The 59,185-nt window shown below is 36.5% G+C and overlaps 1 protein-coding gene across 1 annotated transcript; it reads left to right on the top strand.

Moving 5' to 3' along the window:
- Positions 1 to 6,634: 6,634 nt before the first annotated feature.
- Positions 6,635 to 38,205, top strand: gabra2a (gamma-aminobutyric acid type A receptor subunit alpha2a). The gene is made up of 10 exons (XM_056470453.1): positions 6,635 to 6,871; positions 7,254 to 7,337; positions 11,151 to 11,266; positions 14,747 to 14,814; positions 28,107 to 28,327; positions 31,795 to 31,877; positions 31,947 to 32,090; positions 32,172 to 32,324; positions 35,194 to 35,396; positions 37,674 to 38,205. The coding sequence occupies exons 2-10, from the start codon at positions 7,267 to 7,269 to the stop codon at positions 37,968 to 37,970; spliced, it is 1,356 nt and encodes a 451-aa protein (XP_056326428.1). The 5' UTR covers positions 6,635 to 6,871; positions 7,254 to 7,266; the 3' UTR covers positions 37,971 to 38,205.
- The last annotated feature ends 20,980 nt before the right edge of the window (positions 38,206 to 59,185 follow it).

The raw sequence follows: 59,185 nt of genomic DNA on the forward strand, positions 1-59,185 counted from the left end.
ACGTACTGTGTGCTCCAGAAATAATCTATTAAGAATTAAACCAGAAAAACCACTAAAAAGTGAAAATACAAATTTCTTGGTCTCCTAAACATCAGGTCACTAGCACCTAAAGCACTTACCATAAATGAAATAATAACAGATAACAATCTTAATGCACTCTGTCTCACTGAAACCTGGCTGAAACAAAATGACTATATTAGTTTAAATGAAGCAACTCCTCCAGGATTCCTATATAAACATGAGGCTCGTCAAACTGGCAGTGGTGGTGGAGTTGCATCAATCTTTAGTGATATTCTTAATGTTAATCAGAGAAACGGACTTATGTTTGGCTCCTTTGAAGTATTAGCGCTTAATGTTATGCTTTCAAACACTATGCAAAAACCTATGTTATCTCTCGCTTTAATCACCATATATAGACCTCTAGGACCCTATGTCAATTTTCTAAAAGAGTTTTCTGATTTTTTCTCTGACTTACTAGTTAAAACTGATAAAATACTAATTGTTGGAGACTTTAACATCCACATTGATGACGCTAACGACACATTAGGGCTCGCGTTTATGGTCTTACTACATTCAATAGGGATAAAGCAAAATGTTATTGGTCCAACCCATCGCTTAAAGCATGCACTAGATCTAATTCTGTCTTATGGAATTGATGTTATTGATGTAGACATTATACCACAAAGTGATGATATTACAGACCACTACTTCTTACTATATAAGCTGTGTTTACCTGAAATTAGCAGATCCGCTCCGATATATCGCCCTAGTAGAACTATTGTTCCATCCACCAAAGATGAATTTATAAATACCTTACCTGATCTTTCTCTATTTCGAAATGCACCCGCAAACGCAAATGACCTTGATGTAGTAACCAGCAGTTTGGATGCCATCTTTACTAGCACTCTAAATACTGTGGTACCCATCAAACTAAAAAAGGCTAGAGAGAATAAAACTACACCATGGTATAATAGTCATACCCGCGCTCTCAAAACAGCAACCCGTGCCCTGGAACGTAAATGGAAAAAACTAATTAAGAAGTTTTTAGAATTGCGTACAAAGACAGTATGTCCAGCTATAGGAGGGCTTTAAAATCTGCCAGGGCTGAGCACCTCCGCAAACTGATAGAAAATAATCATAACAATGCTAGATTCTTATTTAACACCATCGCTAAATTAACAAATAATCGGTCATCTCTGGAACAAAATGTTCCACCGCAAATTAGTAATGATGACTTCATGAATTTTTTCAGTGATAAAATAGAAGGCTTTAGACAGAAAATGGGAGATATTAAACTTTCTGCATTGCCTTATACTACAGATCCAGTAAACATTCCACTGAATCTAAATAACCTACAGTGCTTTAAAATCATAGAACAGGAAGAGCTAGATAAAATTATAAATAGCTCTAAACCAGCTACGTGTATATTGGACCCAATTCCAACAAAGTTACTGAAAGAATTGCTACCTGTTATAGGAGAACCTCTTCTTTACGTTATCAACTCTTCTTTATCTTTAGGCCATGTTCCAAATCCTTACAAGTTAGCTGTTATTAAACCTATTATTAAGAAACCACAACTGGACCCCAGCAACTTAGCTAATTATAGGCCTATTTCAAATCTTCCATTTATATCTAAAATACTAGAAAAAGTTGTTTCTGCTCAATTATGCTCCTCTCTGCGGACGAACAATGTTTTTAAAGTGTTTCAGTCAGGTTTCAGAACTCATCACAGTACAGAAACTGCATTAGTGAAAATAACCAACGATTTACTCTTAGCTGCTGACCAAGGGTGCATCTCGCTATTAGTTCTACTCGATCTTAGTGCGGCATTTGACACCATTGACCACGGTATCCTCATTAATCGCTTAAAGTCTACAGGTGTCCAGGGACAGGCCCTACAATGGTTTAAGTCAGACTTAGCTGACTGTTACCAGTTTGTGAATATTAATGGACAGCCTTCACAAATCAGCCCAGTAAAATACGGGGTGCCTCAAGGATCAGTTTTAGGCCCTTTGCTGTTTGCAATATACATGCTACCCCTGGGAGACATTATTAGAAGACATGGGATCAGCTTTCACTGCTATGCAGATGATTCTCAATTATATATTTCAACTAAACCTGACGAGATGTCTAAACTGTCCAAGCTAACTGAGTGTATTAAAGATGTTAAAGACTGGATGACCAACAATTAACAATCGCTACCATCCAACTCGCTCTTTAAGATCTCAAAACTTAGGGCTTCTGGTAGTAAAGAGAATAGCAAAGTCGAGTACAGGAGGTCGAGCCTTCTCATTTATAGCTCCTAAACTCTGGAATAGCCTTCCTGATAATGTCCCAGGCTCCGACACACTCTCCCAATTCAAAACTAGAGTAAAGACCTTTCTGTTTAGTAAAGCATACACTCAGTGCACCACTTAGCGGGCTTCCACACAGGTTCTGCATCTTGTTTATATACACTATGAACAGCAGCTACGCTAATTATTCTCTTTATTCTCCATTTCCACCTGGGGATACTCTACCCGAGGTCCTCAGACTATGCAGAGTCACTGATTCGATCCAAGACCAACGACGAGATGATCTCAAGGTTTCCATATCCTGGACCAGGCCGTATCCTGAGCAGCTACTGTGGTGGTCATGGAGGAGTGGAGAACATGAGACTGATTCCTGTGACGCTCCAGAGACAGACTAGTCTTTGCTGAGGCCAGCTTCCAGCCTCCGCCGCTGAGACTGCAGCTCTGCACAAGACGTTTGGCCAGCGGAGAAATTAAAATGGTCGTGCCCAACTGGGTCTGGTTTCTCTCAAGGTTTTTTTTCTTCACTTTCGCCAATTAGTGAAGTTTTTTTTCCCTCTCCGCTGTCGCCACTAGCTTGCATGGTTCGGGATCTATAGAGCTGCGCATCGTTAGATTTGCTGTTCAGTGTTTGGACTCTCAGTAGTGATTATTAAACCACACTGAACTGAGCTAAACTGAACTGAACTTAAACACTACAAACTGAACTACACTGTTCCAATTTACTATGACCTTTTATGTGAAGCTGCTTTGACACAATCTACATTGTATAAGCGCTATACAAATAAAGATTAATTGAATTGAATAGAAGCATGATTGGTTGCTGCTCCAGACTGAGAAGCATGATTTTTTTGCTGCTCTAGACAGAAAAGCAAGATTTGTTGCTGCTCCAGACAGAAAAGTGTGATTGGTCACTGCTCCAGACTGAGAAGCGTGATTGGTTGCTGCTCCAGACTGAGAAGCATGATTGGTTGCTGCTCCAGACTGAGAAGCGTGATTGGTTGCTGCTCCAGACTGAGAAGCATGATTGGTTGCTGCTCCAGACTGAGAAGCGTGATTGGTTGCTGCTCCAGACTGAGAAGTGTAATTGGTCACTGCTCCAGACTGAGAAACATGATCTGTTGCTGCTCCAGACTGAGAAGCGTTATTGGTTGCTGCTCCTGACTGAGGAGCGTGATTGGTCACTGCTCCAGATTGAGAAATGGGATTGGTTGCTGCTCCAGGATGAGAAGCATGATTGGTCGCAGCTCCAGACTGAGAATCATGAAAAAAAAAATTCCACTAACTTTAAATAAATAAACAGTGTATTAACATCATGCCTTTCTATTTATACAATACAACTTATAACACATTTTTAATAAGATACATTTTATCTTAAACAAGAGGACGTTCAAATTTCCTCCTTGGCGCAAGGATACGTCTCAAACACAATGACCGCAGTGGCGCAGCAGCACTTTGGCATTGGTTGAATGGTTTCAGTACAGTGGGAAAAAAAATAATCCACATACAGGTAAAATAAATGTTTTTCTATAGGCATGTGTGTTGTTTTAATTTGACCGAACAAATGAAAGAGTCATTAAGGAAATATTTTTGAATTTGCCATGGAAAACTCATGATTTGTGTGCCGGCTAATCTCTTTATTAAATATGAGTTAAAAATAAGTTAAAATAAAATTTGACTCTAAAGTGAAGTATTGTGCTTTGTTTGACACTATTCAAGTATTATTTAGTTCTGTGACAACTCCTCATGCAGTTGATTTAGGTAATTGTGCGACTAATTAAAGATTAAATTGATCTTTTATCTAATACTTCAATGCAACGTTACTGAAAATATATTTTCAACAACTGCATTAGACTGCTATGTCAGTATAAGATAACGTAACTGGCAAAGTCTTAGTGATTATTTTTACTTTTAATTTTTACTTAAGTTGTGTCTATTTGTGCCATTTTTTTACTTTATAAGCATTATTTTCAATGTAATTTAATAAACATTCCACAATTCAGCATGTTCTGTCCTGTCTGAGTGCTTGAATTTCATTCAAACAGTGTTGAATGCTCCTTTTTTTCAAGTCAAATGGCGGGTTTCTTCAACAATTGCTCAAGTATTTGTTGAGTAAGAAAACCAGAATCCAGAAAGGGGACCAGACAATCTTGTCCTTTGCAGTGGACTGAACTGAGCCTTCAAGTACACCTGGTATAATTGTCTGAGGTATGTTCAAATATTTATTTAATGTAAATTTATATTTTTTTATTTAATGGTTTAAATATCATGTTCTTCTACAGCACAAGAAAACTTTGTTGTTGATTAATATATCATCATCTTTAGTGATGCACACATCTCTTAACCAGACTGTCAAGGAGTAACACTGGAATTTAAGCAGTTTTAGCAGGTCGTTATCCAACATTTCACACACTACTGCTCACACTCACACACACACACACACACACACACCATCTTCTGACTTTAACACAATCACTTTCTCTCACACACTTACACACTCTTTAACCTGCACTATTCACATGAACAGTATCACTCCGACTCACAGTAAATGCACTGTACACATCACCATATTTCCGTTGCTCTGCATTACTGAAGTTGTTCTTCGTTTGACATATGTTTTCTCAAAATCGCCCCGGTCAGCTGGCGGCCAGTTCTGCACTATTAGTAGATGGTGTAGTAGAGCATCCAGAAAGTTTGCCTACTTGTTGTATTATATTTGACCAAACTTGGAGATTTAGTTCACTCAGAAATGAAAATTTTCCATTAACTTACCCTATTTCATCTACATTTTTTCTTTCCTAAAAAGAGTATTCTTAGTTAAGACTGTGTCTTCGATGATGCATATAATGCAAGTCAATGATTACGATCTCTTTGGAAGTCTTCTTCTTTGGAAACAAGCAAATAAAAATAAAACTAAAGGAGTACATATGGCACCTGACTATTGACCTTATTTTTCACGTAAGCATAGATGCTGTCATTATAACTTTAATGACTTCCGGCCACATTCGTTTTTATTAATTTTTAAACATACACAAAAGTGTTTTAATACAGCTTGTTGTTACAAACTGGTATTTCCTTATATTATTTCATTTTTAATGTAATGTCATACAAGTAGTTATTAATTATTTTCAGACATTTGTTAATACTGTTTATTAACAAAGTCCTGTCACAGGGATGGTTCAAAAGGTGCACTTTTGTACCATAGAGGTGGACATTAGTACCTTTAGGATACCCTTTTGTACATTTGAAGGTTCACTTTTGTACTTTAATTACTATGAAGTACACATTTGTGCTTTTAAGGTATTATTATGTACCTTTAAGAACCTATTAGGAACTAAAGGTACATTTCAGAGAGATTTTATATATACTGTATATATATATACTATATATATATATATATATATATATATATATATATATATATATATATATATATATATACATATATATGTTCATTCAATCATTCGTATTTTTTTTTTTTTTTTTTTTTGCTTTGTCCCTTTATTCATCCTATACACCCAATTCACCTATAACGCATGTCTTTGCACTTAGTGAACACAGGGAGAACATGCAAACTCCACGCAAAAATGGTCCAGTCGGGACTTGAACCAGTGACCTTCTTGCTGTGAAGCAACAGTGTTAACCACTGAGCCACCGCACCGCCCTATTCCAATGTGAAGACACCATATTTCATACAAACCATGCAAACCATATACTGTCCTCAATTTCTGATTCAATTCATTGTTTCTTAAGCATGTATATTCCTCTTGATAAATGTTAAGTTCTTTAGCTGAAAAATAGATTTATTTTGCAAATTATTTTAGTATTTTGTTACTTTGCTTCTCTGAATTGATTAATCCAGAACTGTTGCATGTATTTACATTATTTAAGGCAAGTACTTTTGAGTAACTACAAGTAGCCAGTCATTTTGTTTCATTCAACTAATTGCACCCAACACTATGTAAAATATAGCGTACATAACATAAAGAAGTTTGTTTATATTTTGAAGATAGTTGGAAAACCTTTTGTTGACTGGTGGCTTTCATTGGATAGAGAAAAGAAAGCCTGATACTGTTTTTCTCATATTCACGCATGGTTTGGAAACAGCAAGTGATGACAGATATTTTAATAATTTGAATATGTTACTATTTTATTACCACAATAGATTGAAGTGAGTGATGACCATGTGCTCTCCAGTGGGCAGATGTGTGAGCTGTGCTCGCTCTAGGACCCGGTGTCCCCTCTCGCGTCTTTTGGTTTCTTGATGCTCTCCGGGCTCACGCCTTTATGGGTTTCAGACAAACCACTTCAGCCCTCAGATGAGCAGCTCTGGATATACACAGGGATTGTGTCTCTTGCCGATCAGGGGACGCCTGTGGATCTTGTTTCCGTGAATATTGACAAAAATAAAGCGTATTTCACGTATCTGCTCACTCACCGTATCAGTCTGTATGCATTTGCGCGCGCACTGGGAGTTTCCGTCAATCTACGGATGAGACACCGTTGGAAGTCAGAGCTTCAGGGGCACAACTTTTCTGATTCATTCGTCTCAGAGGACCGGCAATTTTAGTAAAACGAAGGTAATTCACTTCATATTTTGTCGTTTTTTGATTTTGAGAAGAGCAGTTTTGTGAGGATGAACATTTTAGGAATTCAAACTTAGCCCAAGTGACCGCGCCTGATTCATACGCAATTTCTGTTATGTTGCGACAGTTTTAAGGTACTGTATCGCTGTTGAAATATAGAATGGTTGTAATTATGGCTGTGATATTTGCTAGAGTTTCACGTTGTTAAACTTTTGACTTGCTATCTGGCTCATTGGTGCGCGCTCCGGAAATGCGCGTGTGTGCTTTACCTCCAAACGCAGAAATAAACCTCAGATTAAGTTTTCTTTCGGTTAAATTTTTATCTAAAAGTGTTTGGCTAATATTTTAGACTGAAATTATGGTTTTTGTTTGGCAGGAAAAACACGACAATGATTCTGCGACGGGGTCATTCACATGGATTTCTAATCCACCTGTTTCTGCTGGTTTTATGGCGTGCATGGTAAGCAAAACAAAAAGCCTTCTCTCACAGAAGCGCGCATTTGTTCCTGTTCACTGAGCTTTATAAGGTAAAGACCAACATGGTCCAATAACGCGTGGATATTACACACTCTCTCTCCATTTCTCTCTCAGAGTCAGTCATAAAAGCTTTATTGGACAGAGTGTCACCATTTACAATACAGCCAAAGAAAATACTGTACAGTATTGGAAATGAAATAGTTTACATTTATAATTTGCAGTATGAATGTCACTTAAATGGACCCTTTACCAAAATTAACCAAGGTTTTATTACGAATAACCAAAATTATTTATAGTTGTATAACCACACTTGAAGGCATGGTTTTGCAACACTAACCATTTTTTAACCGTGGTACTTGTTGTGAAACTGTTGTTATTTAAATGTTAATCAATATAACAATAACATGGTCATTACTACTATAAAAAAACAATGGATAATTATCCAAAAAAGAAAATTCGGGCATTATTTGTTGTTATTTATCATTTAAAACATACATGACATTTGTTCTCTGTGAAATATAAAGTAATATCTTTTGTAAAGTGTCTCAGATCTCTCTGTTAAAATTTTATGCATGGAATCGGTGTTCACATAAACTGTTTGCTCAACAAAATGTTTCAGAAAATAATCTTTTATGTTCTGCATAAAGTCACACTAATTTGGAAGCACTGGAATACCTTTAGTATAGATCAGTATAGGTAATTTTAGCTCTGTTTATTACTCAATTTTTATTATATTTTGTTTGCACATTTTATTTGACACTTTTTAGAACAATATAGAAATAAAATTAACCATTCTGTTTGAAAATCGTTTCCAAAAATACTATGAACTTGTATCTTTTTAATACGTAGTATACCAAAAATAATTTTTTCCAATTTCACTATTAAATCCACATGGATAAATATCCTATATTACTTAAATATTACTTGCCCTGTAATGACATTACCCTTATACTAAAACATAATAATCCAACAAATACTTTGGTGCCATTTTCCTTGAAATCTTAAATACCATCAGCACCCTAAAAAAAAAGAATTTTGCCATAATGTTCTTGGTGCAAATGTGTCAGTAGAGGTACTTTCAAAAAGCCTCCAGACATGTTCTTATAACCCAAAGTCACAAAGATACAGTTGAAATAAAAATTATTAAACCCGCCTTAAAAATTTCTTTTTTTAAAATATTTCCCAAATGATGTTTAACAGAGCAAGGGAATTTTCACAGTATGTCTGATAGTATTTTTTCTTCTGGATAAAGTCTTATTTGTTTTACTTTGGCTAGAATAAAAACAGTTTTACATTTTTTAAAACCATTTTAAGGTCAAAATTATTAGCCCCTTTAAGCTATATTTTTTTCGATATTCTACAGCACAGACCATCGTTATACAATAACTTGCCTAATTACCCTAACCTGCCTAGTTAACCTAATTGTCCTAGTTAAGCCGTTAAATGTCTTTAAGCTGTATAAAAGTGTCTTGAAAAATATCTAGTAAAATATTATTTACTGTCATCATGGCAAATATAAAATGAATCAGTTATAAGAAATAAGATATTAAAACTATTATGTTTAGAAATGTGTTGAAAAAAATCTCTCCGTTAAACAGAAATTGGGGAAAAAAATTTACAGGGGGTGAATAATTCAGGGGGTTTAATAATTCTGACTTAAACTGTATATAATAGATATCATCATTTTAAAAAAAAGTACAACTGCAGATTAACCAGTTATACACTAGGCAGCTATAACTCACACACCTTACCTTTTCATGATTTGGATTGTAATTTAATAACACACCATTTGAAGAGCTGCTAGGGAGCAACAGTTATTGTGAAAATCTAAACGAATAATCTTGATTTGCACAGTGCATATTCATGTTAAACATAAGACTAGTGTGACACAGTAACATATTAACCTTGTTATATACATAAGTTTTTAGTATTTATATTGTTTTGAATCAAAACAACATTAGTTTGATATCTGTTGTTTGAATGAGTTCATTATTTTTGACAACTGGAAATAGCAGCCTAAATAAAGCTTTTTTCTGTATTTGCCTGACATTAGGGGCACAATGTACAAATATTACTTCTCTGACAGTTAATTAGACAGCTATTTGCACAGCAGTCACAGTGCAAGAATGGGGATTTAGATCTCTTTTGTTTTCATGTAGTTAATTTATGTCTTTTAACAAAAATATGTGTCAAATATTTCTGGAAGTTGGTAGCAGTTACTTAAATTGTGTCATGCACACGATGTGACTTTTTAAAATCAGGAATCAAGTTATTTTGATGAACCTTCCTCATGTGGTAATTGACATTTTTGAAAACACACTAGTGATTGACCTTCACTTATGCTGAACCTGAAACATTCCTTTAAGGCTAGTCAGCGATTGCAACTAAATTACTTTAATATTTTCATCAGGCTTACAATTTTTATGAGGCTTATGATCATGAAAGAAATAACTGCAAAAAAGTTTGCTATGTACCTAATTATATAAAGTTATATGCATGCACACCTAGAGGGAATAAGAGTGTGTTAGTAGACTGGCCTTCGCAAAATCAACTCTCAGGTGTTTTGCTACAGCTGCCACGTCTGTGCTTTTGCCAGATGGTCATCCACTCATAATTACACTGTACAAAGTGTGTTGAAGCAAAGTGTTCTCTGTGTGTGACTTTGTATAAATAAACTCATCGGCCATTTTAATAGGTACAACTTACTAGTACTCGGTTTGACCCTATTTTGTCTTCAGAACTGCCTTATTAATTTGTGGCATAGATTCAACAAGGTACTGGAAATATTCCTCAGATATGTTGGTCTATATTGACATAATAGCATCACAAAGTTGCTGCAGATTTGTTGGCTGCACATCCAAGATGAGAATCTCCCATTCCACCACATCCAAAAGGTGCTCTATTGGATTGAGATCTGGTGACTGTGGAGGCCATTCGGGTACAGTGAACTCAATATCATGTTCAAGAAACCAGTCTGAGATGATTTGTGCTTTATGACATGGCGCTTTATTCGCTTTATTCAGGTAGGCTGTGTGGTCTTGACACAATGCTTAGTTGGTACTAATGGGCCCTAATGGGCACCATAACACCACCACCACCAGCAGCTTATACCGTTGATACATGGCAGGATAGATCCATGCTTTCATGTTGTTGACGCCAAATTCTGACCCTACCATTCAAATGTTGCAGCAGAAATCGAGAGTCTTCAGACCAGGCAGTGTTTTTTCAATCTTCTATTGTTCAATTTTGGTGAATCTGTGCGAATTGTTGCCTCAGTTTCCTGTTCTTAAGTGACAGGAGTGGCACCCAGTGTGGTCTTCTGCTGCTGTAGCCCAACCGCCTCAAGGTTGGATGTGTTGTGCGTTCAGAGATGCTCTTCTGCAGACCTTGGTTGTAACAAGTGGTTGAGTTACTGTTGCCTTTCTATCAGCTCGAACCAGTCTGGACACTCTGACCTCAGGCATCAACAAGGCATTTGCGCCCACAGAACTGCCGCTTACTGGATATTTTCTCTTTTTCGGATCATTCTCTGTGAACCCAATAGGGATGGTTGTGCGTGAAAATTCCAGTAGATCAGCAATTTCTGAAATACTCAGACCAGCCCGTCTGGCACCAACAACCATGTCACATTCAAAGTCACTTAAATCACCTTTTTTTCCCATTCTGATGCTCGGTTTTTAATGCATTGAGTTGCTGCCATGTGATTGGCTGATAAAAATTTGCGTTAACAAACAGTTAGATGGTGAGTGTATATTTATATCTCAGATGCGTGTAATGCTGAATCTATCTTGTGTAGTTCTGAGACAGAAGTATCCGGCTCAGATGCTTTCAAAAACAACATTACCCTCTTCACACGGATCTTGGACCGGCTTCTGGATGGCTACGACAACAGGCTGAGACCTGGTCTCGGAGGTAGGAACACTTAAAAGTTGTTTTTACAGTGCTAATGAAGTAAAAATATGGTTAATTTGTTGTTTCTTTTTCACTACCCATGCGTGTTACTCATGCAGTCCAATTGATTTGACACAAAAGGACAAAATTCAGTAGCTGGATCCCACAAAATGAGACGCAATGTGTAACACAGTAAGAAACATTAAAGTGACTCAGTGTTTATGTGCATTGTCAGTCTGACTTGATTTTACCACTGGTAAACTAATTATAACGAGTTGATGACCTGCAAACACGAGCTGAAGAAGAGGAAAACAAAACTCGCAATCAACAAACCCTGTCTCTGTAGTCTGTCAGTGTTAATATATATTTATGTGGTCGTTGCCATTGTTTGTGCGCTCTAAGCCTGGCAACATAAAAGACATCATGGATCAAGCGACGCCCACCATGAGGCAAATAGATTTCTTGTGCACCTTTCCTCTTGAGATTTTCAGAGACTAGCACACAAATACAGATGCACTGTAGTCTGGACACGCGGTCGAGCTCTAGCCAGGAAGAATTGTTGCCATGGTTCCTTTAATGCTTAGTTAAATTAATAGTTCCCTCAGTAATGAAAAAAATTATGATCTGATATTCACCTCCATGTCATGTGAGCAAAAAATATGTTCCTTCATCTGTGAGATTTTAGGCAGGATACCTGAGCTTTGTTTTTTTTTTTTTTATCAAAAAGTGGGCACTGATTTATCAAGCTTCAAAAAACACCATCATAAAAAGAGTCCACATGATTCATCTGCCACAGCAGACTCCTAAATATAAAGGGTTCTGTATTAAGTGGCTCCATAAAGATCCTTTAATATTAACTGAAGGTTCTTTTTAATAAAAAAATGCTGTTTATATTATTAAAGAGCCCATATTATACATGAAATAGGGTCATATTTAGGTTGTAAGGGTCTCCAACAACAGTCTAATATGCATGCAAGGTCAAACAACACTTTCATGGTCTTATAATCTGCATTTATTTTTAACTAATTATCCCAGCGACTCCCATATGAATCGTTCAGCGATTAATTTGTTCCCAAACCCGTCCTCAGCGCGAAGCTAATCTGCGCTGATTGGACCGATGACAGCCTGCTGCGATTGGTCGACAACACTGACAGGCTTTAGCGCGAGACAGAGTGAAATGCCCAGCTACTAATCATCAATATAAAAGTAGTCACAGTGCACACACGCTTTATAGTGGATTTTGGCTGCCAGTGGGTGAATGTAAATACAGACGATGGACTAGAAAATACAGACGACTATTTTATCGAGCAAAAAGTCCAAGAACTGGCGAGGAGATCTCCTACCCCGTCAAAGTCTATTTGCTCTTTTCACACACACACACACACACACACACACACACACACACACAGGGCCGGCGCGTCCATAGAGGAGACCTAGGGCGGCAGAATAGAGAGGGTGCGGCGCTCAGTTATATCCGCGAATACTCTCAGAGGAGACACACACACGCACACACACACGCACACACATTACACTCCTACCCGAGGACACGACACACACGCCTAGAGCGCCAGTTCAGCTTGCTGGGTGCAATTTAGACACCTCACCTCGAACCTGAGCTGAACTATTTTGAAACTTGACTGTTGCATGTGTGTAGCAACAGCTGACGATCCATAATCAAAGCGGCACGCGTCGCGTTTTCACGTGGCTTTACACGCGATTTGAGAATAAAGAGTTAACCTGATACAGCACACGCGGTTACAAGTAACAAAACACAACTAAATACATAATTTGCAAGCTAGAGTAAACAAGGCAATAATTTTAATCGCACGCACTTACACTTGTGAAATGGGGGAAGAAACTGATTCATGATGCACTGATCCATGTTCTGACAGTCTTTACTGATCCTTCCTTTAACAAACCGATGAAGTCTTCTTTGTAAGCATGTAGTTTTCAGAAGCATTCGATCTGCTCAAGGCTGGGCTATTTTGCTGAGGTTTCATCTTTGATTAGACTGTCAATAATATCCATCTGCACAGCGTGACTTCTTTCGACCAGTGTCTGTGTGTGTCTCTCTGTGTGTGTAACTTTTTTTCTGTTAGTGGGCGGGGCCGCAGGTTTCAAATCTCCCGGGTTTGGGCGCACAACTACTTGTGTTTCGTAGCCACGTCATCACGAAACACCTAATGACTCGTTATCAAGACGACTCGTTTGAAGCACTATGAGTCGACTCTTTTATAGATGAATCAATAGTTTTAAACACTGTACACTTACAGATTTAAGCCTTAGCTGGATATTTCACTTCATTTAGAGCTGTGTTACACACTACATGGAAGGGCATTTTCAAAAACCCATAATATGGGCTCTTTAAAATATTCTTCACACTAAGAAAATAGTTCTTTTTTAAAGCAATCACTGAAAGATCACTGTAAAACCCCCATTTGGAATTATAATATTCCAAGGCTTATGAATTTATATGATAGTTTTACATGAGCAGCAGGCTGAAAATGAAGTTATTTTACTATATATTTATATACTATATACTATATGTTTATTTTACTATATATAATAACTATATATTATATAATGGTTTCATTGAGCTTTCAATATTGTGCATAAGTGGGGTTGATGGAAACACATTTACTGAGTAATTCCTCATCAAGTACTGTAATATGATTTATTTACTTAACAGTTGTGATTGAATAACAAGAGTAAACAGTCCATTTTAAAAAGATGTCTCAAAGACGTCTGCAATATTCTAATTTTGTGCATATGTTAAGTCTGCTACTTTAAATGTACTATCCTGTCTTTACATTCAGCAAGTTAATCAATAATGAATTGTGATTGAGTGGTCATTTTCTTCAAAATATAATATAACTGACTGTGCTTTTCTCATGTGATACAACTTATGCTCACTTCATCACTTTTAATTTGAGCTAATTAATTACACTAATGTGCTTTACAACAGCTTTTTCAAGCAGAATCTGGATTTTCTCCATGGCTGAGTTTCCTTAATTGATTCGCCTATTTTTTTGTTGATCTATATAAAGCAGTTGTGATTAAATCTCGATTGTAAATGGGGTATATGCACGCAGACTTTTAATTTCAGCCAGCCAGCCTCAGGGCTTCCGGTGAACTGTCTTTCCATTATAAAATTTACATGTTTAAGGTTTGATTTCTTTAAAACTCAGTGATCTCTACTGCCTAATATATATATGATATAATGTGGGTCTCAGATTGGACAAGAAGCACTGCATTGAATTCTATTTCCCCTGCCATGTCTTTAAAATCTCTAGTATTTTTAATGGAGTTTCTGCGCTCACCTGCTGTTCCTGATGGTGCTAGCAGTTACACTGCTTTTCATCTTACATTAAAACATTGATGCTGTAAAATTGGAAATAATTACATTAAGCTTTCACCGGAAGTTCATCATTGGCTGAAAATATACCCCCGTTGTGCAACAAAGGTGACTAGATTTAATGTGTACTTTCCTGTGTGAAACAGATCGAGTGACAGAGGTTAAGACTGATATATATGTGACCAGTTTTGGGCCAGTGTCCGATACAGACATGGTAAGACATTCCTCTTGTCATTCTTTGTGTATATTAAGGCTGTAGACTCAGCATGGCTGCGTTAGAAGGTTTACTTCTTTACATATTAGCAAATAAGTTGCTAATTACTGTATGAAATAAAATGACTGAGAAATGTAAGATTGTTTAATAAATCTGGTATTAATCTCACCTCTAAAATTCATGGTTCACAGGGGTGTGAACAAAGTATGAATGATATCATATTCATTTGATTTAGCCTCTAAATGAAAGATTTATGAAATTCTTTGAGATTGCATTGGTGTACCCCCTTTCTTAATAATCAGAAATGGGCAAATTGTTGTTTAATATTGATGCTGACCTGTTTGCTGTTAGGATGACAGAAAGTTGTAAAAAAAGATCTAACAGTGCTCTTCAATGCAAAAACGACTGAGATGGCCAATCAAAACAACGGAAATATAGCTTTACTGTTCATATGTATAATCACAGATTTAAGCAGGACGCTTCAGCTTTGAACAATAAAAGTATGTGAGTATATTTGAATGTAATGTAAAATGACCAACGGTCAGGGGCAGACTTAATGATTTGGGGCCCTAAGAAATTCCAGGTATGGGGCCTTAGCATTTTTGAAAAATAAACTGCACGTTTAAAAGTGTATATATATTATAGTATTATATAATGCAAAAGACAAACAAACTTGGTTGGGCTGGCAAGACAAGGCTAGAGCAGGAACACAGGGGAGTATAGACAACGAACTGGCACAGGACAGCAGACATGAGGAGAATATAAGCAGGAGTAAATTAACACACAAACAGATGAACATAATTAGTTAATAATGGGTTAACAAGGAGGGTGGGACTAGACGATAGACGGGAGAGCACCTGACACAAAGAAACACAAGCCAGGTGCTCACATTAAACAGGACAGGAACACGCAGCCAATGAGAGAACTCATTAACCGCGTGTTTTTATGACTAGACAAACACTGAAGCACACAACAAAAGCATGCGAACAATGTAAACACAGAGCAACGTGCTTTGACAGACGCAAGACACGAGCACACGATAAGTGAAAACACTTTACCGTGCGCTCACATAAATGCAATGCACATGTTTCATCTCAGCGCCAACCAAAACCGAAACCAACCAACCAACCAACAGCGCGATGCTGACGAAACAACACAAACACGAGAACAAGAGTGCTTGTCCCAAGGGCGCGCAGACCTCCTATGCAACCTATGACGACGCGCACCCAGACACTGACAAAACAAGTGCTCAACCCAAGAAAACTCGAGCCAAGCACTACAGGACAAGACAAGACAAAGCTAGTGTCCGGACTCTGCCACCAAAACAAGAATTTACAAGACCAGAGTGGCAGAACCCTGACAGTCCATATTTGAAATTTCTGTACAGAGAGGTCATGTTTTGATCCTCGATTGGTCCCACGCAATCATGGGATACAATTTCACAGGTAAGAGTTCACCAAGCTTGAACTTTCCAAAGCAGCGAACTGCGAAACTTGTCACACGAGCTTACATTTCCGGTCAGACGCATTGGAAAAGTGCAGTGTGATCGCAGCTTGAGAGCTTGATTAGCTGGCCCAAGTGTGTCTGATTGGGGTTGGAACTAAACTTTGCATAACACCAGCCCTCCAGGACCGAGTTTGGGCACCCAGTTAATTAGCCATTTTTGTGATTAGATTTTAATAGTAATAATAGTTTAAAAAAACATTTAAACAAATTTAATTCACAATCCATCAAACTAATCTTTTCACCATTTTTCATAAGATTTGAATAATTGCTGTTTGTGTATAGGCGGCCGTTTCACTGGGAAATGATGTTTGAACAGGCCCTTTATTAACAGCCTCACATCGCTAATCATCTGGCAGGTGTTTCAGCCAGACAGCAGGATCACAGAAGAAGCTGTGTTCCATTGTTTGTCGTATTTCTACTTTTTTCCCCCCAAATGTTCTGCAAATTCTCACTCTAGCACACTCTACCTGCCTCTACTCTAATCGCTGGCAGACTTGTGTCACTAAAATCTCTGTGATTGTAAAATAATAAATGGCCCATTTAAATTATTACATTCAAAACAGAGGAGAAGCAGACCGGTTTGACTGTATCAGGGAAATACCTCACACTCACGTTGCTAAAACATTTGTCGGTATGCAGAGGAGAGGAATGATCTGCTCTCAATGCTACAGGTGTGAGAGACAGCTGTGTGGCACTGTGATTGCTCTGAGGCGGGGGCGAGACTGATGGCATCACCCGCAGGTCGTCGCGAAGAGTCACGTTAGGACTCCAGTAACACCTAAAAACATTCTCTAGTTGCTTTTTAAAAAAAAATTGGCTCTAGGGGGGTCTGAAAAGTCGCGAAGTAATCTGATTGAAGCACTCACACCTCGAGCATGTGCAATACGGACAGAACATTCCACTATTCATGGGGGCCCCGCGGTTTTGAAAAGAAGTAATAACGTTAAAATCTTAACAGTTATAGATAGATTTTAGATTTAAGAGCTATATGATTAATATAGGCTTCTTGGAATTGGTCAGGGGCCACTAATTTCACGGGGCCCTAAGTGGCTGCTTACCTCACTTATTGGTTAAGTCTGCCCCTGCCAATGGTAATATGCTTTGATGCATAATACTGCACATGTCTGTCAGATTTTAATACTAATTTCAGAATAACGAATGAATCATTTATGTGATTCATGTAATTCATAACTGAATGTGACAAGACAGAAAATTACTGTTTTCAACACATTTGGTTTTAAACAAATCCATCCAGACAAGGTATGACTTCACATTGTATAGTGCAAATCCAGTAGCATTTACCAAAAAATGTCATTTCCAGGTTGCTCATCTTACTCACTATGTTTCTCAGTCCTTGTTTTCCATCTGTTGTCTATTCATAGCATTTGGTATCTGCTGCTGGCTAAAAGCTTTTCTCAGTACTCCTTTTTTTCCCCACTTCACACAGTCTGCTCTCAAATATTTAGAATAGAGGGGGGGGAGTGTTTGGATGGAAGAAAAGGGATTTTTCATCCGTTCATTCATTATTTATTTATTGTCTTTTGCTGCCCGGTTGTGTTTTCTAAAGCTCTCTGAAAGCTCTCACTATCCTGAAGTAGGGAAATCTCTGTTTGCAAAGATCATATTATGTCAGGACAATCATCACACTTGGTATTTCCACTTTATTTGGGTGCCCTAGGGAAATCATGATTTAACCTAGTACAATGCTTGAAATTTCTTACACCTCCAAATTTCTTGAGCCGTATGTACATAGAAGAGTCATCAGTGGCTCTTTCTTAGGACCGTGATATGTAAACCGTCTGCCAAATAGGAACTTTAAAGTCAGTCCGTGAACAATTAGAGAACAAGTTTGCAATGTCTGCAACCATTAGAACATAAAACAGCCAACCATAGGCATACAGGAACATCAGGAAGCAGATCTCACGTAAGGTTTGTGAGAAATACTACAGTAAGATCTTTAACAATCAATATTTGATGCATTTTTTGTGGAGTTGCAAATATGAGCCACACACAATGTCATTACAAAGTTCACACACACACACACACAGCGAGGACACACACTCGTAGCGCAGACACACACACACATAGCGCAGACACACACACACACACACACACACACACACAGAGAGAGAGAGAGAGAGACAGCGTGTTAAGCTTTGCACTTGTTTTGCATGCATATGTGACATGATACTGGTAATCTCCACCGCTGTATAGATATCTGTTATGTTAATGTACAAAATAAACCCGATTTAATGTCCACAAACCGGGATTGAAGCGTCTTCTTTTATAATTGTTCTGACACGCGGCTGTGCTGATGAGGTAAATCTGAAGTGAATCGCTATAATTCATTATACACATGCACTGTTTTAAAACATTTTAAATATGTGAAACTTACTCTTGATCACGTTTGATGATGATTGATGATCCTAGCAAACTGAACAGACCTCTTATTCCCAGATTTTTCACCATATGTGCCCTTTAAGGGATGTGACAGATAGAGTTGGACCTTCGTCACCCCATACACCCCTCATTATTTACAGCAGTGTTTCTCAACCACGTTACTGGAGGACCATCAACACTGCATGATTTGGATGATTGGTCTCTTTGTCCGTGTTACGTATTTCCTTAATTAAATAATAATATAAAAATAGTAATATAAATAAATATCTTAAGTAGTGAGTTTTTTTGTTTGTTTTTGTGTGTGCATTGCATATGCTTGTGGTTCTTTTCTCTCCGCCTCTGCCTCCAATAGGTTTCATCATTACCGCACAGGTGCAGTGAATCAGGTGCCAGCAGGTGGAAGCCGGCTTGTTTGTGAAGACAAACAGAGAGTCTCGGAGAGTCTCCTCTCTCCCGGCTTGAGTTGTTTGTGTTGTGAAGTAAAAACTGTGTTGTATTTACTTGGCTAAATTGTTGAAAGTTGAATGCTGAGTGTTGACTTTGAGATCTTTACGGAGACACGCGTGCTGAGGAGGGTGCCTTTAATGTTTTATTACAGTTTCCTCATGTTGGTTAGTAGGGAGGTAAGTGAATGTTATTTTATTTGTTTTATTTCATGTGCAGGTAAGAGGGTTAAAAACTTACTTAGTTGAGTTTTGTTTGTTAATTTGGCATTTACCTCTGCAAGCTTTTTATTGTCTCCTTTTGAAGTTTAACATCAAATAAATTTGACTTTACGTTATTTCCTTGGTCATTCATCCTAGTTGTTGTTTAGTGGTATATTTTTTAAAGTGTCGGCTATTTATTTATTGTTATGGGTCTTGGAGCCAAGCAAAGTTAGAATTCGTAACAGTCCGTCACACCCATTACAGGTGTTTTGGACTCTGCTAATGAGCTGATGATCTGAATCAGGTGTGTTTGGTTAAGGAGACGTGGAAAATGTGCAGAGCAGGTTGTCCTCCAGGAACATGGTTGAGAAAGGCTTATCTACAGGGTGCAGTGAGGTGTGGTTAGCTCCGACCACTATTAAAGCTAGACCAGCTTCCAGCTACTGTCAATCTCAAAAATTCTTTCTTAAGGCCCAAAACTGATAGTGGCCATGCCCCTGTCTCTGTCTCTGCTGGTTTGAGGCTGCATTTCTGCCAGTGCTGTTGGTAATGTTGTATGAATTGATGGGGTTGTGAATGCTGAAAAGTAGACAGGTTTCAATCCATTATGTCTTTCTTTCTGGAAGGCACCTCTTTGCTAATGGTTTTATTATTCAGCATGATAATGTTTCCAAAAGCTGCTAATGCTGTGAAACCCTATTAGGAGAAAGAAATAGTTATGAGACACAGGCCATTCTGAGTCATGAAATAACCTCCACATAATCCACACCTGAATCTTAGAGAGGCAGTATGATCACCAGAACGGAAAAAATAAATATTTGACTAAATCTAAAGTCGCCAAAAGTGTTTGAACTGTGCTTGGTGCCAAGGGAGATCACATTAAACACATTTCTTCTGAAATGTGTGTTCTTGTATTTAACTTACCACATTATCTGTTTATTATATATATATATATATAAAACACAAACCAAAACGTTCACCTGTTGGTGAAATCTTTGTGGTTTTGTATTGCCAGAGGCTCTGCAGTGTTGTAACATCTTAAAAAACTTAAAGATTTTTTACTGTGCATAAGATGTTGATTTTTCAAAGATAGCGAATGCATCTATCAATTTGGAGCTGACAAATGTGGCATTTATGTACACATAAAAAAGATTTTCATTAATATAATAAGACATTGCATATTACTCTATGCAGTAAGTGTTGTACAGCACTTCAATAGTATAAAATGTAAATATTTTACATTTATGTATATTTGTTACTGTACAAAATTGTTAAAAATGTATGTACAAATGTTTTAAAAGCAATGTCTTAGTCTCACAGACTAGATTTATTCATTCATTAAATTTCCTTCAGCTTAGTCCGATAATAATCAGGAGTTACTTATCCAGCATATGTTTCAACCCAGCACTGGGAAACACCTATACAAATTAGCTTATTCAATTCACCTATAGAGCACCCGGAGGAAACCCACACGAACACGGGGAGAACATGCAAACTCCACACAGAAATGCCAACTGGCCTAGTCGGGAGTCGAACTAACAACCTTCTTGCAGTGAAGTGATGCTGCTAACCACTGAGCCACCGTGCCGCCCCTAGACTAGATTTATTGTAGCAAAAATACAATAAAAAGTGGAATATGTTTACATTATTACAATTTTAGATAACATTTCTGTTTTAATATATATTTATTTCTATTAGGCCTATATTTAAAAAGTCTATCACAGATCATTCTTATATGCAGATTTGGTGCTCAAGAAAGGTTTTTACTTTATTATTACTAATGTGAAAATAGGGTTCCTACTCAAGTTTTATCATTTTAATGCATACTTCCTAAATAAATACCTACATTTCTTAACTAAACTAAACCCATAAAAAACATGTTGATACTGAAATAAAATACAAAATGAAGTTTTGTTTTAGTGCCATTTTCATGTAGGAAATATTAATGTAATTAACTGAAACTGAAATCAAAATTTATAAAATTACATATTTATTTAAAACAAAAATAACTAAAAATTTAAAACATTTTAACTAAAATTAATATAAAAATGGGACATTCAGAAAACAAATTAAAATAGAATAGCATCATGTCAGTAATAAACTAATACTACATACACTCTCAGAAATAAAGTTACGCGAGCTGTCACAGGAGCGGTACCTTTTTAAAAGGTACAAATTTGTACCTAAAAGACCTAATACTTCAAGGGTGCATACCTAAAAAGTACAAAAGGGTTCCTTTGAAAATTTTTAGGTGCCAATATATATTTTTGAGGTACCAATATCGATAAGTACAACTGTGCACCTTTTGAAAAGGTACCACCCCTGTGACAGCTCATGTACCTTTATTTCTGAGAGTGTATTATAATATTAGTAGCTTATAGCCACTATTATTGATGTTATCAAGCTTTAATATACTTTTTGATAATATATTGCATCTACAAATATAAAACATGTGCCAGAGAAATTGGAGGTTCATTCCACTCTGCCGAAGGAAAGTGTTATTATTTTATATATATTTTTTTAAATCAAGTCTTTAGTATCTCACATTCATTTTAACATAATAATGCCTTAAAATCATGTGACTGAAGCGCCCTGTGAAGTTTTGTTTTCCTTTGGTGTGACACTTATTGAAAATGTCCAACAAGACCCACAAGTCATGAATAAAAAATATTAATCATAATTTAATCTAATATAAATAGCACTGTATGAAGATAAGTGTTCAACAATGAATCATAAATCGATCTCACAATATTTGTATATTACTAAGACTTGATTTTCTTACTTTTTGCTGTCACACCATAGGACTTATTTAATGTACAATTCAGTATCAATAGAGTAGCATCTGCAGTAATAAAATAATGCTACAGAATTGATTTGAATAAGTGATCAATCTTTAACATTCTTTTTGATAATATATTGTTTGATTTATTGACATTGGTTTTAGAAAAAACTAAACAATTAATAATATATACAGATGAAGTCAGAATTATTAGCAATTTTGAATCATGCAATTTTTTTCTTTTTTAAATATTTCCCAAATTATGTTTAACAGAGCAAGGAAATTTTCACAGTATGTCTAATAATAATTTTTTCCTCTGGAGAAAGTCTTTTTTTGTTTTATTTCGGCTGGAATAAAAGCAGTTTATATTCTTTAAAAAAAACATTTTAAGCTCAAAATTATTAGCCCCTTTAAGCTATATTTTTTCGATAGTCTGCAGAACAAACCATCGTCATACAATAACTTTCCTAATAACCCTACCCTGCCTAGTTAACCTAAGAAACCTAGTTAAGCCTTTAAATGTCACTTTAAGCTGAAAATAGTGTCTTGAAAAATATCGAGTAAAATATTATGTACTGTCCTCATGAAAAGAGGAAAATAAATCAGTTATTAGAAATGAGTTATTAAAACTATTTTGTTTATAAATGTGTTAAAAAAAATCTCTCCATTAAACAGAAATTGTGGGGGGTGGGGTGGTGGGGAGGGGGGCTAATAATTCTGACCTCAGCTGTATATATTTAATGATCAGTCTTCAGTGTCTCACAATGCCATCTTCATTTGAACATTATAATGCCTTAAAATAGACATACACTATGCAGGAACACAAAAGCAGGTTATTTTTTACCAGTCATACTGTGCCTTTCCCCCCAGGCTGTGTAGTTATGATATGACAGAATGTAAAGTGACAACTATTGTCTGTTTGCTAGGGGTCTTCTGCGCAACTCCTGCATAATGGAGGGTAATGCTGTGAGACTTTCAAATGACCAGATGAGCTTTCCTGAAAGTTTGCACGAGATGAAGGTTTCGGGTTTTATAGTAGCCCCGGAGCATAGACTCAAACCTGATTATGATATTTGTGAAAGCTGATAGAGAATAAATGGAAGAATGGGAAGGAAATGAAGCATTACAGATGAGTCCTGGCGCCGCAGTGACAGCATGTATTGTCACATAATATTATCTTTGCTGAGTGAGAGTGGGAGTGAATAAGTATTATCTCTTACGTAGAAAACATTGTGTTTTTCTGTCTGTGTGCTGCCATGGAAACCGGATGCCCGTATTCACCCAGGGGGTCGGTGTGTGGCAGTGCCCGAGGGATTACATATAATGTAGTGATGTGAAGCGTTTCTGACACTTCACCACTTTCTAGTACTACAGAGAGGAAGGGGAAACACACACATTATACACAGACAATGAACATATTGAGGGAACTGGACAGATTCTGGCGTTTGCTGAGGGAGAGAGTAAAGTCTTACTTTTTCAATATTTTTTTTGCGGTGTTTATGAAATATTTAACATGATTTCCTGTATTGGAAATATGATATTTAAAATCAAACCTAGAAATAAATACCAGCAAAAAATGTAAAAGTGAACAAATCAAATAGTGAGACTGCTGAAAATTTGCTGAAAAAATCTCAAAACAGAAATACTAAGAAATATTATTACAGTTTATTAAATGAGCCTTTTGAATGTTTGATTCTAATTGGTCTAATTGCATGACGATTTACATACATTGCATTACAGTTACGTGTCTAATTATTTCATTTATTCTGGTTATTGCATAAAAGCTTGGGATGAGATGCTTAAGCTATCAGTCATACTCACAAGAGTATTTTAAGGTAAAAAAAAAAAAAGCTGACAAATGCTTTGAAAAACCACATGTGACAATGTCCTAGGCCATTATAGCATTAGAAGATCATAACTGATAAGGTCTGTTAAATTATTAGAGAAACAAAATGTTGTTTCGGTTGTGTTGGGGTTGGGGTAGGGGTAGATGTTAATAAAACACAACTAATGGGAAATTTAATAAATAATATAAATAATTATTGTCAACTTCCATATGTGATCTATAGCTGATTAACCATGTGGATGTGTAATGTGAAATGGGACGCTGACAACAGGCAGTGAGGATCCAAACGCAGGTTTATTGAGAATGTTCAGGCATGCAACGGTCAACACAGGGGCAAACAGATGTATACAGGCAAATCCAGATTCATAGTCAAAATAACAGGCGAGTGGCCAAAAGGCAGGCAGCAGACAGGGATAACCAATAAGACAAACAAAACAAAGCGAGGGTCAAAACCGACAAGACAGGGCTAGGGAAACGCCCGATAATGTTCACAAACAGTATTGCAAGACTCAGCACTGAAGTGTGTGTGTGTGTGTGTGTGTGTGTGCGTGTGTGTGTGTTTGTGTGTGTGTGTGTGTGCTGTATAAATAGTCCTAGTAATCAGTTCATGAGTAGCTTCAACTGTGTCTGTCTGCAGTCATGGGGATCTAGGCCAGGTGTGTGAATGGTGCATGACTGGATCTTGTAGTCCATTTAATGCCGAATTTGTGGTTCTATGCAATACTGTGTGTTTATCTGCGATCTGCACAGGCTGGATTGTTGGTGATCGTGACAGAATGGATAATTCAGCTGATAACCACTGATAATGCCCATTCAATTGAGTGATAACATTTGAATTGGCTGTTTTAGCTGTGCATTATTTTCAAATAATTCAACAGCCTGTCTTCAATAAATCTTTACTTAAAATAATTGTTATTAAAATAACAATTCTATGGGGAAATTGGTGGTTCATTCCACTGTGGCGACCCCAGATTAATAAAGGTACTAAGCCGAAAAGAAAATGGGATTTTTTTATTATGTAATAGCTGAGTTGTCAGCATTATTAATTCAGTCATGATTCTTCAGACATTACTGTAATGTGACGATTGTTTGTTGAAAATAGGTGATAACTATTTTTGTAGCTTAAATTTTTTGTGGAAACCTTGACTTGTTGATGAATAGAAAATTCAAAAGCATAGCGTTTATGTTAAACAAACATTTTTAATGCCCTTGCTGTCACTTTTTGTCAAAGTCTTGCCTCTTTTCTGAAAAAAAAACAATAACAAAAACTGTATGTTTGTTTACCTTAAACAGTATGTGTACATTCAAAAATATTTGCACATAAAGACATCTTGGTCACACGTTACAATAAGGTAACTTAATAACAATAAATATACATGTGAAATAACAATGAACAATATTTCTGCAGCATTTATTAATCATAGTTCAACGTTTACTAATATGTTATTGCTTGTTAACGTTAGTTAATGCGAGTTAACACAAACTACTTTATTTTCATTGACTAACGATAGCAAAAATTAATACATGCTGTAAATAATGTATTATTAATTGTTTGATAACCTTATTGTAAACTGTACCTGACATCTTATGACACAAACCCACTAAGATTATGTTATAAATCTGCACAACAATGTTAGAAACGTGTCTGTATATTTTAACAGAATATGCCTGTAGCTTGTGATTCCTGAGTGTTTCCTGTTTATTCTATCTTTCAGATTGCATTATGTGACCTTGATATCTGCTCTGATAACTTTTGATGCTGAAAAGTTATAACTCTACAGTTTAATTAAGTGACTTTTATTTACAATTTGTAGTAGTTTAGTTGAAACTGTGTATTGCTGTGGTTGGTTATGTAATTTATGACACAAACAGGGGGTAAAGACCTGGCAGCACTTTTTTAATTGTATAGATGTATTTCTTAAAGTGTATATTTCTTAAACACATATGTTTTGACCAATGATAATTGAAGATTTCTTTATAACCACCTCCAAGCAAGAATGTGGCATGTAAATGTAATCTGTCATCTGTGACTGGCCAGATTAGTAATTAACCAGAGAGAATTTGCTACAGCTAGCCTATAGGATTATTTAAATTACTGTCATATGTAGTTTAACCAGGTGTATTGGTCAGTAGATGTGATGCAGATGTTGCTCTTGTTGTGAGTGTTTGGCCCAGTTAATGCTGCACAATATTGTAAAAAAAACAATGCAACTGCATTGCAATGTTTTTTTCTGTGATATGAATGTTATCATATTATATTGCGATATGAATACAGTTTCACCTGATGACTGAATTACTATTTGGAAAGAATTTGAAATTTTACAATTATGATGAGATAAACTGCTCAACAGCTTTTTATGGTTTTCTGGGGAGTCTAACAGGATTGAGGTACAGAAATTAAATAATCCATTGTAAACACCATATGGTTTAAACTCACTTGCATTGCTTACAGTCACAGAACATAAAAACACAAGTATATGATAAAATTTTGTTAGATTTTGGGATGACTCCAAAAATTATTTGTTCTGAATTGTGGTCCCTTATGAACTACAGTACAATCCAATCCTGTGGTGTGAATACTGTGTAAGTGCACATTGCAGCATCGATGCTAAAGTGATAAATAGTTTAGCCCTAGTCCAAGTACTTATAAACTGCCCAGGTGAAGTGAAGTGTAAGAGGAAAGAAGAGAAGACTTGAGGCCGTTAACAGAGCTATTTATCATTATAGTTGATTTGTATGAACCCAAAAATACACATACATTTGAAATGGCATTAAAAAGGAGAAAACACTCTTATTAACAGTACTAAAGAAATGTCACAATAAGCAACAAAGTGAGTGGTGATCTCTCCAGTCCTCTCTCTCTCTCTCTCTCTCTCTCTCTCTCTCTCTCTCTCTCTCTCTCTCTCTCTCTCTCTCTCTCTCTCTCTTTTCTTCCTAGTGTATCTTCATTTGAAAGGTACTTTTGCACCTAGTGGGTCCTTTCAGTACATTGATGGTACCTAAAAGCAATATGTACCTAAAAAGCAATATGTGTTAATACGTAACATTAACTTATAATAATAATTCTTTACATTTATATTGCACTTTTCTGGACACTCAAAGCACTTTACATATTGGGAGGAATCTCCTCATCCACCACCAGTGTGCAGCATCCACCTGGATGACACAACGGCAGCCATATAGTACCAGACCACACAACACACTCCAGCTGATTGGTGGAGAAGAGAAGCCAATTATGATATGGGGATGGTTAGGAGCCCATGATGGGCAGAGGCCAGTGGGCAAATTTGGCCAGGATGCAGAGGTTAAACCCCTACTCTTTTTCGAAGGACATCCTGGGATTTTGAATGACCATAGAGAGTCAGGACCTAGGTTTGACGTCTCATCTGCAAGATGGATATGATACATTTATATGCTACACGGATATGATACACTTATATAATATATTTTTAGGTACAAATGTAAGTACTTGTCCAATTAAAGCTCTCATACCTTTTTTCCAAAAATGCTGTTTTTCTGTATTTGCCATTAATAACTGTCTTTTGAGTAAAATGCAAATTTGTCTTTCTATAAAGTACTGATAAAGTGTTTTATCAATGTCTAATCAATAAGAATATTTATTTGAGGAAAATGACAAACAATTGGTCATTTCTAATATTCCCTGTATTCAGTCCTTAAATATTTGGATTTTTTTTACTCAAAACACATACTGGACCTATTAATGGAAAATCCTGAAAATAACTTTGGTAACTTCCGTATTAAAGCAGTATTAAATTATGTCACATATATCTGTATATACAGTATGAGGCTTTGATCCATTAAATAAATCCTGGATTTACAAAAGTATATATTTAAACAATACTAATATTTATGATATGTTATAATAATTGATACTAAAAAGAATTCATACTCATTTTACTATTCTGATTTTCACTCATATTTTTATTCTGATAACAAATTTTACAATAAAACAGCAACGTTTTCACTTGCAGATTTGGACTTTGTGATCCGGCATTGAATAAGGACATATTTTGTGCATCAGGTGCTGACGAATGCCCTGCAATATTGCTCTCTAATCTCTAAAAGCCGCTGGTGTGTCACTCTCTGTCCTCAGGAATACACAGTGGATGTGTTTTTCCGACAGCGATGGACGGACGAGAGGCTCAAGTTTCATGGGCCAATGAACATCCTGCGTCTCAACAACCTCATGGCCAGTAAAATCTGGACTCCAGACACTTTCTTTCATAACGGCAAGAAATCTGTGGCCCACAACATGACCATGCCAAACAAACTCCTGCGCATCATGGAGAATGGCACCTTACTCTACACCATGAGGTGCACACAGATTACTAACAAAGCTATCAAATCAGATGTGACTGTTCTATTCAGTTTTCAGTTTACATGATTTGATTCAATGAATGTACAGAGGTGTGCAAAATTTCAATTTTGTATGATTGCAATTGATATTTCTAAAAATGAACTCGGTGAACATTAGTTTACAATTAATACTAAGAAATTATAAGCTTCAAACTTTTATTTGTAAGATTTAACACACTTCTCTATTTCAAAAGTAAAAATTGAGAAGTCAGAATTTGAAACGTATATATTTTAAGAGCTCACACTTAGCTGATGATTGATTATTAAGCGTGCTTGGCATGTTGTCCCGGGAAAGAGCCCTGAGCTCATTAGCTCCTCGAGCCCTGGGTTCCCTCCCTTTTGCAGAGTGAGAGGGAAGTTTGCACTCAGGTAGGTCTCGAGAACTCCCTTGATGTTTGTAGCTAATAATTGATTAGGGATTGCTATGAAGAGAAGTACTGACTTGGAGCATGTCTGTGGTGCCAATTTGGATTAGTCAATTAACTTGTTTTTCAATAGCGGGAGGAAACCGGGGGGCCTGGGGGAAACCCATGGAAGCATTAGGGAAAAATGTAAACTCCGCACAGAAACGTCAACTGGCTTATTAAGGACTGGAACCAGTGACGTTCTTGATGTGAGGCAACAGTGATAACCACTGGGTGGCCATGCCGCCCAATCTAGGAAATGAGTAGGGGTGGAATGGGGGATTCTTCAAAACGAAGATGACTGTGGTATGGAACTTAGGGCATTAATGTTGACTTGGGAATTATCTGATTTGTGAATCATATGTTATCTAATGGGAGACCAGCCGTGATCAATCATTCAAGAGTTTACACTTAGCTGATGACTGATTATAAAGCTTGTTTGGCATGCTGTCTCGAGAGACAGCCCTGAGCTCATAAGATCCTCGAGCCTGGGGCAAACCAAGAACACCAAAAGACAATATTGCGTCAGATGAGTAAATTATTGCATAATCATTATAAAAAGAGGCATTAAAGGTTATTGTATTGTTAGTTTTACATCAATATACATATTGTTAAAAATATACATTAGCTCTAAAAATCAGCTCTACCCACCTTTTTCAAAAGTTGGGATCAAAAAGTAAAGGTTGTGTCTTATTCTCAACTTGACAGAATTTATTTGATTGAAAACAACAACAATAATATATTAATTAATGACAGGTGAGGTGCAAATTACAATAACTTTTATAATAATTTTATTATGTTAAAATGTCGCTTAACCATTTAATGTCAAAACAAAATGTTCAAAATGTTCTAAAATTTTCTAATAAACTAAGTTTATTAGGGCTCTAATTTAACAATCTAAGCAGAAATTCTAAAGCGCATGCCGCAAAAGCATTAAGTGCATGTCTAAATCCACTTCTGCTATTTTAAGGACAGAAAAATATGCTGTTCGCCGCAGTGCATGGTCTAACGTGAAAAAACTGAACGCTTCACTAGCGAGAAAACATTTTAACAGACAATCTGTGTGATGATAAAGAATGAGCCACCTCCATTCTGACTCTTTCTTTTCTCTTTACTTTACTCCTTTACTTTCGTGGAGTAAGGAAACGGTGCTGTACACACTCCACTGAAGACATCCATTAGCCTACATATTTAATTTAGTTAAAGCGCAAACATTTGTTTCAAATCTATTTCTAAATTCAGTTCTAATATTCAACAAACGAATAAATGAACAATAACAAGGACGTGTGGTTAGAAAACTGAGTTATATCCAAACACACATCCTATTCTTATGCCCCATAGTGACGCATACATCTCCAAAGCTCGACAGAAGGAAAAATCTAAACATGTTTTATTAAAATGAATATAAATATTAGGGGTATCAAAATTAATTATTTCTTTGGTGCACCGCGATGCAGACGCGGAAATTTCGGTATCGGTTCAGTCATAATCATAACCAGTTATTATGTACTGACGTCATTTATCTCATATGCGCTATGTCTCTGTAGCTTACTATGGCAAGGGAGGCGAGCATGAGTGTTTACAACACTCCAACTACTTAAAAATGCAGAAACTGTGCACAATTTCACTGCGTGTGTGTTTGCCTGGACAGTGTTTAACTGACACTTTCAGCAGAAGCCCTGTTTCACTGCGATTGAGAGAAAAAAAGTAAACTCCATTTCTCCCTCTCACTGTGGCCCATTTTACCTGCTGACATGACTTTTCCTCTCCTCTCGGCTGTTACAACGATACTTCTGGATAAAGACACGAGCGCGTGTCTGCAGAGTTTTTTTTCCACCGTGTCTATCATGGATCAGCTGTGATTGCTGCTGCCATTTATCAGTGTCACTCATCTGAGAAGAGTGCAGCGCGCAAGAGCCAATCTCAGCCCTTTCTGTTGAGCGCGTGACCAATCATAGGGGTCTAAGAATGAACTCACAAGGCTCAGAAAGCGAGCGGGATATTTATATTTTTTTATTTGCTATAAATGCTCGTGTTGTTCTGTGCATGTATTTGAGTTTTTAAAGGTGCAGTTTATATATCTGACTGTTTGTATTAAAGGACAAAATTGTATAACAAATAGTATATAAATATAAATATATTTATACTGTACATTTTAATACAAGAATTGCTGTGCTGTAAAGAAAATATAAAATGTATGGAAAGCATCGTCAATGCACCGAGATATCGAATTGAACCGAATCGATGGCATGATAATCGTTACCGAACCATGAGACCAGTGTAGGTTCACACCTCTAATAAATATACATATAATAAATAATACTGCTAATAATAATAATAACATTACACAAATGCAAATTGTCATGAATTTAATGAAAAAAGGCATGGAGGCATGAAGGCTCTGCGCTGGACTTTAGACCTGCTTTTGGATGGTCAATGGCATGGTCTATTTCAGTTTTTCAAAATAGCAACGTGTTAACAAAGTGCCTTAGCACACTTTCATTTTAGACCAGCACACCCATGAGTCCACAAAGTGGCGCAAATGGATTTGCTATTTAAACAACTAGGTGCAAAACATGAAAATTAGGGTTGTGCTGGTCTGAAAATAGCAACAAATTGCGCAAAACACATGTTGCGCCTTATTGTGCCGGGTGTATGAAAGGGCCCTTGGTCTTCAGTGTCACATGATCCTATGGAAATATTTCTAATATGATGATTTGCTGCTCATGAAACATGTTTAATATTAATAATAATATCAATACAATGCAAAACTTAATATTTTATTTTTTTGGATTTCTTTATGAATAGTAAGTTCAAAACAACATTTATTTTAACACAGAAATTGTTTGGAACATTTTAAATATCCCCACTGTCATTCTTAGTCAATTCCGTGCATTCCTATTGTAAAATAAGTGGTATTTCAAGAGTAAATTGCTCTGCTGGGATTTATGTTTTATAAAATTTATTATTTTTAATATGTGTTTTGATATGTAACGTGTAAATTTGCTTGAATTTGTTCAGGTTGACTGTTCAAGCTGAATGCCCAATGCATCTTGAGGACTTTCCAATGGATTTCCATTCATGTCCACTTAAATTTGGAAGCTGTAAGTAAAAAAAAAAAAGATTTATTCCCATTATGTTTTGGGTCTACTTTGAATGTATTGCGTCTGTAGATGCATACACCCTGACAGAAGTGACGTACGTTTGGACACGTAATGCCACCCTGTCAGTGGAAGTGGCTCCAGATGGATCTAGACTAAACCAGTACGACCTGATGGGACAAACAGTTGGCAAAGAAACCATCAAGTCCAGCACTGGTAAGATGTTAGAAAACCATCTACATTCATATGTCTTCTTCCATCTCATTCCCCATCTCATGTTTTTCTCCTGCTGTGTAGGTGAATATACAGTAATGACTGCCCATTTCCATCTGAAGCGGAAGATCGGATACTTTGTGATCCAAACGTACCTGCCTTGCATTATGACCGTCATCTTATCTCAAGTCTCTTTTTGGCTCAACAGAGAGTCAGTTCCGGCACGCACAGTTTTTGGTGGGTGAGCATGTTTCAAGTGCATTGGACTGTAATCATAACTTAATGTGGAAAAGATTTTTAATTTTATTTATTATGCCATGCATTTATGTGCTGGGCTGTGAAACATCTTTTCATTGTAAAGCATGCTGATTTTGTTGTTCTGATTCAATTATTGATGCAGTTGGTGGCAGAACCGATGTTGCACATGTAATTTGATATTTTCTGTCTAGCAATTTCAGTTTCTTTGTGAACTCGAGATGAATTTAAAATGGATAGGTACACAGACAAACAGATCTAAAAATTGGTTTCCTTCTGTGTTTCTGTATATATATATATATATATATATATATATATATATATATATATATATATATATATATATATATATATATAATGTGTGTCTGTTTTTCTTCATTCAGTGGGAGGAAGCCTTAGTATCAGAAAAAAACATTTATATTAAAGACACACTCACAAGGGGAATTCACTAAGAATAAAATGCTGAAAGTGTCATTTTTTCACTCTTTGTTGTTTTAGTGCTCAAGTCACTAAAGACATTATGGAAACGCTGAAAGCACTCTTGAAATTTGCAGATTGGTGCAGTTTGGCCCATTTTACCGCAGTGTTATTTTCGTCAATGAAAATAAGTCCTTTGCTTTGAAACAAACGTAAACTTGACAAGTATTTTTTTCATTCATTCATCTTTCTTCGGCTTAGTCCATTAATTCATCGGGGGCCACAGCGGAATTAACCACCTTGACAAGTCTCCTTTACCTGAAAATCAATGTTGGGAAAAATTCATTTTAAAAATAGAATATTTATATAATCTAAGGGCCACCTGAGAAAAGAAAAAAATCAAAAATAACAAAACAATACTTCACTAAAAATTAAATGAGTAACACATTTAGTAACTTTTAAAAAAGTGACTCTGTGAGCAAAGGGAGGAGTGGGCATGGCTGGCAAAGCAGGGGAGAAGAAGGGGAGCGAAGCGAACAACTGTTAGTTGGCTCACAAATTCACGTGCATACTGTCTGAATGGGGAAACATCAAATTCTCCAAAATTGCTTGCCAAGCTTACGATTGAATTTTATACTTGGAATCACCAATATAATTATTTAACAACAGTCTTTTTAGTTTCATTTCTAATCATCCAAATGACACAAAATCTGAAGAAACTCATGACTGGTCTGAGCCCCTCCCCCAGAGTATCATCAGTCTATAGCGATCGATGATTGGCTCCTGTACTAGAAGGAGGGCTTTATTCGACATATAGCGATCAATGATTGGCTCCTGTACCTGTAGGTGAGGCTTTATTCACCATATTGACATTTACAATTTTCCCCATTCAAAAAGATACGAGTGACACGTCTTGTGTATTCTATAGTCTTTGATCATACATAACCACCATTTGTTATATCAATACAAAGATAGTCATGTTTATATAAACACTATAAATAAAGAGGACTTTTTTCCTGTCTGAATACAGACACAGTTGAGCAGTACAGCAGGTCTCCTGCCCTATCTGTTTCAACCATTAGCCCTGCCAGTAATCTGGAGGATTTTAAACATGTGTGAATGTGAACAAGCCATGTGTCTGAATGGTAACAAACTGATAAAAGACAAAGTCCACCATTCTCCAATTCTCGTACATCTCTCCTGACAAAAATGCTTGCTACACACAAATAGCTTTGCTGTAACGGCCCTGACAGCATCGTGGGGAAAACCATGCAACAAACCTCGTGGATCATCATGGAAACAAACACATGGACCCTTCATGAATGGCTAAATACTGCATTTCGTTCGTTGACGTGGTCTAAAAGCTTGGCAGGTCTGTCTTCGGAAAGCACGTGCTCTCGTGATTAATTAAGAAGCAGCGTCTTCTCATAGGATAAGAAATCTCCGCTATGAATAACAATGAGAAACCAACACGGCATCACTGGACAGGCAGATCGGGGCTACGTCACCGATTTTGATCCCAGCCAAAAATGATTCTAAACCCGGAAGATGAAATTAGCTTACAAATGCTCAAAATGATTCAGTTTTCCCCACAATTAAAGCTAGATGCTAACGTTGTCTTAACTGATGCTCAACACACACAAATCTGTTAAAATCTTGAAAAGTACTTAAGGGTATCTTGAACCTTTAAACGTCTTTTTTAAAGGTAAAATCAATAGAAAATTTAAAAAAGCTGTAGTTTTTTTATAACTTGAAACTGATTTATTGACTTTTAACTGAACCTTGGTGATTCAAAAGCTACAGATTGACTATGAGACCATGAGTAAAAAAACCACATACACACAAAATTAATACCTGTGAATACCATGTATTGGACTGGGGAGAGTAAATTGACAACAAATGTTCATTTTCAGGTGAATATATAGGATAGGATAAATGGATTTTTTCATGTAGAATGCACGCTTCTAAAAAAAAAGCCAGAATTATTCACTCTTTCCAAATAATACTGTTCGATCGTTTCATATCCTAATTTGTATTACAGAAAAACAACATTGAAGATGTTTTGAATTCTTTAAATGAGCTGCTACTGTAGATACAATACATTTTCAGCTTTTCTCTTTAATTTATGTTATAATGTTTCTGAATATATTTAGATAGATTTTTTTTGTCCTGCTGGATGCAAAAATAATTAAAATCCCTCACAGTATAAAACAAGACCATCTATAAAAATGAGGACAGAAGGTCCACTCAGGGCAAATGACTGACTGCTGAAATGATTTCATTAGCTCAGGGCATCTGTAATTACACGTCTACATCTGTGCTGTTTTTTTCCCCTCAAATGAGTGAACAGCATGAATGCTTGTAATCATCTGCAGTGAAGCCTGTTGCACTAATGTGGTATCTGAGCTTTTTTTGTGGTATTCTTGTGCTCCAGGTGTGACTACAGTGCTAACCATGACCACTCTGAGTATCAGTGCGCGAAACTCTTTACCGAAGGTGGCCTATGCTACAGCCATGGACTGGTTTATCGCAGTGTGCTACGCCTTTGTTTTCTCTGCTCTCATTGAGTTTGCAACAGTGAACTACTTCACCAAGCGCGGCTGGGCCTGGGACGGCAAGAGCATTGTGAATGATAAGGTAACCATGGCTACACAGAACGTGCTTTGATTTTGGAGTGGAGCTTTGATTTGGAAGAGGTTTGTTATTTTGATGAGGCACATCAGTTGAGTTAATCTCTTAATATTTTTTTTTGTTTGAACATTTTCTTACTTTGTGGGCCAGATTTACCAAACAAATCGAATTAGTGTGACATACTGTATATTTAAAGGATTACAAGAAGTATGTTATGAAAAATGAATAGTAGACCTATGTTATGAATTACTCTCATTCATGTTGTTCCAAACCCCTCAGACTTTTTAGACCCATTTTAGGTACCAAGAAGTTCAATGTGCTGAAAGGGAAACAAAAAACATTAGACCCAGCTTTCACACAGGAATACCAGCCTCATCTCACAAGGAAACGTAATAATTTTACGTTTTGTCGATTCAGTGGCCAATTCGGACAAATTTGTACAGCCTGATCCCACAAGGAAATGTAACTATAAACGTAACACCCAACAACACCCCTAAACCCAACCATCATTGGGGAAAGAGCAAACTGAAGTAAAATTGTATGAATGAGATCATACAAAGTCATATGAATTAATCCCTAAAACAAAAAGTTACGAATTGCCGTGAGATTATGTTGAATTTATATGAGTTCAGTCATAAGAAAATGTACGATTTTTAAAAGGAGGCATGGCACCAAACCCCACCCCTAAATCCAACCGTCATTGTATGAATTCATACGACTTAGTCACTACATCAAAAAGTTATGAGTTGCCGTGACATTGTGTTGAATTCATTTGAGTTCAGTCATAAAAAAATGTATGATTTTTAAAAGGAGGCATGGCACCAAACCCAACCGCCATTCTACAGTTTCATACGAATTAGCCATTAATCAAAAAGTTATGAATTGCAGGGACATAGCGTTGAAAATACCAGTAAATATCCTTAAAATTCCTGAAATAACTTTACTGGTGAATTCAAAAATGCACTTTCTGGAAAAGCCCCGTTCATGAATTCATTCCAAAAGGCCGGTAAATTTTGATATCATTACCTAAAAATGATCTCTAAATGGTTGGACTTGTATTTATAAACATAAAGGGGGTGAGTTTTTTTGAAGGATTAATTTTTATTTTCCCATTCGTGCAGTTGCTTTTGTCGTAGAGACAAACTATGAGCTCATTCATTTTCTTTTCAGCTTAGTCCCTTTAATAATCAGGGGTCGCCACAGCGGAATGAACCACCAACTCATCAATCATATGTTTTTCGCAACTGATGCCCTTCCATCTGCAACCCAACACATACACTCTCACATTCACACACATACACTACGGCCAATTTAGTTTATTGAATTCACCTATAGTGCATCTCTTTGGACTGTGGGGGAAACCGGAGCACCTGGAGGAAACCCACATGGACATGGGGAGAACATGGATACTCCACACAGAAATGCCAACTGACCCAGCCGGGGCTTGAACCAGTGACCTTCTTGCTGTGAGGGGATCGGGCTACTCACTGCAACACAAACCATAAGCTATATGAGAAAAATATTGTCACTATACCATCCATTATGTTTATGTTTACACATTTGACTACACAGAGGTCTGTGCAACAGACACGGGCAATTCTCTGGATATATGGAAAACTATTGTGAACATGCCCAAATAAGAGATGTGGAGAGGACACTATTATTTTAATAATAATAATAATAATTCCTTACATTTATAGAGCTTTTTTCTAGACACTCAAAGCACTTTACACATTGGGGGGAAATCTCCTCATCCACCACCATTGTGTAGCATCCACCTGGATGACACAACGGCAGCCATATTACGCCAGACCGCACACAATGATTGGTGGAGAGGAGACAAGAGTAATGAAGTCAATCATAATATGGGATTGGTCAGGAGGCCATGATGGACAGAGGCCAGTGGGCAAATTTGGCCAGAATGCTGGGGTTAAACGCCTTCTCTTTTTCGAAAAGACATCCTGGGATTTTTCACGACCACAGAGAGTCGTGACCTCGGTTTAACATCTCCTCCGAAAGACAGTGCTCACTGAGCAGTATAGAGTAGCAGTATCCCCTTCACTATACTGGGGCGTAAGGACCCACACAGATCACAGGTTGAGTGCCCCCTGCTGGTACTATGCAATTCAAGAGCATAAATATATGGGGGGGGGGGAAATCATGAATCACAAAATAATGAAAAACTGTTAATTTACAGATATTATTTTACACTGTAAGAGATGTCATAATCATAACATTGATTAAACATGTAGTGATGTATTAACCAATTTCTTCTGATTTCAGAAAAAAGAGACGTCTGTTATGAAAAAGAACAATGCATATGCAGTCGCTGTGGCAAACTATGCACCCCACATTGCGAAGGACTCGGCTTTGCCCACTGTCTCTAAAAGCGCTACACCAGAGCCCAGTAAAGCACAACCGGTGGCTAAAGAAACAAAGAAGACCTTCAACAGCGTCAGCAAGATCGACCGTATGTCCCGCATTATCTTTCCAGTGCTATTTGGCAGCTTTAACTTGGTTTATTGGGCAACGTATCTTAACAGAGAACCTGTAATTAAGAACATGGTGCCCTCCCCGTGAGCCATTAGCTATTGCGAAATACAATCAATCACAGTATAATACATGCAAAACGGGATACATGATATGTATGAAAATCCAAAAACCAAAATTTTGTACAAATTCCTCAGTGTACTTCTGATATTTCTGTATCGCAGCATTCTGAAGTGATTGCTCTGTGCAGCCTCCTTAAAATCTTGCCACTGCCAGGACAATTTAGCATAATTTAACTGGACAAATCAACTTTTTTTCACAGCTTTATTTTGTATGTTGTTGTGTGTATAACTGATTTCCTTGCCTTTTTATGTAATGTTTACTGGCATTTTGGTACAAACTGCATATGTGTGTTTTTTATGTACATTTGTGTATTATATATTTATAATATTTTGTCTTGCATTTAAGCAAAGTGTTTGTCTATGTCAGTATTTTGGGTAAATTGTGAATAAGCTCTCAGCTATGGTGCAGTTAAAGCTATGTTTCCATCCACATACTTTTGGATACTGAAAATCAATATGATTAAAATTACAAAGCGTGCATTTAAAAAGGCGACGCAGTGGCGCAGTAGGTAGTGCTGTCGCCTCACAGCAAGAAGGTCGCTGGTTCGAGCCTCGACTGGGTCAGTTGGCGTTTCTGTGTGGAGTTTGCATGTTCTCCCTGCATTCGCGTGGGTTACCTCTGGGTGCTTCAGTTTTCCCCACAGTCCAAAGACATGCGGTACAGGTGAATTGGGTAGGCTAAATTGCCCATAGTGTATGAGTGTGAATGAGTGTATTGATGTTTCCCAGAGATGGGTTGCAGCTGGAAGGGCATCCGCTGCGTAAAACAAGTGCTGGATAAACCACCAGCAACCAAGAGATCTTATGAAGCAAAGGGATCAATCTGTACAAGAACATAAACATTATTAAACCACAAATCTACATTTTTGGGTGAACTGTCTCTTTAAGGCACATCTTTCCTTTTATGCAGTAACACACTGAATAAATGTTTTGATGAAAAAAAATCCTCACTTATGAATTATGTGCATTAATGGATTGTGAAATTGGATTTCACCAACTAATTATTCAGTGAAATATTTAAAACAACATAATTATTTTGTAAAATGACCTTCCAGAATGGCCTAATCTGCATTCCCAAACATTAGATATCTGCATTATAATATATATAAAAATATTTTTTGTTAAGTCATTTATTATGAATTATTTATAGATTTTTATTATTAAGAAAAAAAGTGCTACAGTGGTTTTCAGCATCTTCATATTGCTAATTTACACAATTGAAATGGCAGATTATTTTCATACATTCCAGTATTGGATGGAAAAATGGCTGAAAACATTCCAGGCTCGTTGGAAATAGGTGCCTCAGCCTACAGATTTGAGAAATACGGTGCTCCGGGTACATTTCATTGCATATTTCCAATGACAAACCCATTAGAGGGCGCAGTCTACATTTTTTGTGAATCTGTAATACGTTACTTAGGGTATGTTTTGTTATACGTTTCATATATACCTTCTTCTACAGGTCATAGTTAAAGTGGACTTGTCATATACAAACACTTAAGGCTGGTTTATACTTCTGCGATTGCCGTGACCCACGGCGCATGCCTTCGCATGCCTTGTGCATAGCTGTGCATTTATACTTCTGCGTTCTGTGTGTGTAGCTCTGCAGTAACACTTCCCAAAGGCTAGCTGGGAGTAGGTTATGTTCCTCTGTATCGCGTTTCTACACGGGTGTTTTATTTTTTCTGAATGCTACCTTAATGTACAAGTAGCTAAAACTCACTCATTAAAAGGCAGGAACCAGCAGACATGCAACAACTTTAATCATAAGGTAGGCACAAAACAAAACGTTCCATCTGGAGCTCCTGAGGGGGATTTAAACTTGTAAACCCTCGCTCCTTCGGGCTCACGGCTCTTAGCACCGCCCACATTAGTCACCGCTACCAAGCCAACCAATCACAGAGCTTGTGCTATGCGTTGCTACATGTAGTTACATATTTTAAGAGGTGAACATCAGCCATCGTGAGGCAAAGACTGCACCAGACCATACGCGTGCGATTGACGCAAAAGTATAAATCAGCCTTTAGTGAACCACCCATCTAATCCCTTCTCTAAACCCAACCAATGTTTACAAAATCAAACATAAGAGCAAATTGCACTGCGACTACATAGTTTTACTTTGATTTTATCTTTTTTGTTGAACTGTGCTTCACCAGACTCCAATACAATCACACGGCAATTTGTAACTTTTTGATTTAGTGGCTAAGTCGTATAAATTTGTAAGACTCATTTGATTAATTTGCGTTACTCCCAATGATGATTGGGTTTAGGGTGGGGTTGGGTGCCACACCTCCTTTTTAAATCATACATTTTTGTACGACTTAAACCACTAAAGCCACTAAACTGACAAAACTTAAAATAGTTACATTTCCTCATGATATAAGGCTGCCAGACTCACACAGAGTGTGCTGTATGACAAATACAACACAGTATAAAGTGAGCTACGTAGAAAAGTGCCCATGCCAGAAACTTTTTCCAACTGGATATACTGTATACAGGTGAAAACACACATATACAATTATAAATCATACAGTTAATTGGTTTGTGGAATTTATTTGATGCTGTGCAAAGAACGGCATGAAAATAATCCTTTATTCATCGAAAATACATCCCTGTGAATATCATTAGTGTGAAATGGAATATACTGCCATATACTGCCCTGTAGTGTTCATGTTACTTACAAACAGCAGCCAAACATATGTCTAAGTATGTTTTTGCAATGTCACAATTATGTAGGCTGAAGGACGTATTCCCAATAGTCTGTGTTGCTAAAAACAGTGTTTTAAATGAAGAAGCGTTCAAAATGTGATTGCTTGTTTTGTTTTGTTATAGCTGCACTACAGTATCTGTCCAACAGATCACTGCACTTTTATATTGACTGATGTAGCATTTAAATTCAAGTAAATAAGGCACTTTATTTGTTTATTGCATCGAATTTGATTGCATATTAGCTTTATACACACACACACACACTCACACACACACGTGCACACACACACACACACACACGACGCTCCTGTGCATCTAATCCTCAGCCATAAGCAATGCATCCTAAATGAAAGTGCACATCTACACCTCGTTTAAAGCTAAATAATTCACAAATTTTGTTAGAAGGACTAGAATGCATCATCTGTGCACTTTGATCCATGAGCACAGTCATTAGCACTGCGTTTCAACCACTTGTGTTTCTTTGGTCCACATTGAGTGGAAGCTGCAGATTTATTTTGGGCAGATTTACATATTTAATTTTGCTTGTCCTAAATAGGAGCAACATGTTGGTTTTACTGTATGTTATGCAATTGGCAAAGCTTCTAATGTCCAGGCCTCTGATTCGCATATTTGCTAAATGTTGCAACAGTAAGATAATGTTGTACAGTCAGTAAATGTCTATTGTAGCTTCACGATTAGTGCAGATAAAGGTTGTAATGGGCTTCGCGGTGTGATATATATGCCTAATGATGCCATGAAAATGGGAATCAAAATATACTGTTCGCTCAATATATCATGTGTCACACATTTTCAGAGTTTTCATGAGTAACATCAACAATCTTGCCAAGTGTAAACGCTTCGATGAATTACATGTGGGCTTACTTTTTGCAGCTTTTCAATTTGCCACACTGTTCTCAGTTTCTGCCTGGGCAAAAAGACAGCTCCCCTGTTGACTGAAATAAAGTGTTGTCAAAGCCAACATGGTTCAGTTGCTCTGCTTTTGTGTGGGTGAATTTTCTTGCACCGTGTGGCTCAAAAATATCAAAGTCATTCTTGTTTTAAAAAAAACAAAAACTTGGAGAACATTGGTCATTTATATGAAAGTGTTTTTGTCTTCAACTAATGGTTTTTTATGTTATTACTTTATTCATATGAGGTAAATTTAACTCAAAATACTTCCTTGCCAACTATTGGGTAATATTATTAGTGTTATTAGTTTATTACAAATATAAAAATACATGTAATATATACACTCACCTGCCACTTTATTAGGTACACCTTACTAGTACCGGGTTGGACCCACTTTTGCCTTCAGAACTGCCTTAATCCTTCATGGCATAGATTTAACAAGGTACTGGGAATATTTCTCAGAGATTTTGATCAATATTGACATGATAGCATCACGCAGTGGCTGCGCATTTGTTGGCTGCACATCCATGATGTGAATCTCCCTTTCATTCATTCATTCATTTATTCATTCATTCATTTTCTTTTCAGCTTAGTCCCTATATTAATCTGGGGTCACCACAGCGGAATGAACCGCCAACTTAACCAGCGCTTTTTACGCAGCGGATGCCCTTCCAGCCATAACCCATCACTGGGAACACATACACTACGGACAATTTAGCTCACCCAATTCACCTGTACCACGTCTTTGGACTTGTGGGGGAAACAGGAACACCCGGAGGAAACCCACGAGAACGCGGGCAGAACATTCAAACTCCACACAGAAATGCCAATTGATCCAGCCGAGGCTCGAACCAGCGACCTTCTTGCTGTGAGGCGACAGCACTACCTACTGTGCCACCGAGTCGCCCAATCTTTCGTTCCTCTAAGGTGCTCTATTGGATTGCGATCTGGTGACTGTGGAGGCCATTTGAGTACAGAGAACTCATTGTCATGTTCAAGAAACCAGTCTGAGATGATTTGCGCTTTATGACATGGCGCTTTATCTTGCTGGAGATAGCCATCAGAAGATAGTACACTGTGGTCATAAAGGGATGGACATGGTCAGTAAGAATACACAGGTAGGCTGTGGCATTGACACGATGCTCAATTGGTACTAATGGGCCCAAAGTGTGCCAAGAAAATATCTCCCACACCATTACACCACCACCAGCAGCCTGAACCATTATACAAGGATGGATGACCCTACCATCCGAATGTCGCAGCAGAAATCATCAGACCAGGCAACTTTTTTCCAATCTTCTATTGTCCAATTTTGGCGAGCCTGTACGAATTGTAGCCTCATTTTCCTGTACTTATCTGACAGGAGTGGCACGTGGTGTGATCTTCTGTGTGAGCCCATCCACCTCAAGGTTCAAAATGTTGTGCGTTCAGAGATGCTCTTCTGCTTACCTCGGTTGTAACGAGCGGTTATTTGAGTTACTGTTGCCTTTCTATCAGCTCGAACCAGTCTGGCCATGCTCCGCTGACCTCTGGCATCTACAAGGCTTTTGTGCCCACAAAACTGCCGCTCACTAGATATTTTATCTTTTTCAGACCATTCTCTGTATGGTTGTGTGTGAAAATTCCAGTAAATCAGAAGTTTCTGAAATAATTAGACCAGCCCGTCTGGCACCAACAACCATACCATGTTCATAATCACTTAAATCGTCTTTCTTCCCCATTCTGATGCTTGGATTGAACTGCAGCAGTTCGTCTTGACCATGTCAACATGCCTAAATGCATTGAGTTGCTGCCATGTGATTGGCTGATTTAAAATCTATGTTAACGTGCAGTTGGACAGGTGTACCTAATAAGTATGGAGCTAATAATATGCCAAAACAATCTGAATTTGAATTGTGTTAATTTGAATTATTGACAATTGTAATTTAATAAATCTGAATTTTTATATGCCATTAAAAACGATTTTGAATTTAAATTTGAACAGTCATAAGCACTTAACATATTCACATTGAATCAATCAGCACCACCATATTAGCCAAAGTACAAACAGGGGCACTCGAGAAACACCTGATCTCATATCCCTCCTAATGCTCATTGACCAGGCAGGAACCTTGGGCTCATCTATCTCCGAGCTCAAGGTTCTCTCCTGGGACAGCATGCCAAACCTGCTACTGAAAAAAGTGTTGCATGCAAAACTGTTGCAAACAATTTATTTGTGTTGAATTTAAACAAACAAATTAAATGTAACAATGTTCAACTTAATTTGTTTGTTTAAATTCAGCCCAAATAAATTATTTACAACCACTTTACGTAAAAACAAATTGAGTAAATCCAAGGAATCATCTTTGAATAATTTTTTTCAGTTTATCATAGTTGAGCATTATTTCAGTGTGAAATATTGAAATTTAAGACAACTCAATTTTTCAAGGCAGATTTTTTTATAGACTCACCTCTGCTTGATGCATGGTTATGGACGAATTACAGGGTGCGAATTACAAGGGTAGGGGGTTTGGTGGTGGAAAAATAAAAAATAAATGTTTTTTTATCTACATATAGCCTAATGTAAAATTAAACTCATATTTATTTTATCTTTAAGTATAGGGAAGGCTGCTTTCCCTGTACTCTATTTACAACAATATAGGCTTTTTAACACCTCTTATGTTGTTACCATTTGACACAAAGTTTTAGGCATTTAACAAATGAGGTTAACAAGAAATCTCTGAGCGAGTCATTCATAGTGAGTCACTTAATTCATTTATAAATGAGCCAAATCGAACAAATCTGAATGAACAATTTAGTGACAAAGATAAAGATTTGGCGTACCCATTGGTCATTTTGGTTTCAATGCATTTTAGCCAAAAATAATGTAATATTTTTAAGTATATGGAAAAATCTGATCATAAAAAATAAATATAAATGTAAGGTTAAATATTACATCTTAGATGTGAATAGATGATATTTAAAAGAGGCAGCATTCCAGTGTTGATAATGGGCTTTGGGCAAACATATCATTAAAATTTTCTATAAAATACTATACTATATGCTATGTTGTACTGTACAATATTGTAAAAAAATAGCATAATATAATTTGATGAAGAAGTGTGTGCATGCAAATATGTACTTTATTACAGTTGTAAAATGCTGGGACAGTTTGAAAATGTACCTGGAAAGAGCTTGAAAAGTCCTGAAATGTGACTTTGGTAAAGGTGTAAGAGCCCTGTGTACAGTATAGGTCAGAATCAGCTATTTATCCCTCAAAACAACGAAAATAAAATTGATTAACCAATGAGATGTAATTGAATTAAATATATGAATTTGGTTCACTGAAACATGTAGAGTTGAAGTCACAATTATTAGTTCCCCTGTTTATTTTTTCCCCAATTTCTGTTTAACAGAGAGAAGATTTTGTCAACACATTTCTAAACATTAATAGTTTTAATAACTCATTTCTGATAACTGATTATTTTATCTTTGCCATGATGACAGTAAATAATATTTTACTAGATATTTTTCAAGACACTTCTATACAGCTTAAAGTGATATTTAAAGGTTTAACTAGCAAGTTAGGGTAAACAGGAAAGTTATTGTATAACGATGGTTTGTTCTGTAGACTATCATTATATAAACAAAAAATTAGCTTAAAGGGGCTAATAATTTGACCTTAAAATTGATTTTAAAAATTAAAATCTGCTTTTATTCTAGCCGAAAGAAAACAAATAAGACTTTCTCCAGAAAAAAATTATATTATCAGACATACTGTGAAATTTTCCTTGTTCTGTTAAACATCATTTGGGAAATATTTAAAAAAGAATAAAATTCAAATGGGGGGCTAATTTATTACAGAAACTACTGAAAATAGTTGACCCCGATTGTCAGTTTGCAGAAGAATTGTGTCCGCCTGAGCCTGTATTTTTACAAACTAGACATCTGCAGTCTATGAATTCAGAACACAAAAAAATCTAAAGTTTGAAAATATTCCTATAAAAAAATCAGCAAGTTATGAAATTCAAATTAAGAAATTCAAACACCTTAACGACATAAAACTTCAGATTTATAAAATTACAATTGTCAAATGAATAAAATTCAAATTCAGATTGTTTGGGCATATTATTAGCTCCATAATAAAGTGGCCGGTGAGTGTATATTGTCTGTTCATTCATTCATTTTCCTTCAGCTTAGTCCCTTAATTATTTATTATGGGTCGCCACAGCAGAATGAACCACCAACTATTCCGGCATATGTTTTATGCAGCAGAATTTACGCAGCCTGAAGTAAAATAAATGACCTCCAAACCTAATGAGTTTCTTTTTTCTGTTAACCATTTTGATAACAATACTGGTAACCATCATGAAAAAAAAAAATACTATGGAAGTCAGTAGCTACCAGTTTTCAACATTGTTCAAATGATCTTATTTTGTGTTCAACAGAAGAAAGAAACTCATAAAGGTGTATGACAAATAAAGGGTGAGTAAATAAAGACAGGATTAAATTTTTGGGTGAACTGTACCTTTAAAAACTTAGCTATCAAACTGAAATGTGTAATTGCTTAAACAGTTAAAGCAATGTTTCCTTTCAAGTAACATTCAATTTCTTTCAAGCACCAATGTTTCATTCTTGTGTATTTTTAGATCTCTAGAATAACTCTGCAGTCTCAGTGGAATGGCATCGTGATCCGACACTGCTCTAGTCAATATACATTGATAAGTTCTCTGTGTGCCGCCTGCTTCTTTTATTTCCCTGCTCTTAAAAGCCTGCATCTGCGGTCAAATCCACTAGCCGACCAATCCATACTGTTTTCTTGGATTTCTTTTTTTTCCCCCTTCTTTCTGAGAGCTTTTCTATCCGTGACTTTTCTTTGACGAAGCAGCAGAATTTGAGATTAGCAGCAAGTCTCTGCGCTATAATCTAACATATCTCCCTGCTCCCGGTTCATCTCTTCTGGTTATGAGAGCAGAATCTGTGTGTATAAAGATATCAATGACCACAGAAGACTGCACAGAGAAAAAGACACTTCTCCATTAACCTCCTCTCTGCGGCGTCTGGAGGAGTATGGAGCTAACAATGTGACAAAATTATTTGCATTTGAATTTTGTTGAATTTAAATTTCTGTTAATTTATTACTGACAATTGTTATTTAAAGAGCCCCTATTATACATGAAATAGGGACATATTTTGGTTGTGTCTCTAACAACAGTATAATATGCATGCAAGGTCAAAAAACACTTTCATGGTCTTATAATTTTGCATTTATTTTTGCCTAATTATCCCAGCGACTTCCATATGAATCGTTCAGCCATTAATTTGTTCCCAAACCCCTCCTTAGCGTGAAGCTAATCTTCGCTGATTGGACTGATGACAGCCTGCTGCGATTGGTCGACACTGACAGCCTACAGCACGAGACAGAGTGAAATGCCCAGCAGCTAATTAGCAATATAAAAATAGTCACAGTGCATACAGGCTTCATAATGTAAGGCGTAGATTTTGTCTGCCAGTGGGTGAATGTAAATACAGACGATGGACTTGAAAATACAGACGACTAACTACTTTATTAAGCAAAAACTCCAAGAACTGGCAAGAAAAACAGAGAATGCACTTTCAGGTTGAGGGCGGTGTGATCGCCGTTCACCTAGAGCGCCAGTTCAGCTTGCATGGTGCAATTTAGACAACTCCTCGAACCTGAGCTGAACTACTTTTGAAAGTTGACCGTTGCATGTGTGTAGGAACAGCTGAAGGTCCGTAAACAAAGCGGCACGCATCGCGTTTTCAACGTGGCTTTACACGCGATATGACAATATAAAGAGTTAACCTGATACAGTACATGCGGTTACAAGTAACAAAACACAACTAAATACATAATTTGTAAGCTAGAGTAAACGAGGCAACAATTTTAATCGCAAGTACTTACACTTGTAAAATGGAGGAAGTAAACTGATCCACGATGCACTGATCCATGTTCTGACAGTCTTTACTGATCCTTCCTTTAACAAACGGCCGATGAAGTCTTCTTTGTAAGCATGTAGTTTTCAGAAGCACTCGAACTGCTTAAGGCTGGGCTATAATGCTGAGGTTTCATCTTTGGGTAGAGACTGTCAATAATATCCATCTGACTTCATTCGACTGGCGTCTGTGTGTGTGTGTGTGCGTGCGTGCGTGCGTGCGTGTGTGTGTGTGTGTGTGTGTGTTTGTTTGTGTTTGTGTGCGTGTGTGCGTGCGTGGCTTTTTTTCTGCGTTAGTGGGTGGGGCCGCAGGGTTCAAATCTCCCGGGTTTGCGCGCACGACTACTTGTGTTTCGTAGTGGCATCATCACGAAACACCTAATGACTCGTTATCAAGACGACTCGTTTGAAGCACTATGAGTCGACTCTTTTATAGATGAATCAATAGTTTTAAACACTGTACACTTACAGATTTAAGCCGTAGCTGGATATTTCACTTCACTTAGAGCTGTGTTACACACTACATGGAAGGGCATTTTCAAAAACCCATAATGTGGGCTTTTTAAAGGTCCTGTAAAAATAAATTAAGCTTTTTTAGACGTTAGAATAAGTCTGTTAGTTTTAATGATATATATATAATCTAGTGTGCTACACAACAATGACAAAATTCACGTTTAGAAGATATAAACCTGATATAAACATCTAAAAGGTGCATTTGGTCACTTTCGCCTAAAAGGATCATTGATTTTTTTCATGTTATCTTATACTTCCATTTCTCATCAAAGCTTGACCAATCAAATGCTCTCTAGTCACTTAAGACGAGTAGAGTAAGGAGGCCCGGAGACTCAACTGCATGATCAGACTATCTCAGACTATGCAGAGTCACTGATTCGATCCAAGACCAACGACGAGATGATCCCAAGGTTTCCATATCCTGGACCAGGCCGTATCCTGAGCAGCTACTGTGATGGTCATGGAAGAGTGGAGAACATGAGACTGATTCCTGTGACGCTCCAGAGACAGACGAGTCTTCGCTGAGGCCAGCTTCAAGCATCCGCCACTGAGACTGCAGCTATGCACAAGACGTTTGGCCAGCGGAGAAATTGAAATGATCGTTCCCAACTGAGCCTGGTTTCTCTCAAGGTTTTTTTCTTCACTTCCGCCATTAGTGAAGTTTTTTTCCCTCTCCGCTGTCGCCACTGGCTTGCATGGTTGTGCATCGTTGGATTTCCTCTTCAATATTTGGACTCTCAGTAGTGATTATTAAACCACACTGAACTGAGCTAAACTGAACTGAACTTAAACACTACAAATTGAACTACACTGTTCCTATTTACTATGACCTTTTATGTGAAGCTGCTCTGACACAATCTACATTGTATAAGCGCTATACAAATAAAGGTGAATTGAATGATCAGATCTGCACGCTCACACCAGCACTTTCAGATGCACCAGATCCACTATGTAATGGATACTTCCCCCTACCCTAAACCCAACCATCACAGTAGTATGGGCGCTACCTTAGTGGGCGGTACCAGTGGTGGATTTAGGCATGGGCAATATGGGCGATCACCCAGGGCGGCATCTTGTTAGGGGCTGCATGGAGACAACCCCACTCCCTCTTCAGTTTACTTTCGTCCACGACACAACACCCACACACCCCCACACCCACTCTTCTCTTCGTCCACGACATCCATATCACACACCCTTCCACCCCCATCCCAGGCCGATTTTCACTTGCGTGAGGGCGGCATGGTCATCGTTTGCCGAGTGTCAGGTAGGCTTGCGCCACTCCTGGGTGGTACAGTGTCCACTACGTATTGGACCTGAACTAGTATGTCATCATGATTAGAGACTGCAGTGAGGGCATCTTGACACTTTCTAGCAAGTAGCAACATCGGACATGTGACCCTAACCATAACAATATGTCCGGAAGTGCTGGTCTGAGCATGCAGTTGGGTCTCTGGGCTTGCAACTTCATAATGTTGCTCAAGACGCTTCTAATTTGCTTTTCATTTGATGCACTTGAGCTCAACCACTCTCAATGGCAGAGCTGTGAAAAAAACAAAATGTGCTACTGGCTGTTTTTTAAAGGGGGGGAGTTACTTTATGTCCCACCCTCTTTTCATTTTTTAGTTGAGATTTGGTCAAACATCAAAATAAAAATTGCACATTTCAAAGCACTTCATGGGACCTTTAATAAAATGGAATATTAAATGCAATTGTCTTTGCTTAAATATTTTCAACATTTCAAATTTAAGACAACTGACATTTTAAGTCAGATTTTTAAAAACATGAATTTTTTAACTACAGATTTTTTGGTTCTGAATTCTTAGACTGTAGATATCCAGCTTGTAAAAATACGGTTTCCAGTTTTTAAGCTAAAAAGAAATTCTGAACCTCAAATTTAAATAAAAACAAAAAATGCAGAAAGTCAGACTGCACAAACACTAGGTCAGAGGTCACTCACAGGGAAGAGTAGATGACCTCTGAAAAGTGGAATTAAGCATTTTTTTTTTTTTTTTTAAAGGAGCGTGTGGCTCGGTATCCGTACTCGGAGTTCGGCATTCATCTACTGAATCATGAATTGACCAGAGATAAGTGATACTTGTGCATTTACGTTTTACATTTATATGGATAGCTCTCCCAGAAAGTGTTTTGAATTTCTTTTCATCTTGAAAACTGTAGTTTTACAAACAACATATCTGCACTCTAAGAAAATTTGTAGTTTGAAAATACATGCTAGAAAAATCTGCTCTAAATGGGACCTATTATGCAAAAATCATAAGAGGGTCCAACACAATTAGGCAGCCTCTATTGGTAAATTTTAATTAAAGAGCCCCTATTATAGGTTTTTGCGGTGTGTAACACAGCTCAAAGTGAAGTGAAATGTCCATAGGTTTATTCTGCCTTTTTTATACAGACTATTTACTGCATTCAGCTCCATTAGCGATTTAAATGATATATTTTAGTAAATAACCTAAATATTAACTCAAATAAGTCATACAGACTTGGAATAAAATAATTATCATCATTGATCCTGACAACCTAAAGGTTTCTTAACAAATTAAGTTAAAGAACTATTTTATTAAATAATTCTAAAATGATTTTTAGGATTATAAAATATACATATTTTATTTCCAGTCTAGCCGTTTATACCTGATCTTTCTGGGAAACTTCTACTTAAAGTGTAGCTCAATTATTTTTGGGAATGTCCTTTTGTTCAATGTTTTTGGATTAAAGTGCTTTTTTGAAAATGAAAAAAAACAAGAGCTTGAACAATAAGTTGAGCTGCATGTTCAGATATGAAGGGTCGGACCATTCTGATGTTATAGAGTGCGAATCTGCAAGATCAAGCAGTTCTAGAAATGTGGTCAGAGAAGTTTAGTTGGTCATCAATGGTTACTCCAAGGCTTTTTACCATTTTGGATGCAGTAATGTTTGCCCCATCCATCTGGATTGAAAAGTTATGGTGTGGAGTCGGGTTGGCAAAAACTTCAAGCATTTCCGTTTTCGCGAGGTTAAGCTGAAGATGATGATCTTTCATCCAGTGTGAAATGTCTGACAGGCAGGCTAAGATGCGAGCTGGAACCGAGGGATCATCAGGGTGAAAAGAGAGGTATAGCTGGGTATCATCAGCATAGCAGTGGTAGGAAAATCCATGTTTCTGGATGACTGGTCCTAAAGATGTAGTGTAGATGGAGAAGAGAAGTGGCCCAAGAACAGAGCCCTGAGGTACCCCAGTGTTTAGATGTTGTAGGTTGGACACCTCTCCCCTCCAAGACACCCTGAAGGACCTGTCAGAGAGGTAAGATCTGAACCATTGAATAACAGTGCCTGCAACGCCCAGTGACTCAAGCGTTGATAGCAGGATCTGGTGGTTTACCGTGTCAAAAGCAGCTAATAAATCCAGCAAGATGAGGACAGATGATTTAGAGTCTGCTTTAGCCAGTCTGAGATACTCCACGACCGAGAGCAGGGCAGTCTCAGTTAAGTGGCCTTACTTAAAGCCAGATTGTATGTTGTCCATGAGGTTGTTTAGAGTAAGAAAGTCCAGGACTTGATTGAACACTACTTTCTCCAAAATCTTGGCCATGAATGGAAGCAGGGATACCGGTCGGTAGTTTTCAAGTAGCGTTTGATCCAGGTTGGGTTTCTTTAGCAGTGGGGTTACCCTAGCCTGCTTAAATGAAGTAGGCAATAAACCAGAGTCAAGAGATGTGTTAATTATGTGAGTCAGTGTTGGTATGACTGCAGGAGAAATGGCTTGCAAGAGATGAGAGGGAATGGAATCAAGCGGACAGGTGGTTGCATGGCATGGTTAAATGAAATATTTATTAAATTGATATATTTTAAATGATATATTTTTTACTTATTAAATGACATTTGTCAATAATTCAACTTTATCAAAAAGTTTTGTCATATCATTAGCTCCATAGTAGAGCAGATCATTGGGTCCAAATGAGCGTCTGTCAGAACAGATGCGCACACACAGACAGACTCAAAAAAATAAGCTGGATTTCATTTACTGGCCCCTATTAAAGGTGGAGCTGAAGTCGATCTTCTGCCAGGTGGCATTAACAAAGCCCTGTGCCTAAAGGGACGTCTGTGAGGAGGTTGTGAGGGTTTATCAGATGTGAAAGATCACAGAGGCAGAGAATCCAACCAAGTGTGTGTGTTTGCTTGTGTGTGGAGCCATTTGAAGCCGTTACAAACACTGCTTTATGTTTACAGAGGATTCTTCCACTAAAGGAATAGTTCCAAAAGTGAACATTTACTTCTTTTGCTTTTTTAATTCACACGCCCTCAGGTCATCCGAGACGTAGGTGATAATTTCTTTGGCAAATTATCAAAGAAATTATTAGATCAAACCGTAGCCTTTGTGATTCAAAATGGAGGTCTTGCTGTTTGTTGCTGTTTTTTTTTTTTTTTTTTCAAATCAAAACATTTTTTCAGAGTATTACATTTTCTATTACATTTTTTATTTTTGGCTCGAATAAAAGCAGTTTTTATTAAAATATATAAATATATATATTTTTTAAATAGCATCAATATTGTTAGCTCCCTTAAGCATTTTTTTTTTTTTGATGGCTAAAAAACAAATCACTGTTGTCCAATGACTTGCCTAAATAACCCAACTTGCCTAATTAACCTAGTTAACCCTTTAAATTGCATTTTAAGCTAATTACTAGTATTCTGCAAATTAAGTAGTAAGATATTATGTACTGTCATCATGGCAAAGACAAACAAAATCAGTTAGAAATGTATTACTAAAAGTGTTATGTCTGGAAAAAATCTTTCCATTAAACAGCAGTTGGAGAAATACTTGAAAAATAATTAAAAGGTCACAGGAGCACTAATACTATTGCCTTCGACTGTATATATATAGTTAGGTCCATAAATATTGAGACGTTGACACAATTTTAACATTTTTGGCTCTATACACCAACACAATGTATTTGAAATGAAACAAACAAGATGTGCTTTAACTGCAGACTGTCAGCTTTAATTTGAAGGTATTTACATCCAAATCAGGTGAACATTGTAGGAATTACATCAGTTTGCATATGTGCTTCCCACTTGTTAATGGTCCAAAAGTAATTGGACAATTGGCTTCTAAGCTGTCCTTTGGACATGTGTTATTCCCTCATTATCCCAATTACAATGAGCAGATAAAAGGTCCAGAGTTCATTTCAAGTGTGCTATTTGCATTTGCAATCTGTCAACTTTCAAGATGAGATCCAAAGAGCTGTCAAGCAAGCCTTCATTAGGCTGAAAAAAACAAAACAAACCAATCAGAGAGATGGCAAAAACATTAGGCGTGGCCAAAACAACTGTTTGGAACATTTGTATATAGTGTGTGTGTGTGTGTGTGTGTGTGTGTGTGTGTGTGTGTGTGTGTGTGTGTGTGTGTGTGTGTGTGTGTGTGTGTGTGTATATACAGTACAGTGGGGAAAAAAGTATTCAACACGTCATGTCAGTATTCAACACGTGTTTTTTTCTGGGAATAGTATTTCTAAAGGAGCTGTTGATGTGGAATTGATTGATTTGTTTTAAAAATAAAACAAAACAAAATAAATAAAAACTGTCATGTGTAATAAAAATGAAATGACACAAGGTACTAAACTACTGAAATGTATTTAATACTTTAAACAAAAGTATTTTTTAAATGATGGCAGCTTAAAGACGCCTCTTGTATAAAAAGAATGAAGTCATGTTATGTTTAGGTGTGATTTTTTTTCACAGACTTCAACAGTGTAAAATATCTTCATAGTTTTGTGAGTTTCGTCTATCAAATCTGATCTTTAGTTTGTATTTTCTATTGGATTCACCTCAGGTGATTGGCTGGGCCATTCTAAAGCTTGATTTTCTTTCTCTGAAAGCATTTAATTCAATTTATCTTTATTTTTATAGCACTTTTACAATGTAGATTGTGTCAAAGCACCTTAACATAGAAGTTCTAGTAAACTGAAACTGTGTCAGTCCAGTTTTTACAGTTGAAGTTCAGTTTAATTCAGTTCCGTGTAGTTTTATTTTTACTGCTGAAAGTCCAAACACTGAATAGCAAATCCATTGATGCACAACTCCACAAGTCCCAACCAAGCAATCCAGGGGCGACAGTGGCGAGGAACAAACTTCACCAACTGACTAAGTAAAGGAAAAAACCTTGAGAGAAACCAGGCTCTGTTGGGCACGATCATTTCTCCTCTGGCCAAACTTCTTGTGCAGAGCTGTAGTCTAGGCACTGGTGGATGGAGAACGCTGGACCTCCATTGTGGAGAAGTGCAGATGTCACCGGCGGGTGTTCAGACTGGCCCAGAGGTCAATGCAGAGACTCGTCTGTTACTGAAATCATTTTCAGTTTTCAATTTTTTACGAACCATTTTAAGGTCAAAATTATTAGCCCCTTTAAGCTATTTTTTTTTTGACTGTCTACAGAACAAACCATCGTTATACAATAACTTACCTAATTACCCTAACCTGCTTAGTTACCTAATTAATTTAACCTAGTTACGCCTTTAAATGTCACTTTAAGCTGTATAGAAGTGTCTTGAAAAATATCTAGTCAAATATTATTTACTGTCCTCATGGCAAAGATAAAAAAAACAGTTAGTAGAAGTGAGTTATTAAAACTATTATGTTTAGAGATATGTTGAAAAAATCTTCTCTACGTTATACAGAAATTGGGGAAAAAAATAAACAGGGGCGCTAATAAGACTGAATCAGCTAATATTAATTTACAATGACGAAGGACAGAGGGTTGATGAATAACTACTGAGAGATTTCAGCTGCTGTCTGGACTTTTACTGCTTTTCTACACCTCCCTTTCTTCATGTGTACAATTCTTTTCCCCTTTATTACACATAACTCCATTTGTAAACTAATTAATATTGTTTTCTTTGCATGTATGGATTGCTTTGGTTGGTCAACATCCGGAGAAAATTTCAAGTCAACAGCACCTTTAGAAATATGTTTTCTGAGAAAATGGTGACGTGTTCAATACTTACTTCCCCCACTGTATACACAGGATATCAACTACCCAGAAGACCCGAGCAACCTATAGCAACAGGGTAGCATCATTCAGAAGAGCCTATACATAAAGCGGTTGTTTGGCATTACAAGGACTCCGTGTGTGAGCCATGGGTGGTCCTTTTTCATTCTAACAAATTCTTTTTACACATTTCATGAATCCCCAAACACCAGTTTCAGCCAAAAACCTTTGGTGCTGTTTTTATTGAAGAAACAAAGTCTAAAAATTAATTTGTGAATGTTCTCCAGGTGATTAAAAGAAAGCAAATTTTCATCAAGAGCAAAAATCATTTCTTCATGCACATGAAGGCAACTTTCCTCTGAACGCTGTGGAGGATGTTTGAGCTTCTCTGATATGCAGAGTTGCAGCAGACAGTAATTGTTTGCTTAATGAGAATGCATTTCATTGTTTCTTAATTGCATTCCTGCTCTCGAACTGACAGTGTAACGTGCTTTTTCTTTTATGATTTGATTTGTTGTCTCCTGTGATAAATGAACAAACATGCTGCCTTTATTGTTTGACAATGGCATTTCAACGTGAAACGTATATTGCAGCTATTGTCTTAAGCAGATTCTGTACACTCTCTTATAGGTTGTCTGATTTCTAAAACTAAATATAAAAATAAAAACCACTATAGGTACTCAATGGAATAAAACTGAAATAAAATTACAATAAACATTATCTGAAAATAATTACTAATTAGTTCAAATTTAAGATTAATATAACTACATATAAATAAATTACAGTTAACTAAGGGAAAATCAATTACACTAATAAAATAACAAAAGCACATAACAACTACAGAGATAATTAAAGTTCCCATGAACTGGAAGCTGCTGCAGTTTTTTTTTTCGTATTGTGACAAAGTTCCTGGAGAAATAGAATATTAAATGAGCAAACAATGGGCATGGCTTGTTTTTCTACACGAGCTGATTGGAAGTAGTAAAGTAGGCATTTCACTCAGAAAGATTGGGAAAGAGTTTGGAAGGAGGGATTACAACCATTGTTGTCAAAACAGAGTGGCGTGGTTAAGTATGTAATTCACGCCCAAATTCCTAAAATATATGTAATCTGACAAATTAACTAAAAACAAACAGAAAGTGCATTTTCAGATTTCGATTAAAGATTAGAAGAACAAACATTTTTTTTAATGACATGCACAGACAACTAGCAATTTGAGCCAACAAAATCATATGGTTACTTTTGATTTTATGAGGACTTTAAATAAAAATAAAGGTGAAATAAAAATGAAAATATATTAGATTAAAATCTTTCAGCTTTCTTTAACTGAAATATACAGGGCCTGTACAATCTAAAATTAACAAAACTGAAATAAAATTATATAAAACCACCTTGTTTGGAGACGGTAGTCATGTGGTTTGATTAAACAAATTAAGCAATGCTAAAAAAAATATTGATATTGAATTGATTGATATTGAATTGATATGAATATTAGTTTAAATACTTATCAAAAATGAAATGTTGCCAAATAACTGAAATAAACTTCAGTTGAAGTACTAAAACAAACAAATAAACAAATTAAAGCTATAAAAAAAATGTTTCAAAGATGATTCCTTGGATTTACCTTTTTATGTTAAGTGGTTGCAAACAATTTATTTGGGCTGAATTTAAACAAACAAATTAAGTTGAACATTACAAAAGTTTGTTTATATTCAACACATATAAATAGTTTGCAACAATTTTGCAGAAATAATTTTTTCAGTGTAGAAATATATTTAAAAAAAATAAAAGAGTACAAAATCAGTAAAACTTAAAAAATAAATAAATAAATAAATATCCTGACAGAAAAAGGAAGTCTTGCAGTTTGTTGCCGTTGCCTTTCAAATGTATTAAATTATATATATATATATATATATATATATATATATATATATATATATATATATATATATATATATATATATATATATATATATATATATATATATATATATTTTTTTTTTTTTTTTTTTTTTTTCTTGTGGAGATTTTTATTTTGGCTGGAATAAAATAAATAAAAAATAAATTAATAAAATGAACTACAAACTACAGCTACAAAACAAACCACTGTTGTCCAGTGACTTGCCTAATTAACCCAATTAATAAGCCTTTAAATTGCATTTTAAGTTAATTACTAATATTTTGCAAATGAAGTAGTAAGATATGATGTACTCTTATCATGCAAAGACAAAAGAAATCAGTTGTTCCAATCTTCTTTTCATTAAACAGCAGTTGGAGAAATACTTGAAAAATTATAAAGCACTAATACTATTACCTTAGACTATATATATATATATATATATATATATATATATATATATATATATATATATATATATATATATATATATATATATATATATATATATATATATATATATATATAGTGTGTGTAACTCAAAATATAAGTAAATACAATGATTCAAAATACAATAAAAATAAATTACAGTGCTAAAGTAAATTACATAGAAATGAAATGGAAATTCCTGGAAGACTCCTGGAAGAGTACCATAGAAATAGGGAAAACCTGGAGATTTTATCAGTCCTCATGTTTATGTATGCATGTTCACGTGCGAGATGAAAAAAAATCCCTGAGTGTGATAAAAGGTTGCCTGATGGCAGATAAAGCCGGGGAAGCAGAGGGAATGAAGCTGGATTCCTCCACTGAGAGCATCGACGCATGAAGACCAGCCGCTTGTGTTGCCTGGCAACTGAAGGGTCACGAACAGGTTTTGATGAGTATGTGACACAACTTGACTGTTTGATCTTTGTATTTAGGTACTATGTACATATACTAAATGTATTTCAGGACACTTGTAAATATAAATGTAGCTCTATTAAAACTTCAGCACAACATTAAATGAACTGAAAATCATCATTTATTCACCCTCTTCTTACAGTTGAACGCAGAAAATGTTTATTGTTAAAAATGATGGATACCTGTAGCCAGTGACTCTACTATTGCTATCAATGGTTACCAGTTTCCAACATTCTTCTAAATATCTTATTTTGTGCGTAACAGGAAAAAACCTGAAAATAGTGAGTGATGGTTTAGTTGTGAACTGCAGGTGAAGAAATAAGAATATTTTTTTAACCAAATCAGTGGTAATTACTGTCGCCTTACTGCAAGAAAGTTGCTGGTTTGAGTCCCAGCTGGGTCAGATGAATGTCCCAGCTAGGTCAGCTCTGATGATGTCAGCTCTGATGAATAAAAGGACTAAGCCGAAAGAAAATGAGAGTGAATCACCATAATGTCCACCTTGACTGATTGCATACCTTTATTAATCAAATATATTACGATGAAAGTTAAAATCTCAAAATGAACACGTGTACGAAAACACAAGTATGTCTCAAATTTGTCTCACCTTAAAAGATTAATCACATCATGTGAACTGGACAGTTAAGATCACTGAAAATGTGCATACAGCAATGATACACTAATATTTCAGCCATTATGTGAGTCTATAGGTCCAGATTGAGTTATTGTGTTTGAAGGTTTCATCATACTGTTATAAAATGTGTGTGTGTGTGTGTGTGTGTACTTGTCTGGTCCGGCACGTCTCTACAGGATTTAGTCTCAGAATGTTAATGTCTGTCATAATAATAAAGATTTCTTCCATTCCTTTCGTTTCTGTCAGAGCGACAGAGCAAATCTGAATACAAAGTGCCTCACTGTGAAGAGGGTTTGAAACGGAACACTGCACTTACACAACCATTCCAACGTTTCAGATGTCTTGTGGGAAAGCATGTAATCAAGTATCAATTTCCATGCAAATATGAAGAGGTTCATTCTAATGTTTAATTGCAGAAGATTTTTACTTTTGTATTTCGGAATGATGTTTTTTTTAAACATTTGTTTCCGACATACAAGTGTGTGATGGCAACGATTGTGATCAAGGACAAGGTGTTTCTGCTCTTTTTGGTGTTTGGAGCTTTCCGTGGTGCTGAAAATAATGGATGAACAGCCTGACAGTTTGTATTTTTAAATTGGTACATTTGAGTGACGCTCACAATTCAATTTTGTAATTTTTTTTAAAAGAAAAAAAAACTTATGCTCTAAATCACAATAAATAAATTAATTAATTAATAAATTAATTT

This window comes from Danio aesculapii, chromosome 13, assembly GCF_903798145.1.
Source record: "Danio aesculapii chromosome 13, fDanAes4.1, whole genome shotgun sequence".
Taxonomy (NCBI): Eukaryota; Metazoa; Chordata; class Actinopteri; order Cypriniformes; family Danionidae; genus Danio; species Danio aesculapii.

What these genes read in the sequence shown, in the direction of transcription:
- gabra2a (XM_056470453.1), top strand. Translation starts at nt 7,267, where the DNA reads ATGATTCTGCGACGGGGTCATTCACATGGATTTCTAATCCACCTGTTT. An exon ending in GCTGAGACCTGGTCTCGGAG is followed by an intron (nt 11,267 to 14,746) that starts GTAGGAACACTT and finishes TGTGTGAAACAG; the next exon opens with ATCGAGTGACAGAGGTTAAG. An exon ending in AGAGCATTGTGAATGATAAG is followed by an intron (nt 35,397 to 37,673) that starts GTAACCATGGCT and finishes TTCTGATTTCAG; the next exon opens with AAAAAAGAGACGTCTGTTAT.